The sequence below is a fragment of the Poromitra crassiceps genome (genome assembly GCF_964638095.1).
Source record: "Poromitra crassiceps genome assembly, chromosome: 15".
Taxonomy (NCBI): Eukaryota; Metazoa; Chordata; class Actinopteri; order Beryciformes; family Melamphaidae; genus Poromitra; species Poromitra crassiceps.
In genome coordinates, this window is record NC_139634.1 from 24,004,563 (window position 1) to 24,074,562 (window position 70,000).

The window sequence follows — 70,000 nt, forward strand, 5'->3', positions numbered from 1 at the left end:
ATGTCCAGGTGTGTCAACACTTTTCACCAGAGGAATATGTCCAGGTGTGTCAACACTTTTCACCAGAGGATTATGTCCAGGTGTGTCAACACTTTTCACCAGAGGATTATGTCCAGGTGTGTCAACACTTTTCACCAGAGGATTATGTCCAGGTGTGTCAACACTTTTCACCAGAGGATTACCGTCCAAAAGTCCAGGAAGGAAAACTGGAAATACTTCAAGCTTACGACAGGCTGCGTGTGGATGTGAGCGTGGTTGATAGCTAAGCAGTTACAGTGAAGATTTAGGCTTAAAAAAATAGGGTGTGATGTGTTTTCGAGTTTTGCATGCCGTCACTTCCGAAGACTTTTGTTACGCCTGAAGAGCAGTATGGAAGCATTTTATGTTTGTTTTCTTTTTTCTTTTTCTTACATTAAAAAGTTGGTCATCATTCACTTCAGTTGTTTGGGATAATGTGGTTTCCCTGGGAAACGCCATAAAGGTTTTTTGGACTAAAACTTCCGTCCGAACTTGGGTGAGTAGATAAATGTAATTTTCTTTTTTTGGGTGAACAAAGAGAGATACAATAATGACAGTGAGAGTGAGAAACAGAAAGAGAGATTTGGAAATGTAAATCATCAAGAGCCGGAGCCAAGCAAAGCTGTTTTAATGAAGCTGAAAAACCTGACTAGCAGTGAATTATGTTCCTCTAAATGTTCATCTAAAATCTGCTGAGGGATTTTCCTACCGAGTTGATAAGCCGCCTCCCTTTAAACGGCGTTCCAGGGAACAATTTTAAATTGAAGTCAGTGTTCTTCAGAAAGCCTGATTTATGCAGCTTACACACACACACACACACACAGCCACTACATATTCACAATTGACGGCGTCATAATTCACACCTGCCTCACATAACTCACTGCAATAGTGTTAGTGAGAGATTGATGTGCGCTTTAGGGTGTGTGTATTTCTATGTGTGTGTGTGTGTGCGCGTGCATGTGAGAGTTGTCTGTGTGCGCGTGTGTGTGTGTGTGTGTGTGTGAGGGAGAGAGAGAGAGATATTAAGATGACACCTTTCATGGCAGGAGAAAGGATTTGTGATTGCATACGAGTTGACAGTCAAGGTACAAATTATGCCACCAAGGAAGTGATGCATGGATATGTGTGTCAAGTAGAATTATACACATTAGCAAAGGTGACTTTGAGGGAATTGTTTTGATCCAGAACACAAGCATAATGGACTGTCACACACACACACACACACAAAACACACACACACACACACACACACACCTTGCACAACCAACCGTGTCAACAAAAAGCTGCATATCACAGACAACGCAGACAGTAAAACGTGATGAAACGTATGACTTATATATGATTGTCATATTAATTGTGACACATTAGTACTGTAGCATGACTGTAAACAAATGAGAGCATGGTGAAGATGATTGGCAGCCTCTATCTCACATCAGTTTGTTAGTGCATTTGAGAGTTTTTCGTGAATGCACTGGAAGCGTCTGACGCTGGTGTTTTGAAGTCCACCTGTTCTTTTAAACGGACCCAGCAGCGACCAAAGCGCTCTCTCTCTCTCGCTCTCTCTTTCTCTTTCACTCTTTCACTGTGCAGCCGCTGTCAGGTCCCATCTGTCTTACGTCTCACACAAGTTTAAAACACTAGATTAGAGATTACCAGGCCAGGGAGGTACGGTGGTGCAGTGGTAAGCACTATCGCCTCACAGCTCGAAGGTCGTGGGTTCGATTCCCACCTGGGCCGATGTGAACACTGAAGGAATGCGTGCCCGTCCGCATGTCGGGGTCGGCAAAATGGCCTTTCTGTGTGGAGTTTGCATGTTCTCCCCGTGCCTCCCGGGGGTCTCCTTCATATAGGAACCCCCTTCACAAAAACATGCAACATCCTGGTTGCTTATATGGTTCCTCCTCTGATCGTTAAGGGCGCCTGTTCAGAGGGAGGGGAACTGGTTGGAATAGCGTGAACCTCCCACGTGCTATGTCCTACCGGTGAAGCTTCCTCGGGCAGGTGAAAAGAAGCGGCTGACTTGACTGCCCATGTCTCGGAGGATGCATGGAATCAGTCTCGGCTCTCCCCAGATCGGCAGAGGATGGAGTAGCAACCAGGATTGAGTAATTCAAATGAGCACTAAACGGGGGATAAAAATGGGATAAAAAATCGGGAAAAAAAAGATAAAAAAAAAAAAAGAAGATTACCAGGCCTTGTGACACAAAACAAATCTCACAGCAGTTTAAAATACTAGATTTAGATTACCAGGCCTTGTGACACAACAAATCTCACACCAGTTTAAAATACTAGATTTAGATTACCAGGCCTTGTGACACAACAAATCTCTCACCAGTTTAAAATACTAGATTTAGATTACCAGCGCTTGTGACACAACAAATCTCACACCAGTTTGAAATACTAGATTTAGATTACCAGGCCTTGTGACACAACAAATCTCACACCAGTTTAAAATACTAGATTTAGATTACCAGGCCTTGTGACACAACACATCTCACAGCAGTTTAACATACTAGATTTAGATTATCAGGCCTTGTTGTGACACAACAAATCTCACACCAGTTTAAAATACTAGATTTAGATGATCAGGGTCGCAGGTTCGCGCCCCCGTGTTACCTCCCGGCTTGGTCTGGCGTCCATACAGGCACGATTGGGTGTGTCTGCGGGTGGGAAGCTGGATTAGGGGAATGTGTCCTGGTCAGTGGTCACTGCAGTAGCGCCTCCTCTGGTCGGTCGGGGCGGCTGTTTGGGGCAGAAGGGAACTGGTGGGAATAGCGTGATTCCCCCATGTGCTACGTCCTGTTGGTGAAGTTCCCTGCTGTCAGGTGAAAAGAAGCGGCTGGCAACTGCGCATTTGTCGGAGGAAGCATGGTGTTAAGTCTATGGCTCTCCTCAGATCGGCAGAGGGGGTGGAGCAGTGACCGGGGCAGCAAGGGGAAATTGGCCCAAGTACAATTGGAGAGAAAATGGGGAAAAATCCTGGAAAAAAAGGAAATGTGGTTTACGCTGGGAATCGAACCCCGGTCCATCCAGGCAGATGTATACGCCCGTCCCACCCCAGCATTGAGACCCCTACTGGCCACCATTTTGCAGTGCCTGTATTGCCCCTGCTCATTGTGGGATACTATACACAATTATAGTGCATTACTTTTCGTAGGTATAAGTGTGAACAGTGACTGAGAACAGCATGCAAACACAAGGCTGAAATGTGCGTGACACATTTAGGAAAGTTTAAATAACAGCTAGAAAACAGATTCGAACGCAAATGACATGCAGCTTAAGAACAACAGTATGTGAGGTCACCAAGGTTGCCGGCTGTCAACATAGTCTGTTTGGATGGAGATGTACATTGCTGCGATGCAATTTCCCATACAAAGATCTATTTCCTGTTTATCTAGTACTATGTATGCATAATGGCATGTGGACCTATGCATAGAAATGTGTGGCGTGAAAAGCCAAGTGGCAAGACTTATTTGCATAGCTGTGAGGGACAAAAGGTGTAAATAAATACAAAACTAAAGAGGACTTAAAAAAAAAAACTGAAATACAAGTGCTGCTACTTCCAGGGGGTCCCCAGCAAAAGGGGAAGATGTTATTTGCTCTATCCTTGTGTTCATTTAAGGGTCCTTGACATGAAACATTTGAGCTATATAACATCACCGCCATCGCCATCACAAAAAAGGCCCATCAGAGGTTGTTCTTCCTGCGGCAGCTGAGGAAACACAAACTGCTACAGCAAACGTTGGTCCAGTTCTACACGGCCATCGTGGAGTCCATCCTCACCTCATCCATCACTGTCTGGTTCGCCGCCTCCACCACCAAGGACAGAACCAGACTGCAGCAGATTATCCGAGCAGCCAAGAAAACCATCGGCTGCAACCTGCCATCTCTGCTGGATCTGGATCTGTACCACTCCAGATCCAGGAAGAGAGCGGAAAAGATCATCAACGACCCCTCCCACCCAGGCCACCACCTCTTCCAAAGACTTCCATCCGGGAAGAGGTTCCGGTCTGTCAAGACCAAAACCTCACACCATCTTAACAGCTTCTACCCCATGGCTGTGAAGCTCTCCAACAAGCCCCCTGCCCCCCATTGACTCTGTGTGTGTCTGCCACACATCCACAGGGGAGCCCACCAACAAAAGCCCGCCCCACTGACTTTGAGTCTCCCTCTCTCTCTTGTACATATTCTGTAAACAGCAAACTTAAGCTACCTCACCTAGCTGACAAAACTGGTTATATTCTGATAATACTGTTTATATCTGTTAATACGGTCTATATATGTTAATATCTGAATCCTTTTATAATATTTTATAACCTCTTTAGATCCTTTATATCTTATATTTGTTTATGTCTCATATTGTTCTTATCAATGTTACCTGAGCACCAACCACACCAAGACAAATTCCTAGTATGTAAAAACATACCAAATAAAGGAATTTTGATTCTGATTATATAGTTGTAGTAGTTGTTTTATATAACTTGTTAGGCTCAAGGCTGAGGGCTGCCTGTAGAGTAGGTTAGGCGGTAGAATAGTTTTTTTCTTTCTTTCTCGCTTCTCCCTCTCCTGGTTATATACATTGTTCAGTTTCTCTTTATTGATTGTGTTTAGTTAGTTAGATCTAGCTAGACTATTTTCTGCGAAGCCCTTTGAGACTATAGGGCTATATAAATAAACTTGACTTGACATCAGCACATAGAGATGCTGGACCTTCTGGCAAGCAGCCTCCAGCTACACATAACAGATGAATCCTACAAAGCCACTCCACTCCCAAAAGGAACTGTAGAATTATGAGCCAAATACTCGGATGAAACAAGTATCAGATGTACTTTTTATGAGTACGAGTATCATCCGAGTACAATGTGTCAATATCCGTACTGGTAGGGCTGGGTATCGTTTAAAAAATTACAATACCAGTACCAATACAAGTCAAGTCAAGTCAAGTCAAATTTATTTATATAGCACCTTTCATACACAAAGGCATTGCAATTCAAGGTGCTTTACAAAAAAAGAATTGAAAAAACAAGCAGCAAAGCAATGCATATATAAAAAACACAGCCGACAGTTTTAGTTAGAATATATACTCAAATTAACAAACATGAAACATTATTTCTGTTTTAAATAAGTTACAAGGCATTCTTCAGTCTTATTTTTGGTTGTTTGTTTGTTACATGTTGTGGGAATTTCAAAAATGCATCAAACATTTTGAGCAAGTGATACTGATACAAATAGATTAGAGTACCTCATTCGATACGTCCTTTCTTTTTTTGTCATACTTTGAACGTTTTGGTGGCATCTCGGCATGCTGAACTGCCGCCGCCAACAACACAAAAAACTTAAGCTACACCCACTTTCAGTCTAAACCCCGCCCAAATTAAACCACGCAACGTCCGAGTACAGATACGCATACAAATAATTTAGTTAGTTAAACTGATACAGATAATGGTGACCTCGCACCCTGCTGTAGACCATCGTGCATTAGGCTACTAATAAACTAACTAATAAACTAACTTGGTTAGTACACAGAGAACAGTCCGGTTTGAATGAGAAAATACTATTGTAGAGTGACTGAAGCATGATGCATGGACTCTTAAAACGGGATCCATTCATATCACTTATGGACCGGTGTTATCAGTAAACGCAGGTGCTGTTTCCACTTCCTGCGTGCATAGATAAGCTATTGATTATAAATAAGCTACACCATCTGATTTCTGTCGAGGCCATCTGTTTAAGACCATCTGTCTAAGACCATTAGCATAACATTTACCTCGACATTCAGGATGCACGGGAACAAACGCTTAGTTTTTTTGTCGGGACTTGCACAATGTGGAGGTCATAATATCCCAAACCATTTGGAAAGCCAAACATTGGCTTCCAAAATTCACCTCCGCTGTGCAGCTTAAATTGTTATGCCTCAGCCTGGTGATAGCCGTGGGCGGAGGCATTATGGTTTCGGGTTGTCCGTATGTCTGTCCGTCCGTCCGATTCTCATGAACGAGATATCTTAGGAACGCATTGATGGAATTGCTTCAAATTTGGCTCAAATGTCCACTTGGACTCAAGGGTGAACTGATTTGATTTTGGTTGTCAAAGTTCAAGGTCACTGGGGCTCACCTGGTAGAGCGCATACCACAAAGGCTTAAATCTAATTTATTGCCAGAAAGTCTAATTCTCTGAACACAAAAAACCCTGAAATTGAGGTCCATGGCTTTAGTGCAACCCCACTATGACTATGCATGTACAACATGGTATACCAGTACCGCCAGGTACATCAAAACAACATTTCAGACATGTCAAAATAAATTGATAAGAGTTGTGTTGAATTTATCCTCTCGTACCCATGTTGGCCGCTCCCAATGAGCAGGGTCAGGCATTTGAAGGTGGGTCTTACCCACAGAATCGTGTTTGGCTCCATCCCCAACTACTTAAAAAAATAAACTTGTCTGTGATACTCCTGGGTACTTGACTAAAGTTAGTGAGTCCAAAGTTGTTCCCTGTAGTTCAGGACTGCTTCAGGAAAAAACACTTTCCTGTACTCAGCAGCTACAGAATGGAATTTGTTGTCACCCCGTAAAGAAATTGCCACTGCCAACATTTTAAAAGAGCATATACATACATACATACATACATACATACATACATACATACATACATGCATACATGCATACACGCACACGCACGCACACACACACACACACACACACACACACACACACACACACACACACACAATAAATTGAATTAAGATAAAAGGATCCAAATGGATCATAAAATGCTGCCTATATAACTTAAGAAAAGATCAGCTATATCGGACAACGTATATGCCGATACGGTATATCTGTGATAGGCCAATATAAGCAATATATCAGTCGTGCTCCAATTCCTTTCTTACAAATAAGCTCCTGTCTCTATCAGATCCCGGCAGATCGCTTTGAGGTCGCATGCGTGTACGTTCTGTCGAAGAGAAGATGCATTAGGAACGCTTGACAACATGGAGCTTATTCGAATATATTGACTTGTGATTGGAACTGACATTATCCAGGATGTTATTATTTATCTTTCATCGAATTCCCCCGCCTCAAACTTTGATTGATTGATTGAAACCTTTATTTATCCCCGTGGGGAGATTCAGGTGTCTAAAACAGCGACAGGGACGGAGGTTAAAAGTACAGAAGTCAAGATATAAATAAAAAGCATAAAACAATAAAACCAATGAGAGCAATACAATTCAATTGACAACCAAATAACCCTGTGTGCCTTTATCCTGTAAAGTGCATAGTGTTATGTGCCACGGTGCATGTGCGAGAGCAGTGCAAAAATGTGTAAAGTGCCAGTTCATGTTCATTCAGTTATCTCATGTTGTGGAACCTTATGGCCACTGGCACCATACATCACATCCACTAGTGTGCGGATTCATTCATTTCTCCAATACTTACGTAACCACAAAACAGGCTGGGTTCCTGCAAGTTGGAGGTTTCCAGCGAGTTGTTGGTGTCATTGATGGAACACACATAATAACATTATTGCCCCAAGCGTGGGTGAGGATCTGCATTATAGGGCCTGTCACTCACATGACCTTGTACACTTGAATCTGTACAGATTGGTGGCATACAATAGTTTGTATTCTTGGCCTGTAGTAGTTGTGTTTATCTCCCGGTCATAGGCTACACGATAAGATGTATTGTTGAGAGGCACATTTGGCAGTGGAAAGATTCCATGTTCTCCATGAATAAGTGCACAACAGCCCCAAGATAATGTGTTACATTAGCTATTAATTATTGTTAATCCATCCATGCAGCATGCAACACTAAATCAATTGATGGCAAACTTGTCTTTATCACAAAATCATTCAAAGTGCTTTACAATAATAAATGGAGAAAATATGTTCTCAGATGCCCTTTAAAAGTGTGGACTAATTTGACCTAACTACAGCAAGGCTTTGGGGAAGGCTATCCCAAAATGCCGGCCACTGTAACGAAGGCATAATCACCTTTTGTTTTTAGCCTAGACCTCCAGACAGTCGAGAGTCAAGGCATTACAAAGCGTGAATGACTTTGGCCTCTTTAGAGCAGAGATTTCAAATGAAATCAAGAGAGTTCAAATGAAGGTCAAACTGATGCCAGTCTTTTTCAAAGTGGACATTTGAACATTTGAACTCATGCATAAATATTGCATAGCATGCATTGCATGATGATTCCCTTTGCCTACAGACACTGATGATGATGGACAATAATGATGTGACTATACTGTTGATGATAATGGTTGCAGGTCATGCGCCATGGGTGGAGAGTGATTACTGCACCTGCAATAGGTGGGCCTATTCTAGCAATGTCTCCCACAAATAAAACTAGGCCGATTACAAATGCCATGGGGTGTCTGGGTAGTGTAGAGGTAAAAGCAATCTCCTACCTACGCGGAGACCCGTGTTCAATTCCCGGCAGCTGTACTTCCGGCTTGGTCAGTTGTTCCTACAGACACAATAAAGAGCTGCGCGATGTTTATAATTGACGAACATTAAGTTAATTTAACACAAGCCAAGTACACCTGGTCGGGGTGGAAGGGAACTACTGGGAATAGCGTGATCCTCCCACGTGCTACGTCCTACCGGTGAACCTCTGTCAGGTGAAAAAGTGGCTGGCAACTGCGCATGTGTCGGTGCTAGTCTCAGCTCTCCTCAGATAGGCAAGGTGTGGAGCAGTGACCAGGCCAGCCAATAGAGTACTGCAGGGATAACATTTTTGTAGGCTTAACCAGAAATCGGGGAAAAGTCTATGGGGTTTTAGAATGGGGATTTCACTTGAAGCGTTTTATAAAAAAAACACGTCCCAAAAGTCATAAAAGTTATTCACATTTGTGAAGCTTATCCTGCTGAACCATTCCCATAAACTTGTGTTAACCACAGACCTTATTTTATGCATTTAAGTGAAATCCCCATTCACTTTTCCTCTTACAAACCAGGAAATATACTTCCGGACTCATTCCTGTGGTTCTCTATAGGGTAGCATGGGGATGAATTGGCCAAGTATATTTGGGGAGAAAAATGGGGGGAAATATGAAAAAGAATAATAATAAAATAAAAACAAGCCAAGTAACGTTAAACCTCCATGATGCAGATAATCTCCTCCACCACCGAGTGGTGAGTGGTTGATGGTGATTTTCGTCTGATGATAGCAAGGGTAGACCCGGGGCAATTGTAACCTTTTTTTTCTTTTTTCTTTTTTTATGATTGATTGATTGATTGATTGATTGATTGATCGATTGATTGATTGATAGATAGAAGCATTTAAATTCCCCTTTTCAAGTGAATTTCAATAAAAAAGGTTGATGATTGAACATGTAATCATTTGTATGGTGTTTTATTTATGTTAAAGGCCACTTTGAATTATCTTAAAGAGCATGGGGCAGGTTAGAGACCCCAATCAGTCAATGTGTAGGTGAATTATGGAGGAACTTGATTTTCACATTAAGACACTTACATATACACTACAGTGACTTCTGGGGTGGTTTTATTTTTTGAACTTTTATTTTGACATCTTGGACCCCAAAACTCTGACGTCAGTGTAGGGAGTCGCCAGGCATGCCCGTCTGTCCCTCTGTCTGTAGTCACTTAGGTCAGGGCTGTCAGTCACACACTATGGATGCTAACGCCGGTTTTCAGGAGGAAGAGGAGGTAGCAAATGTTTATGCACATGCATATGATGGCCTCAGCCTAATTTTGACAGTGTGTGTGACAGTGACAGTGTGTAGAGAGCAGGAACAGCCCAGCTACGAAACAACGGACCGCGGAGAGAGTTGAGAAAGCGAGCGGAGGCGGGCCGAGGTGCGGACTGTAATTCGATACACACACGCACGCACACACACACACACACACACACACACACACACACACACACACACACACACACACACACACGCGCGCGCGCAAAAGTGACGTATCACTCGTGTCCAGCCATCTGGCCGAGTTAGAGCCGAAGTCCCGAACACAGTGGGAAAACCTCCCGAAGCTGCTGCTGCTGCTGCAGCAGCGGGGTGCATATTGTCCGGCCAGCCGACCGAGAGGCATGCGAGCCGGGCACTATTAAACAGTTGGGGTGTGTGAGGTGGCTGGCTGTGGAGGTGGCGGTTTCTCCTCCTCCTCCTTTCTCCCGCACAGCAGAGCGGCTGCAGACAGCCCGGCGCGGCCGCGGCGCAGAGCAGAGCAGAGCAGAGCAGAGCAGAGCAGAGCAGAGCAGAGCAGCTGTGCTGTGCGGGGAGGAAAGAGCCGCAGCCTCCCCCTCCCTCGAGTGAAGAGAGAGCGTGTCACACAGCGTAGACACACACACACACACACACACACACACACACACACACACACACACACACACACACACACACACACACACACACACCGAGTGAGAGAGAGAGAGAGAGGGGGACTGACGGAGGGCCCCTCCACTCGCTCTTTCCCCTCCCTCCCTCCCGGAGCGAGTGAGAGAGACGAAAAAGAGAGAGAGTAGAGAGCCTGTCACCGCGCAGACAGCAGGTACACACACACACACACACACCGAGTGAGAGAGAGAGAGAGAGCGAGTGAGAGAGAGAGAGAGAGAGAGAGAGAGAGAGAGAGAGATAGAAAGAGTGTCACGCAGACAGGCAGCAGCAGCAGAGTGGAGCTGACTTGTTATCTACCTGGCGACACCCGACCCAAAACTCACTGACAACGACTTACTACAGGCAGCTACTGACTAAATATATACTAAAAACTAACTAGTGATTAACCTACCAACTAACCGACCGACTAACTGGCTGACTGATTGACTTTGACTAGCGTAGTACCTGACCTGACTATCTGTCCTGAATATGCGACTGATTTGACCATGCAGTGGGAGGGGAGAGGGAGACACGCACGCGAGAGCCACTCCCCACTCTGACGTAGCAGGCTTTTTCTTGTCACAATAAAAGTCTGTTATTTCCTTCTGAAAAAGGAAGGTGTTTTTCTCCATATTTTTTTTCAAACTTTTTTTTTTTTTTTTTTAATGATGCATTAACTTTTCAAATATACATAGGGACAAGGTTAAGTATACATTTAGCAAAGGAATTACCCTGCTCCATGCTCTTTAAGTAATGTAGTAAATTCAGGACCGCCACATTCATCTTGGGATGGGTTAGATTGTATTTTGGGACGGTTCCGGGACGATGGTGATTTTTTTTGTGTGTCAAGCCCTGCCAGCAAAAAAACTTTTGCTGTAAAAGCTTTGGTTTTCTGCTTCAGGTCTTCCTCTTCCAAGTAATTCTAACTTTTCATTCAAAGTTAACCTTGAAAATGCCATCAGTACACTACAGCAAAAAAGCTGCCTAACTGCTGGCTAGCTAGGTAGTTTATTAGCTGTGATTCATTGCGCTATCCAGCTTGGCAGCAAGTCAAGTCAAGTCAAGTCAAATTTTATTTATATAGCACCTTTCATACACAAAGGCAATTCAAGGTGCTTTACAAAAAAAAAAAAAAAAAAAAAAAAAAAAAATCGAAAAAACAAGCAGCAAAGCAATGCACATATAAAAAAACACATAAAAAACACAGCCGACAGTTTTAGTTAAAATATATACTCAAATTAACAAACATGAAACATTATTTCTGTTTTAAATAAGTTACAAGGCACTCTTCAGTATTATTATTACATGTACAGTCCATTTGTTGGAAATGTACAGGAAAAATCTTTTTAAAATTACAGGCCGAGAGAGGCAGTAGTTTAGTAGCAGTTAAAAGCAAGAGTAAACATAAAGGTCTTTAGCTTGGATTTAAAAATAGGCAGAGTAGGGGCAGATCTAATGTGTTCAGGGAGTTTGTTCCAGTTATGAGAGGCATAGTGGGAGAACGCGGCTTCACCATGTTTAGATTTGGTCCTTGGGACAATTAGTAGACCAGTGCCTGAAGATCTCAGGGATCTGGATGGTTCATAGTGTAGAAGCATTTCAGATATGTAGTGTGGGCCTGACCCGTTGAGAGATTTGTAAACTATTAGCAGAATTTTAAAGTCTATTCTAAGATTTACTGGCAGCCAATGCAGGGATTTGAGAACTGGTGTAATGTGTTCAGCTTTCTTGGTTCTTGTTAGAACTCTAGCAGCCGCATTCTGAATGAGCTGAAGTTGTTTAACAGCTTTTTTGGGAAGACCATTGAAAAGACTGTTGCAGTAGTCTAGCCTGCTAGAAATGAAAGCATGAATTAGTTTTTCAAGATCTTGTTTGGACATATAGCCTCTAATCCTTGCTATATTTTTTAGATGATAGAAGGCAGATTTTCTTATAAGCTTGATGTGGGAGTTGAAATTTAGATCAGAGTCAATAATAATGCCAAGATTTTTTACCTGGTCCTTTGGCTTCAGAGATAGGGATTCGAGGTGAGCAGTAACTTTGAGCCTATCTTCTTTTTTGCCGAAGACAATTATCTCTGTTTTGTCTTTATTAAGTTGGAGAAAATTCTGGCACATCCAATCATTAATTTGCGCAAGGCACTGACACAGTGACTCTATGGGGGCATAGTCATCCGATGAGAGGGCTATGTAGAGTTGGGTGTCATCTGCATAGCTATGATAAGCTATTTTGTTTTTTTGCATAATTAGGCCCAGAGAGAGCATATAAAGGTTAAACAGGACAGGACCTAAAATTGATCCTTGGGGTACCCCACATGTCATTTTGGTTTGGTCAGATGTGTAGTTGCCAATGGAGACAAAGTAGTTCCTGTCTTGCAGATAAGATCTGAACCACTCTAGGACCGTGCCGGAAAGCCCGACCCAGTTTTCCAGTCTGTCCAATAGAATTTCGTGGTCAACCGTATCAAAGGCAGCGCTGAGGTCTAGTAACACTAAGATTGAGATTTTACCTGAATCAGTGTTCATTCGGATGTCATTTATAACTCTGATAAGCGCAGTTTCGGTGCTATGATGGGGTCGGAAGCCTGATTGGAAAGGATCTAGGAGGTCATTGGAGGATAGAAAGGTATTGAGTTGTTGGTAGACAGTTTTTTCGAGTATTTTGCTAATAAAGGGAAGATTTGATATTGGTCTGTAATTGCTGATTATAGAGGGGTCGAGGCTACGCTTCTTTAGCAAGGGCTTAACAACTGCAGTTTTTAGAGATTTTGGGAAAATGCCTGTAAGAAGAGAAGTATTAATTATCTTCAGTATGTCGGTCGCCAGGCAACTGTAGACATTTTTTAGAAAGCTTGTTGGCAGGGTGTCTAGGCAACACGATGAGGATTTAAGGCCTCGTATCGTTTCTTCTAGTTTCTTGTGGTCAATGACATTGAACTGAGTCATGTTAATTAAGCAGGCTGATCTTGTCACAAGATTATGATTGATACATTTTACTGTAATTTGAAATTACTCTTGTTGAATTCACAGCGGGCGGACCAATCACAGAGCTGCAGAGAGTTGCATTTTCTTCCCAGCAATGCTCACAATTCTGACAAAGTGGCTGCCGTGGCTACCGCGAAGCCACGGTATTTCTAGTTAACAATAATTAGGCTACATTACATACTGTATTTGATGATGAGAGAATGAGAAATTGCATCTTGGCATGAAAACACAAAATTAGAAAGTAGAGGAGTAGAAAAGTAGAAGTATAGAGAAAGAAGGAGAAGAATGATTTTTTTTAAAGAAGAAAGAAGTGTAGCCTAACAAATAGGCTAAATAAGTGCTATAGAATGCATTTCATACAACTATTAACCATAATTACATATTGTTTATGAATATCTGAGTAATTAATTAATGGTGTGTCCAGAATAGCTGGTTCAGATATGTGGTTAGCTGCCCTGGGACCAGTATTTCCCCCATCTTTTTTTCTCTGAATTTTCCCCTATTTTCTCCCCAATTGTACTTGGCCAATTTCCCCCTGCTGCCCCAGTCGCTGCTCCACCCGCTGCCGATCTGGGGAGAGCTGTAGACTAACCATGCTTCCTCCGACACATGCGCAGTTGCCAGCTGCTCCTTTTCACCTGACAGCGGGGAGCTTCACCGGAAGGACGTAGCAGGTGGGACTGGGAGGATCATGCTGTTCCCACCAGTTCCCTTCCTCCCCAACCAGAGGACGCGCTAGTGCAGCGACCAAGACACATACCCGTAATCTGGCTTCCCACCCGCAGACACTGTCAATCGTGTCTGTATGAGCTGTCACACACAAACACACACAAGCTATGGTGGCTAAAGTTGACATAATACAGTGGCGCCACCAGGCGTAATCCTGTACACACTGTGCATTTAGCACCCTCACTAATTGTCACTTGTTTGATGGTTTCCCCCCCGTGTGGAACCATTCTTGCACTGCTGCAGCACCAAGAGTCAAGATTTTTATTGTCACTCCGTTGTACAAGTACGCACGTGTGAACCCAGACACTTTAGCTGCGCACATCATGTTGTTCAACAGCGCTCTGCCTCTGCCTGTATCACGCATGGATGTAGGCTCTATGAACCGATATGAACAGTAGTAGCGCTCAGATGGTTCAGACAGGACGTGCGCGGTGTAGTGGTCAATTAAGCGGGTTTGTGATGCGTGCAAGTTGCAGGTGTTGGCCCATTCACACCAAGAAGCATCAACTCAAGCCTTATATATCTCCAGCGGCCAGCAGCTCTCCTCTGCTCTACAGGAGGAGAAAACCCCGTCAAAACATTGTGCTGCACTGAAGCTGTATCTGTTGTTCGCTGCTGCCCTCACAGCCCAGGCTCACTGTAGGCTACAGGCTACTTTTCCACTGTCACAGCTGGGATGACGTTTATATCTTCCGACCTCTTAATTTCCCCCTCTCTTGACAAACTCGCTCATATAAAAGCAGTCATGTAACGTTTGTTATCACAGAGTCATGACTTTTGATAGGAAAGGATATGATAGCTGTCCGTCACCAGGTCACAAGACCTCTCTATGCTGTTACTGACATTTTGTCGCACTGAGTTGGAGAAGTTTCAAGTCCCCCCTGGGTTCATTGCTTTTGGTGCATCTTTAAAAGCCCTCCATGTCAACTCATAGGCTGCATACCAGAGGAATCATCACCTTTAGCCTACAAGTCGCTACTGAGGGCTATTTCCCTCCTCCAACCAAAACATCTCTGGGCAGTATGACACCTGCAGGAGGGCTGGATCGCCGCATTTCAGAGCCTCGATATTGGTAGGGACGAGTACCTAGCGTCCCTCCCCAAACCTACGCCCATGCCATCACATTCCAGCACAAATGCAATAGGCAGGTTTATTTCCTCAGAAACATTTTGTTTAGATGTTGAATGTCAAATTATTAATTAATAAAAGAAAATGAGAACAAATTACTTTAAAAAATATATTTTTTAGAATATGTTAGGCACTCAGAGAGGGCCTAGGGGGTCTCTGACAGTTCTCCTCTGGAATAGAGAACAAACTGGGAGATAGCACAACCTTGTACATCTATCATCACAAGGGCCATTGATGCCATATTGATACACTGACTACATTAATTTCCTATCTCCTAACCAGTGTTTGGTGTTACTCAGGAAACATAATGAGTTAGGCTACTTATTACTCCTTTAAAAAGTAATACAATTACTTTGCTTATTACTGGTATAACATAATTAGTGACGTTACTTCACTCTTTCTTTACTTTCACTAACCGCCTTCCGAAAAAATGACGTACAACCTGTTTAGCCAGCTCCTTTTAGAACTGAATCCACTTTATTGGAACAATAACAATCAGCCAAACTGCATACATTTTATTTATTTGCCTACCTAGGGAAAAAAAATTAAAATAATAATCACATTCTGGCAATGCAGTAGTCACATACCGGGACCTACCTCCACACTTCGTTTCAGCGCTGTGCCAGCAGCACTGGAGAAAGTAATGCAGTAACTTGAACAGTTACATGGATTAGTAACTGTAATATAATTACTGTTTTGGAAATTATAATCCCTTACATTACTACTTACTGGGAAAGTAATACAATTACAGTAACATGTTACTGTACTTTACTGCCCAACACTCCTAACCCAAAATCTTAGTGTAAAGCGCAAAACATACAACGTCAAAGCCCTCGCAGTAGGCACTGTAGCCAGCCTGAAGCTCCCAAAAAATGTGACTTGACGCAGCTGACGTGAACAGCGCAAATATACTATAATGTATGAAGAGAAGAAGGATCCCCGCGCACAGCCAGTGGAATGACCAGGTGCTGGTCGGTTGCAGGAACATTAAGAAACAAATTCAAAGTAATACCACCGCACACTGGAGTAACTAATAGTGAACAGGAGAGTGAAATACCAAGTATATGGACTTCTCCTTGGGCTAACTTCTAGTCATTGAAATCCTAGTGAAATCACACGATTTACTCATTTTGCTGGGGACTCCCCTGCGACCCCCTCATCAAGCTGATGTTCGAGTATATAGGTCTATTAGCTGCCGTTGGCAACGCTGCAAGTCGGGGCTGACGTTGTAGCATGTTTACAGCTCAACTCTCACCACCCCAACTATCCATAACCTAATCTTAAATCTAACCTTAACCCTAAAATTGTCAAGTGCAAATTTGCTCTATGCCAGGCAGCATCTGTGTTACTGATGACATCACTGATGATATCATCCGTTATCTGGCTGCCTGGCAAAAACATTGCCAGGCAGCTGCCTGCCGACCACTGATGATGTATTTTGATGATGTTGTGAGTCAGTCAGTCAGCTTCAGAGCCAGATTTTTTATTTAATTTTTTCTGATTTTTCCGCATTTTCTCCCCATTTATACTTGGCCAATTTATCCCCATGCTGCGCTATTGGCTGCCCCGGTCGCTGTTCCACCCTTTGCGGATCTGGGGAGAGCCGAGACCAGCCACTTCCTTTCACCTGACAGCTTCACTGGTAGGACGTAGCACGTGGGAGGATCACGCTATTCACACCAGTTCCCTCCCACCCCAACCAGGCGCCCCGACCGACCAAAGGAGGCGCTAGTGCAGCGACCAGGACACATACCCCCAATCCGGTGTCGGTACGGATTTAAATCGCCTACGGATTTAGCTCGGGGGTCCTGCTGGGTAAGCACATCACTGACTTTCGGTCCATCAGCACCGGCGCTGCCCAGGGTGGTGTCCTCTCTCCCTACTTCTTCGGTCTGTACACCAACAGCTGCACCTCCAGTCACCAGTCCGTCAAGCTCCTGAAGTTCGCAGACGATACCACCCTCATAGGGCTCATCACAGACGGAGATGAGTCGGAATACAGACAGGAAGTTGACCAAGTTGGTGACTTGGTGCAGTCAAAACAACCTGGTGTTAAATGCTCAAAAAACAATGGAGATGATTGTGGATTACAGGAGGAACAAAGCCCCACCTTCCCCCATCACCCTGGGTGACTCCCCAGTCAACAATGTGGAGTCCTTCCGCTTGCTGGGGACCATCATCAGCCAGGACCTAAAATGGGAGCTGAACATCAGAGCTCTCACCAAGAAGGCACAGCAGAGGATGTACTTTGTGCGGCAGTTGAAGAAATGCAAAGTGCCAAAGGCCACGATGGTGCACTTCTACACCTCCATCGTTGAGTCCATCCTCACCTCCTGCCACTCTCAAAGACATCAACAGACTTCAGCGCATCATCCGCTGCGCTGAGAAGATAATCGGATGCAACCTGCCATCCCTCCAGGACCTGCATGCAGCCAGGACACTGAAGCGGTCTCGCAAGATCATGGCTGACCCCTCCCACCCTGGCCACAAACTCTTTAAGACACTCCCTCACGGCAAGAGACTGAGGTCTGCCAAGACCAGAACCACCCGCCACAAGACCAGCTTCTTCCCAACCGCCATCAGCCTCACCAACAAGGCCCGGAAACCCCTTCCGCCAAGGACCTCACCAACAACCCCCCCCCCCCCCCCCACACACACACACACACACACACTCACAAACTCACTACCTCCTCCTAAACTCAACTGAACCCCCCCCCCCCCCATAAAACTGGAACTCATATCTAATTTAATGCCTGTTTAACTGGGACTGTAAATTCATGTAAATTCCCTGCACATTAATGCCTATTGAACTTAGCCTGTACATTTCATGTACATTCAATGTAAACTCTTATTTAACTCTGACTATAAATTAATGTAAATCCACTGCCTATTTAATGTCTATTTAACTCAGTCTGTAAATCTCATGTAAATCCAACGTTAATTTATATTTATCATCCACAGAACACTTCACCACTCATGTACATATTGAATATATTTACTCGATTTGATTGCACTTGCAACTTTGTGATTGTCTTTAGTTATCTTCCTACTTCTTATCTCTGACCGCTACGCTGCATACAGACACTAAGACAAATTCCTCGTATGTAACTTGCATACTGTGGCAATAAAAGTGATTCTGATTCTGAAAAGTGATTCTGCGACTACCGAAGACGTTACGGATTATGATTGGCTGTAGACCGAGCTGGCTGTGTAGGCCTTGCCCCGAGCCCGATAATGAACATTGGGCCCTATTCTCCCACAGGCCTTCGGCGCTAAAACGGGCCTTAAACACAAAAAGACGTGCCTTGCGCCTGCCTCGGGAAGATATCAATATGGCTTTACGCTGCCAAATGCGCTTTAGGCCAAATGGGCGTGGCGCAGTCCCAGAATGGGCCAGAATGGGCGTGTCGGCCTTAAATCTCGGCGTAATGATATCTTCCCACCTGGCGTAAATTTAGCGCTTTTCGCTTTTGAAAACCAGGCCTATTCAGTGCGCCAGTTGCAAGGAGCGCTCTTCTGCCTCTCCCCTGTCACCCTTCTCTGTCTCTCTCTGAAACCAGGCCTATTCAGTGCGCCAGTGCTCTTCTGCCTCTTCTCTGTCACCCTTCTCTCTCTCTCTCTGACTCCCTCGCTTAGACAGGCACAACACACTTCCCATATAGGAAAAATAAGTTGTAAGTTGCCTGGCATGTCCCAGCATGCATTGTGCTTCTCCATTTCGCTACTAAATAGCAACCAAATGAGGCGAAATAGATATAAAAGGTTGATCTAAATGAATGTGTAATGGTAACACAACCTGCAATTGTACACATTTCAATATTGGACCAAATGAAACATCGAAATGAATACACCACCCTATGTGAAACATATACAGTATGTCCTCCTGGGCCTATATATATCTCTTGTGGATTTAACGTGATTTAGATAAGTGACAGCGGAACGCGCTTCTACTGTCATGTACTATACTGTGATGTCCGCTCCAATAACTTGGCCCTACTTCACATTTAGTTTTACAATAAAAACACATTTATGCAATGACTTTACATAATGTAGGGTATATTTATGTGCATCATTCTACCTGCAGCAGGGGAGAGAAAACGATATCTTTCTGGACAAACTTTCACCAATATAAAATTAATCTCATCATATAGGGATAGGCTAAATTTTTCTAGCTGATGCCTTTAGAACATTCTTTTCACTTTGATCTTGCTGTAGCGTATTTACATGCTTGCAGTATTTAAACTGCAGTTAGATTGGTTTGAGAAGCATAATAATATGGAATAATAGCCTATATATGGAGACAGACAGACTGGATGAAGGGGGGGGGGGGGGGGCAGAGCGCTTGGCTTTTGTCTGGTTTTGCTGGACCACTGGAATTGGAGCTTAAAAGGCAAGCGTGCGATTCGTTTATTGCACTTATCCAATGAGCATGACGGTGCATAATTTTACGCTTAAAAGGCGTGGTTGTAATGCTTTAGGCTGCGTGTAGCGCCAAGACCAAGATATCAAGTGCGCTGGTCCACGCCCACTGCGCCAGGCGCTCGGTGTAGAAACTAGGCCGATGCAACGATAGGGGCCAATAACACTACGGTAATATGAACCTCTAGTTTGTTTGAATGAAAACAGACCTACAAAGGAGACGGTGTGTTATATCTTGAAGTGCTTTCTACAATAATTTTGGCAAATGTAAAAATAATTAAGTGACTTATATGGTCGATATTCATAGTATACTTCTTTATTTAATGGGAAAGCTTATTAACACATTGACTGCCAGACGTTTTTTTCTTGCTGTAGGTAGCTTCTGCCAAGCCGTTTTTTGAGGATTGTGGCTCATTTTACAAGAGCCGAGGATTATTTTCTGCTTGGAGTTTGTGAACATACAATATCTCAAAAGTACTAATAGAATGTGTACTTTCTCTGTCTAAAAGAGTTAGTTTGTAGAGTTAGTAGTTATGTAAGCATTAGCAGTTGAATACAGCATGGTTTTAGCGTCAGAAAAAATATTCAGAGATAAACGGCTTTTTGTGAAATTCGATAGAACTGTCACTTTAACCATTCATTTTTGGCATCAGTAAGACCTAAACAATAGTTTTGAACAGTAATTTCCTCCATAACAGCAGTAAACTTCCCTCTGCTCAACTCCTCCCTCCTGTGGGCGTTCTTTTTGGCTGCAGCGCCATGTCACAAGCACTTTCCTACCTTTGCAAATGCACTTTCTCATACTCTCGACCTCTCAAATAAATTTCTGAATAGAAATTAAATTACTCTAAATTATAGCGAAAAAGAAACAAAAAAGAATGGGTTGAAAATCCCATTCTAAAAGCCTTTTAGAATGGGATTTGTTTCCAATTTGGTGTCGGACTAGGGGGCAGTCCCCGCTTGTCACCAGTTTGCTTTGCTGCTGCTGTGCGGGTGTGAGCCTGTCTGTGCGGCCGCTCTTTGAGGAAGCCCGGCTGGACTCGCCCGCCTCCCGGAGCCCTGGCCGAGAGCTCCGATGAAGCCCCTGCGACTCTGGTCATATTTACGCTGCGTGCCTCAAAGTGTGCTCCATCCGCAATCCACGATGCAAGTTTGCAATCCCGCACCGCCAGCAATCAACGCGAAAACGAAAGCGCCTCCGCCAATCCATTTTAATGAGAATGGAAATGGATCACACTGCTTTTTGCTTGCCTTCCTACTTCCTTGTCGCCACTTAGTGGGTCGGTGGAATGGGTTGTACACGTTGTACACGTCCAATACTTATATAAGATATGTAAAAGGGTTAGATGCACAACCCCCCGTTAAAAAAAAAAAATCGATGCCAAAAACGTGTTTACACGTTGTTGGCAGTCAACAGCTGGATTCTGAAAACGTGTTTACACGTTGTTGGCAGTGAATGTGTTAAAACCGTATTTGCCTTGTTTTGAGCACAGGTGTGTGCAGAAATCTCCAGCTCACGCTGGTCAATAGACGATACCTCTCACCTGATTATGACCTCTCGGAAGACATCAAGAGAAAAGATTATAAAGCTATAGGTGAGCCATTATGCAAATTAATGGATGATGTGGTCTTGTGAAAAGTAGGTACTTCTGCAGATATAGCTTGTGAAATGTCACCTGAGCCACACACACATACACAATCTTATCAAAAAGGGGGTCCGTCGTCTCATTTGTCTCAGTTTAGGGGGTCCTTGATGCGGATGAGTTTACAGCTCTGGTTTTCTATTTGTTATTTTCAGCAAATAATTGATATACATGTACGCTGAGGTCTGCTTCTGTTATCCCAAATAAAGAATGATCAGAGTTCAAGGTAATTGTGAACAGTTATTAAACTTGATCCATGTCTCAAACTGCCGTGTTTGGTCCTTGCATTTGTGGAAAAGGTCCTTGAAAGTTCCTTGGATTTTATGTTGAGGAAGGTGTGTGAACCCTGTATAATCTATGCTGCTAAAGAATATTGGCTAAAGCTAAACATTGTAACTGAGTGGCTATCTAAAACACACAATATCACAAGTCACACAGCCATTTTGTGCATCACTTTAGCCTCCAACTTGTGAAATCTATTGTGGTAAAACAATGGGTAAAACACAATATCAGGACTTCTGTTTCATGGCAAGCTATAAACACAAGCTAGATGAAGGTCCCTCCATGAATGATGAATGATGAAGGTCCCTCCATGTTGATAGTTTTCTCCGAATTCGGTTACATCCCCTAGGGTTGATCTGGCTGGCAAATCGGCTGGCTAGCTAAGTAGCAATTTATTAGCAAACAAGCTAACATTGATATCGATCAGGCAAGCTAACCTTACTATAGCAACTAAAACAGTCAATGGTGGTCAAGCTAACATCTAATCTTTTAAATCTATCTATATATCAATGTTAGATCTGCTAATGCAGACAAATATCAAGCTAATGTGACTGTAAAGGGCTCTATTTTTTATATGAACAAACAAAATAGAGTGTGACTGAAGTGGGTCTGGGTTAACTTTATAGTATTGTTGTACATCATAAATGGGGATCACTTGGGTGGGAATTGTAAATAGTCTAGCACTGAGAAGATAATACAAGCCAGTAGATGGCGGTAATGCAACAATTCTATGGATGCCAACCGCCATTAAACACTAAAAAAGAGGAAAGAACGTGACTGTTCGGCCACTGCAGCCAATCACAACGTGTGAAGTAGTGATGCCATCTGTAGTGGCAGGATCCCCGAGCTAATCTGTACCTACACCGGCTTCCCACCCAGAAATATCTGTAATATCTGGCCTGAGTGATGTCATCAGTGATGTCACCAGTGATTGTGATGTCAGCAGTATTGGCATCAGTGAGTGATGTCATCAGTGATGTCACTCTTTGTCCTCAGGGTTGTGAGTCAGTCAGCCTTCCTTCCGACCTTCAGACAGAGCCAGATTTCTTCCGGCAGCCTGCAGCCTGGCAAAAATTGTGATGAAGACAGGCCATGTGACCTCACTTTGACAAGGTGCCCTCGCTCTGAAGGTTAAAACTAAAAAATGAATGGCTCTCACAAAGAGAAGTACAAGGACACATACACGCATGCGCTAACAGTTGCCCGCGTTAAAAAAGCAATACAACTGTGCCTTTTGCTTGGCCGGAAAGATGGTGGTGGCCAGGTGGTTTCCAAGACTTTCCAGATGGTTTCAAGGACTTTACAACCTGGCCTTCCTCAGATCATAACACACTGCCATGCACATTTTCAGCCAAGTCCGACCTGTGGTGTGGGCATGAGATGTTCTCCAGGACTTTCCATGTGGTTCCAGGACTTGATAACCTGTCCATGACTTTCCCCTGATCATAACCCACCGCCATCCAAATTGCCAGGCTAATTCAACCTGTGAGGTGGTTTCCAGATGGTTTCCAGGACTTTACAACCTGGTCATGACCTTCCCCAGATCATAACCCACCACCATGCAAAATGTCAACCCAATCCGCCCTAGTGTGTGGGTGTGCATTGAAGATACACATGCACACAACTTACTTTATTATATAGGTTGTCATAAATCGAGGTAAAGAAAACTATCATGCAGTAAACAAAGGCACTAGCATATTGTGTGTGTGTCTGTGTGTGTGCGTGCGTGCATGCAAGTGAGAGAGCGTGCTGCTGTGCATTTAGTTTTATCATTTCTTGGTGCTGGTTTCTTGTAAGTATTGTGTACTCTCCCTTGCATCCTCTAGCTTGATAAGAACCCACTTGGCTAGCTCTGGAGTTTTGAAGTTGATGATTTTCCCAAACTCTTGGGAGTCGTGGAAGACTGACTTGATTCTCTCCTTGGCCTCGATGCGAAGCCGCCGGTCTCCTATGATCTTTGGATTCTTGGTGAACTCATTGAACAGATACTCCCACTCACAGGTCAGCTGCCCAAACGTGCTTTTTGTCACAAAGAATATGCCCCTCTTTGTAATCATAAGCGAGGCGGACTCATTCACGATGGCATGGGCAAAGTATCTGTACTTGGCAAATCGTCCATTCTCAATATTCTGGAGCATCTGACTGCCGAGGCCTTCCCTCTCATTATATGGTCGTATGACTCCATCCTCGTGGATGAAGCGAGGAGGACGCAGAGATTCAATGTCCTGTGAAGTCTCTGCCTCCCTCTTGATCCCTTGGAAAGTACTGCTGGCCATGTCAATAATGCCTCCTGTAATTCTGCCTACTGCTCCAACCAGACCCTTCCCTACGCCCTTAAAGAAGCCAGCTGCTCCCTCCTTCATACCTTCCATGGGTTTGGTGACAATCCCTGTGATCCCACTGACAAATCCAGACACCAGTTTCTTTCCGCCCTTGGTCAGCCCCTCTCCCAGGCCGCTAAGTTGCGTGTTCGTGGCCTCTCGTCTCTTCTGCTGGTATTCATCGTCCATGGTTATGGCAGCGACGCCCTTCGCCACGGCACCTGTGATCCTGGAGGCCGCACCCGCTATGCCCCCTACAGCGCCCCTCACCAGAGCTTTCATCCCGAGAGCCATGCCTCCAACAAACTCCTCCGGCCCCTGGATGGCTCCCTGAAAGGGCTCATAGAAGAAGGCCTCCACTCCCTCAGTCAGTCCTCTGATCAGCCCAACGGGGTTTCCCAGGACATCCAGTCCCAGCACCAACACATACATCTGTTTAATAGCCTGCTTAGAGTAATGTCTAATGACCTGCCATGATAGCTGCTGGGTGGTACAAAAGTGGTAGTTCAACTCAAAGAAGCCCAGATGGAAGATAACATCCTGTACATCGGTGAGTGTGGCTCCGATACTCTTCAGCAGCAGGTTAAGGGACTGGACAGAAATAATCTCTCTGTCTCTCTTCTCCTTCAAGCCATCCTCCCCTCCCCTACTCAGAGAGAAACTCAGGTGCAGCTTGATGGGGGAAATGTGGAAGTACTCATAGAGGCTGATAGGAGAAGTGTCAGCAGCAGAGACTGGATTTAGTGTTGTCATCAAATACTCTATATCCTTGTTAAACAGTTCCACCACCTGATCAGAGTCCATGGTGCTGGTGTTCTCTGGGGTGAACAGGTCCAGGATGGCAATGAGGAAGCCCAGATCCAGCTTCAGATCCATCTCCTGAATCAAAACCTTGAAGTACTTGATGCGAGAGATATCGGAGTGTCCCGCTGCTCTGATAACAATGCTGATATCTGTCAGGGGTTTTGGTCTTGAGTCCATGGTGACAGACATTGGCAGTTTTATGGGGTATAAGACGTAGGGGAAGATGGCTCCTGGCAGCTGATTCTGGATCTGTATGCGGTTGATCTGGACACGGTAGGTGCTCTGTCGTGGGGAGGCAGCATACTCCACCTTCAGCCCACGCAGGGAGTTCCTCCTGATAGGAGCGTTGTATGGCAGCATCATCTGCATAGCCTTGCCTTTGGGAGCAAAGGACACCCGGAAGCCGTTTTCCAGGTCGACAATCTCATTGTGAATGGGCCCGGACTCGATGTACTCTATGTAGCTGCTCTCCAGTATCTCAGTGTCTTTAGTGCTCAGAGGCTTCCAACGAGATTTCTTCTTAGGCTTCTTCGAATCCCACACCACATCAGAACTTGTTATCCCAATGAAGGATACCTCCTGGCCATTGCTGTTGTTGACCAGCGACACGCCCATATTCTGTAGTGACAGGATGATTTCCAGCTCAGCCAGCTGCACCTTCTCACTCTCACACAGCAGCTTGTAGACACGACGCTCTTCTGTGAATAGCACCATGTGCTGGAGACCTTCATAGAAGGAGATCAGGAATAGCTTTCCCTCATCACTCATGTCTTCACGCATATCATGGTGACTCCTCAGTGCCCCGCTGTACCAGCCACACTTCCAGCGTAGCTCTCGGGACCCTGTGGGCTCGGTCCAGGTGTAGTAAACAGCTTTACCTGGCTCCAGTTCCTCCTTATCAGCCTCCTTCTGAGAGGTCTGGTAGAACTGCACAATCTGCTCCTTGGTGTGGTTGATGATGAGAAAGGGGGCAGCGCCATCATGGTAGTTAGAGAAACTGATAACAGCTGAGTGTTCTGATAGGTTCACATCTACCGTCATCCCACCGAGGATGTTGTCCAAATGCAGCAGTAAGCAGTTCTCTGGACATGTGAAGTCAAGGGTCTGAGGAGGAAATTCACAACCTTTCACTTTGATGTTGATCTTCTTGGTGTCTCTCTCAGGCCAGAATGGAAAGGCAGACTGTTCCGGCTGAACCTGGGTCCAGAGATGATGACCCTCCTCACTTATCCAGATGCAGTGTTTGGTTCTGTTCACCACCAAGTAAAATGGGAGAAAGGTCACGATACGGGTCAGAGTGAAACTGCTGGAGTCTATCTTCACACCAACCAAGAAATCTTTGCATTTGCCTTTACATTTCACATCTCCATAGCTACCGACACTATCCAGGGGAAAACTTTCAGACAGTTCGCTGTCTGAGATCATCAGACGGACCTTAGACTTTTGCCTGAAGTTGCGAGGCTTGAAGGAGAACAGGAGGGGCATGTCATAGTCCCGCGGGTGTTTCCGCTGTATATCATCAGCCTTGTACTGCAGCAACCTACCTGTCCTATTCACCATCCAATAAGGTGAATGGATAGCCACCTCTGTCTGTCCCAGGTCATATTTAACATGCACCGCTATGTCCAGCTCAGCCCTCTTCCTTGCCGTCTGGTCACTCTCTCCATCTTCTTCTTCCTGCTCTTGCAGAGACTGGAAAATGATGAAGGTGATCTCCTTCTGCTCGCTGCAGAGACTGTACTCAGCAGACCAATCCTGAGCCAAGTAGTCCAGCAGGCAGAGAGTGAGACTTGACTGGTTGATTACTGCTGTGTGAAGCTGCGCAGAATGGCCTGGCTTCAGACTTGCCTCAGGGGTGGAGTATCCACTGTCCTTAAGTTTGTAGCTGATGGGGTAAGGCAGAAGGTTCCGTAGCAAGATGGATGGCCACAGGTGAAGGACGAAGGGCTCATCTAAATTCTCCCCTACACTTCCAGTGTGTGTGGACATCACAGCGTCCCTCAGTGGCACGATGTTGACCATCAGCACAATGGCCTGGTCTTGACAATGACGGCAGGTCTGCTGGAGGCATGTCCCAGGCTTAATGTCCTTGTAGCTGAAGCCCTCAGAGCACTCAAACTGCTCGCCCTGATCACCTGTGTTCTGATCTTCTTCCATTACTGGCTGCAGGCTCAGCTCAGACCTATATAAGTCCAGAGGCACACAGAACTCCTCAGTAGGGTGAGATATACCCAGAGGAGTTGACCCTTCAAACACTTTGAATGGGATCGAAAAATGATTGATGATCTGGAAAGGAGAGCGGATCTTGATATACTTGCTGCCCTCCAACGAGTAGATCTGGCAGACCAGGAAACGAGTGATACCTGAGTCTTTGTGCATCACGCTGTACAACTCCCGGCCCACCTTGATCAGGGGGATCACACTGGTTGATGTGTGGCCCACTGGAGTGGGCTGTATGAAGTAGTCCTTGGCACTCAGGGAGATCATAGCAGAGAACTGGTCGGAGTGAGTCATGGTTCTTGAGTAGTCCATGTTAAGGCTCTCCCCATCCATCAGCTCCACAGTGTGGTTGCTGCTCTGACGGTTGATGGGACAAAACATGTCACTGTAGAGGACGGACACCGGCAAGCCCAACCGGTTTTCCACCACAAACGGAGCCTCGTCCTTCTGGAAATACTCTGCTGTCTCCGCAAACGCTGTGACCAGGTTACTCAGCATGCCAAGTCCAAACTTGGAGAGCGTGATGTTGAGCTGGTCCTTACTGCTGATGATGATGACAGTCTTATAGTCCGGTACATTGCAATCCACCTCATCTAACAAACCTGTGTAGTTCACTGGCTTCTTCTTCATCTTCAGTTCCAGTGTCCAAGGTCTGAAGCCATCTATAGTGTTGTCCTTCTCAAGGGGCTCCAGTAGTGGTTCCCATACTCCCATTACCTCATTGAAGTAGTGAACCTCCAGGGTGAGCTGGCTGTGCAAGTTAATGAGTGTGCTCAAGTTCTTCACATCTCCACAGAAGGAGGACTTGGCCAGGAGCATGGGGATGGTGTGTTGCCCCACTCCTGCCTCCAGAGTCACACAGATAGAGTTGATGGCCACCTTTAATGACTCCCCCTGTGGTATCAGCGGGTCCAGTGACTGTGCATCCTCATCCCCCTCCTTCTCCAGGAACCAGAGTTTGAGCTCCTTCCAGCCCCGCCTCTCCCACAGCTCTGGGGGCAAAGGGCTGTCCAGCTCCTTGGGCATCTCTATTGCTAGTGTCAGCAACGACAGCATGGTGATAACTGTGTTGATGATGAATGGAGATACGTTCAGTGAGAGAGCGTTGATGAATACATCCATCTCCTGAGGGGAGGTGGGGGATTCTGTGACCTTGAAGTCCACCTGACAGGGTTGCAGCACCGTGGTCACATTGTTTATCCTCTTCTCCCTCAGGAAAGGACAGGCCACCACCTTGACATCATTGATGACAGCAGTCATCAGTGATCCCTCAGCATCACTCTTCTTCACCAGCTTACACTGCGTGGTCATCACCAGTGCCACGGCATCTGCACGTGTTAGATCCGCCACAAACACAATCTCTGGGTTCCGCACAAGAAAATATATCTCCATTTTTGATGCTGAAGTTGCAGTGGACTCTTTATATGCAGAAGCAGAGGCAGCATTCTTTTTATCCTCCCCTCTGCTACTGGTCTTGGGGTGTGGTAGTGGAGCGAAACCCTGCTGGGAGGCGTTGAGGAAGATGTCTGTCACGGTGAGCAGGAACTCCATGCTGGCACACAGGTACACATCCTGCACCACTGTGTCCAGTTTGGTGACATTATGGCCCTGACTGTAGTTCAACTCCACCATCATGTTCTGCTCAGCACCAGGACGCATCGCCATCATCCTCGGGGTGACCATCTTGACCCTGGACCTCTTGTCGTCCAGCAGACAGTCAGCTAGTTGCACTGAGGCCTTCATGGAGTTGTCAGAGAACATATCGACGGAAGTGGAGATGGTGCCTATGGTGAACTCTGCCAGCTTCAGCTCTTTGTCATGAGAGTCCAACAGCTGCACCTCAAATCCATTGGGGCTATACAGGACCAAAGTCATGGAGTCAAACTTGAAGTCTAACTTGAGTGTGTTCTTCGGCTTGCTGCCCTTTTGTGTCTCCACAACAGCAGCTGTTACCACGATGTTACTGCTGGTTTGTCCTCTGGCTCTGGAGCCCTGGGACTCTTTGTTGGATGAGGTGTCAGCGATGGGGAGTGGAGCTGGGAGGGGGATGGCGTCAGATGTCTCTGACAAGTTCTCACTCAGAGTCCTCAGGACCACCGTCATGTCATCCTGGCTCAGGCTCAGGTTCATGGGCTTGAGATGAGCAGTGATCTCTGTGTTAGGTATGCTGTGATACCAGGTGAAGGAAAGGTTTCTCCGGATGGACAAGTCCAGGTTGATCGGCTTCAACAGCAGGGTCTCTCCCTGAAACTGACCTGCCTTGTACATTGTTCTATACATCTTAAGGTTGCTCAGTTGCACTGTCATAATATCCACAACAGGCGGGATCTCATGGTGGGTTTTGGATGGCTCCATGATGAAATGGTTCTTGATGGACAGCAGACCCAGATCGGCTACAATGACATTGGTGGAAGAGGAGGATTGGGGGAGGAAGATGACAGGGGCGTTAAAGTGGACATCCAGGGCAATCCGCGTGCTGCGCTCTGCCAGCTCCATCACACCTGTGGCTGCCTTTTCTGCAGCCTGTGCTGTCACCTCAGCCAACGCCTCTTTAGCTGCCTGGAACCTATCGATGAACGCCAGTATAGAGGACACAAACTTGTTGAGGAAGATGGCTTGGATGCATCCCACAGTCAGTGTGACAGAGGTGTCTACTTTACACATGTCTAGATATGCATCTCCTTCTGTTGCAACTGTATACGTCACCATGCGGAAGGCAAACACATCCTTATCCACTATAGACACCACCTTGTTGTACAGGGCCCCTTTGTCACAGTCCAGGATGATGATGTTCCTCAGGTTGGCCAGAACCTCCATTTCTTTCTTCTTCATCAGAACCTCAGAAACCAGACCTTCAAAACTGATCTCTGAGATCCTGGCTTCCTGTCCTCGGATGAAAACCTTCAGACAGTTGAGATCAGCTCTGATGTGCAGATTCACCACATCTTCAAACTTTGATTCCTTAGAAGGTTTCTTTGCCACAGTAGACTCCTCCTGGATGGGGGTGGGAAGCTCCTCCCCCCCTCCCTCCTTATTGGTGGACGAAAGGATGAGGCTGTTGAGGAAGTTCATGGTGTTGAGGAGAGCCTCTGTGTGGAGATGAATATCGAGGGATGAGAAGTTCACTTTAATGAACTGCTCTGTATTTTCGTGTTGAGACTTGAACTCGGGACCATTCTTATCAGCCTTAGTGTACTCCAGGGTGAGCTTGCCATCCTCTGTGTTGTCTAGGGTGGTGATCAGATAAACTTCCTTCTCTTCAGAATCCTCGTACTCTGGGCATTTGAGGCAGATCCCTCGAAGGAAGGTGGACGATGTCATGTCAAAGGTGCATAGCTTCAGCTCCGTGCCCAGACCCTTGATGTCCAAGTGCAGCACCGTGACCTCCTGACCCCGGGACAGACGACACAGCTGCACATACAACTCACTGATCTCAAATTTAATGAGGAAGTCGGTCATGTTCTTCCGAGGATCCTTCTTGACCAGACTTCCTCTCTCGAGTAAGTCGGAGCACTGCAACAGGCTGAGATCATCCAAGATGGGACAATCGTAGAACACGTCCTCCTCAGAAACTGTGATGCTGACGTTGAACGACTGCTTTGGAGTGGAGGGTGGAGCAGTGCTGCATGGTGCAGACGGCAGCGGGATGCTATTTATCAGCGCCAGAATGCCTCGGACCTTATCATCGGATATACGAAGAGACAGCAGAGGAAGCTCCCCAGAGATCTTAAACTTTGGCATGCGGGAGTCTGTGACGACCATGGCCCTGCTGAACAACACCTTTACATCCACTGGCTCTAGGATGTGGAGCGCCGACTGTTTCTGCTCACGGGACTTCTTCCAGTCCCCATCTGGTTTGCTATAAAGAAACTGCAGGCTGCTCAGCTGTACATCAAATATGTCGTAGGCTTTGGCCATGATGTCTTCAATGTTCAATGGTCCCACAGACAGCTCGGGCATATTCCTTCTGCTCTGACTGGACACCTTTAAGTGTCCCAGGTCCAGCAGCATGATGTTCTGAGTGGCATCGTAGTAGCCCGTCTGTGGAACGATGACGTAGGATGCCATCAGGTTCAAGTTCAGTTCTAGAACCTTCTGTGTCTCGATCACATACGTCAGGCCAGTCGATGTCAGGTCTCTAAACTGCTCCAGCTTCATCAGTGTAGCATTGGTTAGCTGGCCCAGGTGCAGGTTGTCAGGGGGCGTGAAGAACGCTAACATGCTGTTCACTGTTTCAGCATCGTAGATGATTTCCAGCGGCTGTGACTCTACATGGAGACGCTGATCGGCGCTCTCATCCAAAGGGTTGGTCTCAAAAAGGATGCTAAACAGTGGGGTGCCTGTTCCTGTGGCCTCCTTCCTTGATGATAGGAGGGTGGGTGCGGGGTGTTTAGTGGCCAAACCCGTCACCTCGAACACACTGAGCTTGGCTGTGACTTTCATGGCTTCTGCTCCGGGTCTCTGTGTGAGCATGGACATGAGCTCTCCGACCATCAGCTTGATGATAATATTCTTGTACTTCTCATCTGTGATGGACATAGACAGCTTCTCCATGTGGAAATTGACCTTCATGTACTCAAAATCCTTTGGCAGATTTGGATTACAAGTGGTCTCGCTGTATCCAATGACATTGGAGAGTTTGGACTTCTCATCTGTGGCCTCATCAAATCCTCCAGTCTTTGTGTCTTTAGGAGCCTCTCCTGCCAAATTCCACATCCAGCTGAACCAACCCTCTTCCTCATTCTTCATGCCTGGACGGTAGATACGGAGGCCGGCCTTGCTCGCATCCATCTCAGCCTGCTGTCTGGCCAATGTGATGTTAAAAATATCCAGCGTCCTCTCAGGCTCCTCCAGCTCTTTGAGAAGCTCCGTGCTGGGTTTCTTGTTGGTGATCTTGGCCATGTAGAGCTCCTTATAGCGCTTAAACATCTGCCGGTGCTGGCATATGTGCTGCCAGGACCACATGTGGAGACGAGGCTTCACGTCCACCTCCAGGATGCCTGTGATCACATACCGCCACCAGATGTAGGCATTGGTGTGAACGTGGACATCGGGCCTGTACTTCCTGTATGGCAGGTTCAGTGACATCATATCAACTGAGCCCAGCAGCTCCAGAATGCTGATGTACTGTGATCTGTTGAGTTCAATGGCCACCTCACTGAGCTTGACCCCCAGATCGACTTTAGGAGAGGAGAAGTCCACATCTGACATCCGATTCATCCGCAGCTTAGCATCTACTGTGATGGGACGAAAAATGAAGTCATGGATGCTGCTGCTTTGGAGACATTCCAGGGCCCCATCTGGACTGTGTTTGGAGAAGAGCAGTGAGTTGACATTCCAGTAAGCAAACAAGTTGTCTAGCTGAACCAGCTTGAAGAAAAGGTTGGGATTCTTATCCAGAAGACAAGGCTCCCAGTTCTCATCAGAAGTCTGGAGGCTGAGGTTTTTCAGTGACACCCCAAATGACAATGGACAATTGGGATTGGTGACATCATCCTCATAGCGTACATGGATGTTAGAAATCTTGACTTGCAGGTTTTTAATTATCTGAGTGACCATCTTCTCCACAAAGGTGTCCTGCTTCTCTATCTTAGGGGTCTCTTGCTCGGCAGCCTTCTGCTTGGTCTCCTCTATCCTCTGCAGCTGCTTCTGACGAGCCTCCTGCAGCTGATTCTCCTCCTTCTCTGCATCATAGCTTATACTGGATGTGGGAACTATCAGGATAAAAACACCATCCACTGTAGCCTCCACTGATTGGGTGTAAGGGTTCTGCCATGGAATCTTCAGCTCTAGCCGTCCTATATGTCCCGCGGTAACTTTAAAAGGTTGATCAAGTTGACTCAAGGCATTTTCCTTGATTCCAAGATTTGTGAGAACAGCATCACCTGCCCATAAGCCGATCTTGAGCTGTGAGCTGTTAAGGTTGACAATGTAGTCCCCTAAGAATCTATTGAGAAACTCTACCAACACTTCAGAGAACATGTTTATTTAACCTCTGTCATTGTATGGCAAATGCTACTGGTCCTACTTATAGCCTCTCTGCAGGGGAGGATTTATGACATCACTGAGTATCTCACAATGTCTATGACATCATCAGTGTTTGTCATTGAAACATGAAACATGCTCTCCAAAAGTGTGGTGGTGGATGGAGTTCCTCAGATTTTTAGGGGACTACGTTGTCAACATTAATAGGTCACAGCTCAAGCTTGGCATATGGGGAGGTGATGCTGTTCCCACAAATATTGGAATCAATGAAAATGCCTTGAGTCAACTTCTTTGGTGTTTGCAGTTGGCATCCTTTATGTTGCATTAGGGCCTCCCTCGATCTATCGTTTACATACATTCTGTCTTTCTGGTCCTCTTGGGTCTCCTCTTCCTCCTCTTGTCATTGTCTTGTGGCTGGTAGCATCCAGCTTATTGGTGCATTAGTACCAGTACATCAGACAATCGACTTACAATCTAAATCTCTAACACACACACACCCACCCACACACACCTTAACTACTTCATACCAGACAATTGGACTCGAGTCATAGGGACTCGGACTTGAGTCGACTCGAGTCGCAAATTTGACGACTTCCGACTCGACTCGGACTTGGAAGGTAAATACTTGAAACTCGACTCGGACTTGGAAGAAAATGACTCGAAACTCGACTCGGACTTGTGACAAGATCAGCCGAGTGCACCAGCTGGGCGTACGCCTAGGTTTACACGCTACGTCCGATGTAGAACTCAAAGTTACAACTAACTTAATTTTATGACTAGTGCGCTGCGTCTGTGTATGGAGCAGGCGTAAAAGTTACACCCAAATGCGTAGCTACTCACTGACAGCTGTCTCATCTTGATCTGCGCGTGATGCGGCCGGAATCTTCTCCAAAAATATCGATCGATATGTGCTGTAAATATAGACGTTTTGGGCGCAGGACCTCCGCTCGTCGGCGGGTTTTAAGCTGATGCGTCGGAAGATCTTTCAATTTCTTCCTGGCTTCGTCAACTGCCCGCAGTGCGCAGTCTGCCATCGCATTCAGTACTGATTGCACTTGTGATCAAACTGCTTGTGTTGGCGCTGTTAAATTGAGCTGTGAGAACGTTTATATGCTTTGAATACAACTCTATAAGTTTGAGCTGAGTTGGAGCTGTCTGTCAGCTGTCTCGAGCTCATCTGAGAGAAGTGTGTTGCTTGGCAACAAGCACGTATTAACGTGAACGCGCACGTCTGCAGCCTAAATAATCTCTGCATTGTCATTTTTTCTAACCTGTGACTCGACTTGACATAACCTGTGACTCGACTCGAGACTTGACTTGAAATAACATTGTGACTTGACTTGACTTGACTTGCCGACAAAAGGAAAGACTTGGGACTTGCTTGAGACTCGGGACCAATTGACTTGAGACTCGCTTGGGACTCGGATCAGAGGGACTTGGACAATTGTCTGCTTCATACTATACGAAAAACACCTGTATCCCTTACAAAAGCTAACGGAGCCCTGCTCTGCGCCCTCGTGGTCAATAATCCCTTTAATGTGATTTCCTGCACCCCTAACTTCCTCAGATTCTCCTTCATCAACTCTCTCTGTGCCCCATATTCTCTACACCTCAGAACTACATGTTCCACTGACCCCTCCACCTGACATCCCTCACACAATCCTGTCTGTTTCCCTATCACTTTCAGTGTTTTTGCACAATGTCCAATAACCTTAACCTTGTCAATACAATTTCCTCTCCCCTGCGTCCACTCCCTACCCTAGTACCTTTAACACTCTTGAATTTGGTACAGGTCCCTCCCTTTCTCCACCCTGTCCCATGCACATATGGATAGTTTTCTTTTCCAAAATAACACTTAAACTCTGCTTTACTTATAGTGGTATGAAATCACTGATGATGTCACTTATGCATAGACATTGGGCTTTTATTGTGAAGCGCTGTGTGCGAAGTGTGTGTATAGAAATGGCTGGTAAGCACAAAATCCTCAAAATGTAGTAAATACTTGTAGTACCTGAAGAAGTGGAAAAAATACTTAAAAAAAGTACTGAAATTAAGAGGAGAGGGAAACGAAAGGGCTGACGGATACAAGAACGAAAGAAAGAAAGAAAGAAAGAAAGAAAGAAAGAAAGAAAGAAAGAAAGAAAGAAAGAGATATCCTTTGGAGTCTAGTCGGTATGTAGGTCTGGTGTCTAGAGTGTGCTCACCATGAATAGTTTACAGTTTATTATGTAATAGTACAGTGGCGTATTGTCACATACTCAACCACTCAATCTCAACAGATGGAGTGCAATGCAGAAGGCCTATGAGAGTTCACTGCTTTCTCATCATTAATAGATGAGTGTGTGTGATTGTGCGTAACATGTGTGTTATACACGCTCCAGTGACTGTAGACTTTTGCATCCCTCAAACAAAGACTCAAAACAAAACACTTCCATTATAGCTCTTTGTAAAGCTGACATTGAGATGGGCCATGTTGCCTGTCTTGCCTGTCCTGAGGCCTATACCATGAAGCAAGATGAGTGGCTTAGGTTTAACCCTGGGTTTGCCGTGCTACGGTGCTAGTTCACTTCTTACCGAGATAGATTTCCATGGCAACTTATGATGCACGGCTAACCTGGTCCGGAGCAGGTTAAGTTGAGAGGATAAGATCAAAACCCATGAAAGACACACCTTCTGACTAGTCAGCTCTCTGGAAACAGCGAGTCACTATTCATGTATATGATCCCCATATGAAAAACACATTGCATTCAAATGAAAATCACAAAATAAAAAAACATTAACAGCTTCTGTTGAATTGAGGACTTAAGCCTTGCACTTGTACATAATTAAATTAAGCCTACTTACCACTTTGGAATATGTTTTTATATTTATTAATTTTTATTTGTTCCCAAGTAGTTACGTTTGACCCCGCCGATTGCAGCTGAACAGTGCGTGGAGAAATGTCACTAAATCACCGGCGTAAAAAGGTTACATAAACGTCTCCAAAGCGCACCAAGGTGCCGTGTCCGCAACGGAGCTGAGGCTGATGTTGCGTTGGACATGGTCATACATGCCAGAATAGCCTACACCGTCTCCGTGTCTCTGCATTCTGCTCTCTCATTTTTCTCTCTAGAGGGCTTCCAGGTGATGAAACACACTGCCGGCAGCCATGTTGGAGGTCCTCAGGTCTATGGGCAACACAGCTGTGCGTTTCTAAAGGACATGATCTAAAAACTAATATCCACACAGCAGCCAGCTGTGTTGCTGTTTTCACCTCGTTTAAACAACAACAACAACAACTCATAGCTCCTCCCAGCTATCCTGGTTAAAACCATCCTGATAACGTGAGCTCACATTCTGTTTGGCTCTACGTATCAGTCTGGACAGTGATTTCAGTGGGTGGGACTAGTTAGTTGCCTTGACAGACAACTCCTTCAGCCAATCCAGTCAGAACCAAATCCACTCGCAAGAACGGCGAAAATGTATTTTCTGCCGAGAAACTCCACTGGTGCATACTCATGTTCTTGTTTAATTGCTAACGTTAACGTTACTGCCCGTTGCTTCGGGAGCCACCATTACTGTTTTGCCAGCGGCCTCCCTGATTGGCCGGTTACAGTGTCAACTATGAGGCAGGTCTGTAGCCTATCACAGCAACTTACTTTTGAAAAATAATCTACTTTATCAGACTATTCATTTTTTTATTGAAATAATTTTCAGCGACACCATACACATCTTTCTCACATATCTAAACATGTAGGCATTTGAAGACAGCTAATCCTCTGTCGACCATGATGCCTTGGTTGCTTAGAGAATTGTGATGCATTGCACTCCATTCTGTTGACAACATAGGCCAAATGCTCCCGTGCGGAACATTTGCCAATACACAGATAATATCCTTCTTTTTCACAGCATAATGTTGGCAGGTATGACATAGGCCTATAAGCTGAACTGTCTGGCTTTGCAGATGTTTGTCTGACAAGATATATCTGGGATGCTTCAAGACATTGGAAATGTCAGCTATGCATGTAGTAAATATTTAAACACATAGCCATACAAAAGCATCAGTCTTTAACATGTGAGATCTGGTCTTTTAAATCATAAATATGGACCTAAGGGACACCCCTCTGACAGCTCAGTGACTAAGGCACTCCCTGTTTGTCGGTAGGAATCTAGCTTATGACCTTTGTAAAATATTCATCTTAGAAACACACTTATTTTGTATTACTGTGTGTAGACACGGGTGTGTATTTTTTAAGGAGAGGGAGAGTTCGCAGTGATAGTGAATAATTATAGTACCTTGTCTGGGAGCAGCTGCGTTATGTTTTGTCTGTGTGCTGTAATAGCTCCTGCTGTTGCTAGTGGAGATGAGAGTGTCAACAAGCTTTGGACCACATATGCTGATAATTATTGTTCTCTAGTACCAACTACTGTACCAGCATACCAGACACCCTGACAGAGACACACAAACAACCATAGCTATGAATGTACATAATACAAACTTGCACACATGCATATTTACATACAGTGTTGTAGTACTCAAGTCCAGGAGGTGGACTCGAGTCCGACTCAAGTCCAATTTTCAGGAGTCGTGACTCGACTTAGACTTGAGGCACTGATGACTCGGACTTGGACTTACACATCAGCGGATATTTCTGTCTATTTATGTTACAGTGTACTGTATGTTAAAGACCGCCTGAGGTCGCCGCTACTTCCTGGTTACAGCTCCCGACAGAGCCATAGGCACGGCATGCATGCACTTACTCACACAACCACTAGAGGTCACATTCATAGACATCTGGGGCCCTATCGTCCTACAGGCGCTATCGCTTGCGCACCGGTTTGTGCGTCCTCTTATGGTATCTTCCCTGCCTCTTCGGCAAGGAAAATAGCAGTCCACCTTGCGCAAGTGGGCTGGGAGAGGGAAGGACAAGAGACACAGGGCTGGGAGAGGGAAGGACAAGAGACACAGGGCTGGGAGAGGGAAGGACAAGAGAGACATGGCTGGGAGAGGGAAGGACAAGAGAGACATGGCTGGGAGAGGGAAGGACAAGAGAGAGAGGGCTGGGAGAGGGAAGGACAAGAGACACAGGGCTGGGAGAGGAAAGGACAAGAGACACAGGGCTGGGAGAGGGAAGGACAAGAGAGACATGGCTGGGAGAGGGAAGGACAAGAGAGACATGGCTGGGAGAGGGAAGGACAAGAGAGACATGGCTGGGAGAGGGAAGGACAAGAGAGAGGGGGCTGGGAGAGGGAAGGACAAGAGACAGGGCTGGGAGAGGGAAGGACAAGAGACACAGGGCTGGGAGAGGGAAGGACAAGAGAGAGGGGGCTGGGAGAGGGAAGGACAAGAGAGACAGGGCTGGGAGAGGGAAGGACAAGAGAGACAGGGCTGGGAGAGGGAAGGACAAGATACACGGGGCTGGGAGAGGAAAGGACAAGAGACACAGGGCTGGGAGAGGGAAGGACAAGAGAGACAGGGCTGGGAGAGGGAAGGACAAGAGACAAAGGGCTGGGAGAGGAAAGGACAAGAGACACAGGGCTGGGAGAGGGAAGAACAAGAGAGAGGGGGCTGGGAGAGGGAAGGACAAGAGAGACAGGGCTGGGAGAGGGAAGGACAAGAGAGACAGGGCTGGGAGAGGGAAGGACAAGAGACAAAGGGCTGGGAGAGGAAAGGACAAGAGACACAGGGCTGGGAGAGGGAAGGACAAGAGAGACAGGGCTGGGAGAGGGAAGGACAAGAGAGACATGGCTGGGAGAGGGAAGGACAAGAGAGACATGGCTGGGAGAGGGAAGGACAAGAGAGAGAGGGCTGGGAGAGGGAAGGACAAGAGACACAGGGCTGGGAGAGGGAAGGACAAGAGACACAGGGCTGGGAGAGGAAAGGACAAGAGACACAGGGCTGGGAGAGGGAAGGACAAGAGAGACATGGCTGGGAGAGGGAACGACAAGAGAGACATGGCTGGGAGAGGGAAGGACAAGAGAGACATGGCTGGGAGAGGGAAGGACAAGAGAGAGGGGGCTGGGAGAGGGAAGGACAAGAGACAGGGCTGGGAGAGGGAAGGACAAGAGACACAGGGCTGGGAGAGGGAAGGACAAGAGAGAGGGGGCTGGGAGAGGGAAGGACAAGAGAGACAGGGCTGGGAGAGGGAAGGACAAGAGACACGGGGCTGGGAGAGGAAAGGACAAGAGACACAGGGCTGGGAGAGGGAAGGACAAGAGAGACAGGGCTGGGAGAGGGAAGGACAAGAGACAAAGGGCTGGGAGAGGAAAGGACAAGAGACACAGGGCTGGGAGAGGGAAGAACAAGAGAGAGGGGGCTGGGAGAGGGAAGGACAAGAGAGACAGGGCTGGGAGAGGGAAGGACAAGAGAGACAGGGCTGGGAGAGGGAAGGACAAGAGACAAAGGGCTGGGAGAGGAAAGGACAAGAGACACAGGGCTGGGAGAGGGAAGGACAAGAGAGACAGGGCTGGGAGAGGGAAGGACAAGAGAGACAGGGCTGGGAGAGGGAAGGACAAGAGAGACATGGCTGGGAGAGGGAAGGACAAGAGAGACAGGGCTGGGAGAGGGAAGGACAAGAGAGACAGGGCTGGGAGAGGGAAGGACAAGAGACACAGGGCTGGGAGAGGAAAGGACAAGAGACACAGGGCTGGGAGAGGGAAGGACAAGAGACACAGGGCTGGGAGAGGGAAGGACAAGAGACACAGGGCTGGGAGAGGGAAGAACAAGAGAGAGGGGGCTGGGAGAGGGAAGGACAAGAGAGACAGGGCTGGGAGAGGGAAGGACAAGAGAGACAGGGCTGGGAGAGGGAAGGACAAGAGACAGGGCTGGGAGAGGAAAGGACAAGATACACAGGGCTGGGAGAGGGAAGGACAAGAGACACAGGGCTGGGAGAGGGAAGGACAAGAGAGACAGGGCTGGGAGAGGGAAGGACAAGAGACACAGGGCTGGGAGAGGGAAGGACAAGAGAGACAGGGCTGGGAGAGGGAAGGACAAGAGAGACAGGGCTGGGAGAGGGAAGGACAAGAGAGACAGGGCTGGGAGAGGGAAGGACAAGAGAGACAGGGCTGGGAGAGGGAAGGACAAGAGAGACAGGGCTGGGAGAGGAAAGGACAAGAGACACAGGGCTGGGAGAGGGAAGGACAAGAGAGACAGGGCTGGGAGAGGGAAGGACAAGAGAGACATGGCTGGGAGAGGGAAGGACAAGAGAGGTGGAATACACGTGCCTGCGCTTGCACGGAATTTAATAATGTCACGTTAATTAACTATCAATATCTTACGGCAAATTATAATACAATTATTATTAGGGCCTATTACAAAAACAAAAAGCCAGTCTTCATCAATTAACAAGTTCGAGTCCTTGTTTCCAACTTCCGAGTCAGAATGCATGAATGCTGGAGTCCAAGTCCAAATGGAAGTCATCAGTACTCATAAGTCATAAGTCCACGTCGAGTCACGAGTCCTTAAAATGTGACCAGGCCTCGGACTGGAGTCAGACTCGACTATAACACTACTCTCAAGTCTACTCCAGGAAATGACTAAGCTTCCAATTATGATGCACAGAGGCAAGCTGAGAGCCGCAATCATGATCTGACCAATTAGAATAGGGCGACAAAGTGATTGTGTATGTGTGTGCGTGTGTCTCACAGAGGAGAGAGACTACATCTAAAATTGGTAGCATCTCTCTCTATCCCAACCAGAGAAGAGAAAATAGAGAGAGAGAGAGAGACTCAATCCTTTCCTCTACTCCATTGCAATGGTAATTAACAGCAGATAGCAGTCTGATAGAACATGCTAAGTCTGATTACGCATGGTAATGGCCTGGTATCCCGTGGTGCTTAACTGATTTTTTTGTCATACAGTTTTCTGTCTCTGCGAAATTGATTTATCATTTGAGGAAAGCAATTAAAATGGCTGCCTCCCACGCACAAAGCATTTCAGCTTTGAGAATGAATAGGAATCAAGGAGAGCTGGTGTTTGTTCTGCTGTGGAGTGCATGCCAACTGACAAAAGACCACCACAAGATCGGTGCTTCTGAGTTGAATTCTTATTTTCCCATTTGTTTATATATCTATATTTCCAATTGTTTTCATGTTTCTGTATATTGTCATATTTACACAAATATGAATTAATTGCCATTATTTTAGGTTTTCTATACTACTGCTGTAATTTTGGTTGTTTTTCATACTTTCCTTTTTTCTTTTTCTCATATACCACAGCTGTCATTTTTCACATGCTGCATACATAAATCATGTTTTTAATTTTTCTTATTTTAATTTGATTAATATTCATATTCATACTTTAATTTTTCTTGATATTCTTGAGGGTTTTTTGGTGTGTGTGTGCGGGTCTGTGTGTGCATGCATGTGTGTGTGTGTGGATGTGATTACACAGAGCCTTTGTTGAGATGGGGGACAAAGGTGCTTTACCTTGTAGCACTGCAATCAGGGAAAAATTAGTAGGTTAAGAGTAGGACTAGAACACACACACACACACACACACACACACACACACACACACACACACACACACACACACACACACACACACACACACACACACTCACAACCAGAAAATCCTGTCTGCCTATGCTTCACATATTGTAAAAGCCTCTGATGTGGACAAATTGACAAAGGGACAGACATTCCTCACAGCGCAGCTCAAAGAGAACTGTCCACCAGGGGCAGAAAGCATTGGCACGGCTGTCACAGTGCATCACAAAGTGTCATGGTCATGTAAGACAAGAATGCCAAATTGGCAATGGCAGGAATCAGGCAGTCAGCCAAAATGGCCGGAGGACGCGCACACGCACGCGCGCACACACACACACACACACACACACACACACACACACACACACACACACACACACACACACACACACACAGGGCAGTCAACACACACACACAGGGCAGTCAATAGGCCTCATTTACCATTTTATAATTTTAATGTTTATTGTTCTCTTTATTATTCCTATTCGTTACTAACTTTTATATCTGTCTACCGTATTTTGATATCTGTAACCTGTTCAACGGTGGTTGTGTAAATGTGCTATATAAATAAACCTTGACTTGATTTTCTACTATTGATATTATTCCATAATGAATCAGCATTCACGTTGTCCAATTGTTTACCTAATTCTCACAAACCCTTTATATTTAGAATGTCAGCTGTTTTAACCTAGAATCAACATTTTTGCCTGCATATCTTTGCTGGCTTAGTCTTGCAATCCATGCTTCAGTCAGGATAACAGTGATATTGAGTTAGCTACAGTATTTGTCGTACCTGCTTATGAATAACCATAACTATAACTGTTAGCTCCTGTTAAAAATCCTAACCTTTAGTATTTTCATATGTGCATGGAAAATACCTAGAATCATGTACATTCACGAGACAGTGGTTCTCAATGTGGGGTCTGGGGACCACCAGGGGTCCTTGGGGAGTTCCAGGGTGTTGTAGAAAATTGAAGTTCCATTGGCATTTCCTAATCAATAAGTTATGAGCTATAATTGCATACACATAATTAATGCTATGAGTTATTAGCCATAATACATCTCACAAATGCATATTTGGACCGGCAGACACATAGGAGATTTCTCCCCTTTGCTCTGGCCTTCAGAAACTCAGCATGACAATGACCATGAGACAGGAACGCTTGCTGATAACAGTCTCCCAGTTGGACTGCGGTGACGCACACTCCAAACTATTCATACATTCCTCTCTCTGTTTCTCTCTGCCTTCCTTGCCTATAAAGCGTGTGTCAAACTGTCAATCGCCACTGAATATTTGGACTCTGTACATTGATCAGATGGTACATTGAGATTCAGTCACTCATATAATGCAGTTTATAGGAGAATGTTATGGCTTTAAATATACTTTCATAAGACATCTTTCTGGCTCTTGGTTTCATTCATTTGGTTTATATAAGCTGTTTGAATCATTATAATGCGGATGAGGAATGGTGAAATTCCATTCTATAACACACGGGGTCCCCAGCAAATTAATTGTTAAAGGGATAGGCCAACTTTTGGGGAGTTTAGGCCATTTGCCATATAGTCTATATTAAAACTAGAACAAACATGGCTTTATTTTGAATCTGTGTGCAGTACAAACTGTGGTAGAGCCCATAATGGCAGTCAATGGGATATTTGCCTACTCCGGTTCAGTCACACGCGCGTGTGTGCGCGCGCGCACGCGCACACACACACACACACACACACACACACACACACACACACACACACACACACACACACAGTTTCTTACCTCCACAGCACGTTCTCAGACAGTGTGATCGTCTCTTGTAATCCTCCCTGAAGGTAGTAAAACCACTGTTCCACTATTTGCTCTTGGAACAATTGCCTGGTGGCCTCATGTCGATATGAAACCTGGGTCAATCCACACCAGGCTGTCTCCTGAGCCCCGCAGACTGCTGTGCACACATACAGCGTGGCCTTTACACATCCAAAGCATTTACCTTGCTGCCTTCACTGACATTGTGAAGGTCTGAAACATAAAAGCTGCGGTAGGCAACATTTTCATGTAAAAATAAATACAAAAATAAATACAAACTAAAGACCATCTTGCGATGGGATCACACCAGCGAGGATGCCAAGTCGATGTGGGGAAGGGGGTGGAGGGGGCTGGGGCAATGGCACCTTCCGTGCTTCCTACACACCCAACTTGCAGACACCTTGCTTGGACGACACCCATCTTTGAACTCGGCCTTCATTATTAGGGCTGGGTTAAAAAAAAATCGATTCTCCGATTTTGAATCGATTTTTATTTTAATCCTTTGATATCGATTAATATGTCCAGAGATCGATTTTTTTTACCCCCCCCCCCCCTATAGGCTGTGTGTGGTAGTTGAAACATAGTTTCAAGTTGACGTTTATTTATCTTTGTAGTTGAAACAAAAACATAAATACTTTAGGCTACATAAATGGAAATGTTTGATCATTAATATCTACTTTTAGAAATTATATAGGCTGAAATCAAATCACTGTGCATAATTGTGAAAGTGTCTTTATTGACACATGAAAAGGCTGTTATTTACCCTTTGTCACCACCTGGTGAGTAAATATATGTGTAACTAAAACCATTAAAATTGACAACCGGTCCGCAACTTTTTTCCCCCATGTATCTACCGGTCCTTGGTGCAAAAAAGGTTGGGAACCCCTGTGTTACATAACTGGACAGTCATGTAATTCAGGTTACAGCTCAAAAAACATGTTTTAGTATCACTAACCAAATCGATATTGAAATTAATCGAATCGGAATCGAATCGAATCGGGATTAATCGATTCGGAACCTTGTGAATCGGAATCAAATCGATTCTTGAAATTTGAACCAATACCCAGCCCTATTCATTATGAAACTACACACCTGTAAACACACACAAGCACGCACGCGCACACACACATGTGCACACATACACGCACACGCACTCACACGCACACGCACACGCACACACACACACACAAGCAAGCTTAACTACACATACATTAAAATTGGAGGTATTGTTTTTCAATCCATTTAAAACAGAACGAGCAGGCATTCTCTTTCATACACACACACAAAGCAACAATCTTAGAGCCTTCCTTATAGCCAATTAAGAGAAGAGGAAAATGAGAGAGTAGAAAATAGCAGCGAGACGCAGACGGATACAGCGAGGTCGAAAGCATCAGAAATTAATTTGGCCGCTAACGAGGTCTTCATTAATAAAGGAGAAACAGAAGCAAGCAAGAAGGCATCGTTAAGAGGAGGGAGAGGAGAATGTCTGATTGGGCTCCAGTCTTAATAAGAATGCCCTGGCAAGGATAGAAAAATGAAGTGACATTTGGTCTTCAGTTTGAAAAGGGGCTTAATAATTGCTTGCTAATGCAAATTATTGGTCTTTTTATGGCCTTACAGCAAAATAATCAGTGTCAGACTAATTGATGTTGTGAAAGACTATATATATATATATATATATATATATATATATATATATATATATATATATATATATATATATTTACAGGCGTGTAGTTGACATCAAAATGAATTGGTGAGTTCTAAAATGGGTGTGATCTCAGCAGGGTGCTTAGGTTTAGAGTTAGGGTCTGGGGGAGGTTAGGTTTGGGGTGGGGGGTGGGAGAGGTTAGGTTTAGGGTTAGGGTCTGGGGGAGGTTAGGTTTAGACATGGGGGGTGGGAGAGGTTAGGTTTAGGCGTTGGGGCTGGGGCTGGGAGAGGTTAGGGTTAGGGTCTAGGGGAGGTTAGGTTTAGGTGTGGGGGGTAGAGAGGTTAGGTTTAGGCGTGGGGGCTGGGAGAGGTTAGCTCCAGCCAGTCCACCGACATGCTGCACGCCGCCTCGCTGATCAGATATAGCCCCCCCACCTTCAACAGATCACTGGAGCTGTGTGAAGTCCCCTTCTACGTTAAACGCTTATAATCCCATTTCCGAAAAAGACCTCCATCACAGGATTGAATGACTACAGGCCAGTCACCCTGACGTATGTGGTCATGAAGTCCTTTGAGATACTGATGTTGGCCCACCTGAAGGATCCCACAGGGATTAAACACATTAATTGGAACATCAGACACAATTTGCACAACCTGAAACTCATGTACCAACTGCCAAACCAATTCTGCTGAACTCCAAGCACATTTTCTGCTTTAGACTCAGATTCCCATTCCAAACCACACATTCTACAACAGCATGAGTGAATACTGGATTCTGATTGGCTAGCAACAGTGGTAAATACGCCAACAATCTACAGTTCGACTCCAACCGCAGTATCACTCCACTCCCTGATGCTGACTCCGCTCCCTGTACTGACTCCGCCCACTGTTAGCCTGTCAGTCTGCAAATCTTTAACAAGGAAATGGCCGATCTGTAACAAGGAAATGTCCGATTTCGTAGTAACGTTTGATTTACTGGGTGGATTGAGTTTTGAGCAGTGGTTAGATGAAGATGAAGGTGAAGTGAACAAAGAACGACATGGTGAAATTGGGGAGAGAGAACTGGCTGAGCTTGAATTGTCACGAGTTCGGACTAGCGGGAGGTCGGACTAGCGCCCGGACCCCGAACCTGGGACTGTCAAACAAACAAACGCCCTCTGCCGTCACCAGATATCAACACACCACCACCAAAACGGGCTGCTTTAGATAACTGTTTAAATAACTGTACTTTTACAGGCAATGTATCAATAACTGTGAATCCCGTTAAGGAATAGGTTAGTTGTTTTTTGGCTCAAAGGCAACTAAATGTTTAGTGCAATCATTGATCTTGTGTATGGAACTATATTCTGTGGCGGAAGGATAAATGTATTCTGAAACCAGTAATGATTATAAATAAATGAATTGGATGTTACAATTGTGTATTTTTTATATTATTTGGTAGCTGTTGTAGAAAACAAATTTACCACTCGAGGTCGGGGTTTGTGGGCACATTTACCACTGGTACAGGGTTTATAGCACTCGGCTTCGCCTCTTGCCACAACCCTGTACCAGTGGTAAATGTGCCCACAACCCCCTCCCTCTCGTGGTAAATTTGTTAATTTTTCACCAAACTACACACAATTCTCTATATCTTGCACACTCTTCCTGAACTCCCTCTCTTGGTGTTCACACAGAACACACTGGCAAACACATTTCTAAACTCCAAAGGCTGTTGTGCAATTAGCAATCAGCAACTTGCTATAGAGGGTATGCACACCCACTGGAACACAATCGGGAACGAGTGTCAAAATGAGTGTCAAATTCCTCCCTGAGCAGCAGGTGTCCGTTATCTAGGCTGATTACTTCATTCAAGCTCAGTCTTGCTGTGACTCAGTGGGCGTGACCCCAGAGTGACTTCTGCCTCTGTGACATCACATGCATACCCTCTATCCACCTTATTTTTGAATGCCCCACTGTAAAAAAGAATTGTGGGTACAAGGTCCGGTTTAACGTGACTCATTGTTGCCGCTTGCCATTTCCTTTGTTATACTCTGGCTGCAGACCCGAATTATAAACCGGAAGCTGGAGTCCGTTATAAAAGTTATAAATATAGTCACGTTATAAACAACTAACCAACGCTGGAGGTCCGTATGGAAACTCGAAATGTGTGTTACTCGAAATGGTTAAAAGTTAAATCAATTTGGTGGCGTTTTACTGCCATGTAACATAGCTAGCTAGCCGCTAACATTAGCCACAGTTAGTAGCCCAGCACCCGAACGACACAGCTGTAGAGCAGAATGGCTCTGCTGTAAAAGGGTAAAATCCTCATAGACGTTTTTTTTGTCGGGGGCTGGGGGGTTATCTAAATTGGTTACACCGGAAATAGAACCCATAGTTAACGTAAGGCAAAATGGCCGCCAAAAATAAGGTGGATAGAAGGGTCACAGATGAGCTCCTGGTTTGTTTGGAGAACAATGAATGGTGGCAACATCGAAGAGAGAGGTGAGCAGCAAGGCAGAGGAGTGAGAGTAAGAGGAGGAAGAGTTCATCCCGTTTTCATCCTGTTTGCTGTAATTTACAGTAGACTGCACATTTTGGGTACAAATAAAATATTATTGTGTTGTTTTCTATTTGAGTATTTATATGGTAATATTTTACATTCAACAGGTGAAAGTGTAACACTGAACATGCAAAGGCATAATTCTACTGATAAAGCATTCATATAGTGTTTTCCATTCATACTATAGTGTTTTCCATTCTGCACACCAGTGTTCAATGGGTGCTTAGAAATGTCTACTCATATGATGTGTTTGTCATTTGAAAAGAAAATACCATTTAGTGAAGAGTTAACACTGTTTTGAGGGCAAAGTGTGCCTTTGCAAGATAAGTGTAGGATTTTGCATTTTGTGTGTGAGTTTTGAGATTTGTGTTTAGGGTTTTGAGAAAGTGAGGTAGTCTATCAGGAAATGTGTTTAAGCAATTGTGAAAAACTAATATCTTGTTAATACCATACCCATACTGTTTACCCATACTCCAGCCCAAAAAAAGCTGACTGTTGAAAGATGTGATGTAACCGAGTGAAACGCTGTCTCGCCCAATCAGTTTCCAGAATGTCCACCTCCAGGACAAACAGTGTGTCATGGCGAGGGCGGAGACCTTTCTGTGTGAAGTCTGGGTTGAGTCAAATGGATCAAGACGCCATGGGGAAGATTAGAGGAAGAAATGTGAGAGGAGATGAGAAGGAAACTGGAGAGGCGAGAAAAGACCAAGGGTTCAATGGGGGGAGGGAGGTGACGGTAGAAGAAAGAGGAAGGCAGAGAGAAGAGAAGAAAGGCTAATGAAGAGAGAGTGAGAGAAGAGAAGTGAACGTCCAGAACAGGAGTGGAATATGAAACATAGGTGCATCAATGGATGCATTTGTTTCCTGGCTCAGATTGGGCCTTTGGGGGGTGACTACGCATGATCGGACCGCTCATGCTTACTGTCTCACTGTGTGAGTCAGAGTTCCTGAACACAAATAGTCATGTCATGTCAGAACTTATGGCTCAATGTGTTTTCACAGCATGCCCAGTTTCAGACATTTCACTGCATACATGCGAGACTTTTACTTTGAAATTCTCTAAATTGATACAGTAACCTAAAGAGTTGGCGTGTAGTCAGTTGTCCTGATGTCAAATATATCTACCGGTATATCTTTCTATATCTATATCTATATCTATATCTATACTGTATATATAAATAAATAAATATATAAATATATATATATACATATATATATATACTAGGGACTTTAACGGGTTAATTTCGATTAATTAATTTCAGAAAAATTAACGTGTTAAAAAAATGAATGCATTTTAATCACACTTTATTTTTGCACTCCAGAGACCACTGAACGTCTCTTAGTGGACGGATTCCAGGCATACCCATCATACCAGTGAGTGACTTCAGACAACAAAGCCCCACATGTAGTAGGGAAGTGCGCTGTAGCCTAACAATACCACTTAGCTGCTAGTCACGGCATACACGTGTTCAGTTGATAGTTTTTAATCATCCACTCCAAAGTCCGTTATTCCACATCCACAAGTGTCACAGGTTACATCCACTGTTCTTTCTCTTGCTGGATAATATCAAACTAATCAAAAAGGACACGGTATAAATACCGTGTGTCTCCACAGCTAGTCTCTCTCTACCTCAACTGAACTGATTCCACCGTACAACAGCTTAGCTGAGGGTGCGGGTGCAATTCTCTTAAAGTGACAGTACACGATTGTCAAAATAAATTAAAAAGCCTATAGACCCCTTATACGCCTACGTCACAATGACAACAAAGCAAGCTGCGCGCGCAACGTGTAGGCAGAAAGCAGTAAGCTTTGCATAGACAGACAGCGAAAACTCTGTCAAAGCCCCGCTGTCAGGACTGCTCTATGCCCATCTGCAACACACAGTTATATTTTAGTTTTAAAATGCAGTTCTCGGCTTACTACGACAGCTTATCGCCTGGTGATAAGCAATGTTATGCATCGAAATTAACGTTGTTTAATGGGACATGTCTTACAGACCCATACGCACTGGCGCTGTCAATTGGCCAAGCCTAGTGGCCGGCAATACATATCGTGCATTCCTTTATAACTGGGGATAGCGTAGATAATTATTCTGTAACTTGCAAAGATATATTGTTATGTTGATAATGCACACAATTCAATGACATTATGTAACGTTACTTGGTCGTTAACTAACCGAGCGATGTGGCTGAGCAGCCAGCTACAGGCAGCTTACCTGATTATGAGAGCACAAAGTCGGGCATTTTTAATGATGTCCTCGTTCCAATCAGTTCAACTTAATAATGACATTATTTAACGTTACTTGGTCGTTAACTAACCTAGCGATGTGGCTGAGCAGCCTAGTTTCAGTTTAGGCAGCTTACCTGATTATGAAGAGCACTGCAAAGTCGGGCATTTTTAACGATTTCCTCTTTCGGCTTGCAACCAAAGACACCTACGGTTAGCCTCGCACACACGCAATAGAACACAACACAACACAGTCTGTTACACTATCAACAAAGCAAGGAGTAAAGTTTTACCGAATCCCGTCAACTCATACTGCTTTTAATGCTAACCGTAGGTGTCTTTGGTTGCAAGCCGAAAGAGGAAATCGTTAAAAATGCCCGACTTTGCAGTGCTCTTCATAATCAGGTAAGCTGCCTGAACTGAAACTGTAGGCTGCTCAGCCACATCGCTAGGTTAGTTAACGACCAAGTAACGTTAAATAATGTCATTATTAAGTTGAACTGATTGGAACGAGGACATCATTAAAAATGCCCGACTTTGTAGTGCTCTTCATAATCAGGTAAGCTGCCTGTAGCTGTAGGCTGCTTAGCCACATCGCTCGGTTAGTTAACGACCAAGTAACGTTACATAATGTCATTGAATTGTGTGCATTATCAACATAACAATATATCTTTGCAAGTTACAGAATAATTATCTACGCTATCCCCAGTTATAAAGGAATGCACGATATGTATTGCCGGCCACTAGGCTTGGCCAATTGACAGCGCCAGTGCGTATGGGTCTGTAAGACATGTCCCATTAAACAACGTTAATTTCGATGCATAACATTGCTTATCACCAGGCGATAAGCTGTGGTAGTAAGCCGAGAACTGCATTTTAAAACTAAAATATAACTGTGTGTTGCAGATGGGCATAGAGCAGTCCTGACAGCGGGGCTTTGACAGAGTTTTCGCTGTCTGTCTATGCAAAGCTTACTGCTTTCTGCCTACACGTTGCGCGCGCAGCTCAATGTTGACAAGCTGTATAAGGGGTCTATTCTAGACATACAATAACGAACATAATATAACTTGAAGTTAAATTTAAGGGAAAAACTTACTTAGTAATAATGGTTAGCTTACTTTTAATATTCTAAATGTCAAAATGTATACCGTATTTCCCCAAATAATAGCCCGGCAGCAAATACTCGCCGGGCCCCTAATAGCCGCCGGGGGTCTGACCCCATTTTGCGTATTAAACGCCGGTCCGAGTAAACGCCGGGGCCATTATTTGCATTTTCTTAAGGTAACCCCAAAATTACTACGTTGCTGACAGCACTTGAAGGCAACGTGGAGTACGAACGAAGACGGAAACAGACGAACGTAAGAACGTAAGAACGAACGTAGGTCAGAACATGGCGGACGCGAGAGAAGTGAATTTAGAAGACAACATGGAGGAGAATGAGGAGAATAGACAGGAGAGGGACGAAAACGATAATGTAAGAGGGAAGAAAAAGAGAAAGTTTGACTTGAAGTTCAAGCTAGCAGCTGTGAAATACGCTGAGCAGAACTATGGAGAAGCAGCTGCCAGAGAGTTCAACGTGGACCCGAAGCGCGTCCGTGAATGGAAAAAAAAGAAAGGTGAACTTACCCTGCAGGTGGCTACAGGTGGCAAGCGGGCTCGCTTGTCAGGTGGAGGGAGAAAGAAAGTGAGCGAAGAGCTGGAGAATAACTTGTCCCAGTGGATACACCACACTCGTGGACGGAACCTCAGAGTCTCTCGCAAGATGATTAGCGTGAAGGCCAAGGAGTTGTACGCCACGGCGAGTGACAAGAGAGATGGGGAGGTGTTTGGAGCAACTCGCGGATGGCTTAACCGATTCCTCCGACGTAACAATTTTTCCCTCAGGAGGAGAACAACTGTAGCTCAGAAGGACGCTCCCATTGAGAAGCTAGTCAACTTCATCGTCTTCTCCACTCGCCAGATAGAGAGCAAGAAGATCCGGACGAAGAATATCATTGCCATGGACGAAACAGCTGTCTGGTTTGACATGGTGGGTGCAAGTACAATCAACGCGAGAGGGGCCCGCACCGTCACGCTCAAGACCACCGGTCACGAGAAGGCTCGCATCACGGTGGCTCTGGCAGCCAAAGCGAATGGGACAAAGCTAAAGCCTTTCATCGTGTTTAAGGGGGCCGTCCGCGACGTAAAGGCTATGCAGAGCATCCCCGGGGCCGTCATAGCTTCCTCCAAGAACGGGTGGTTCAACGACGACCTGACAAAGGAATGGCTCCAGAAGGTGGTGGGGAAATTCCACTTCGGACCAAGGCTACTCGCATGGGACTCATACCGCTGCCATATCAGCGTCGCCACGAAGGCCGAGCTGAAGAGGGGTTACAACGTCACACAGGCTGTAATACCTGGAGGTTGCACCAAGTACATTCAGCCCCCTGACGTGGTGTGGAATGCCCCCTTCAAAGGGCACCTCCGTGACGCCTACGACAACTGGATGGCAGGTGATAGAGACAAGTCCTACACCAAGTCAGGGAACCTGAGAGCCCCTTCTCGCTGCCTCCTGGTCGACTGGGTCCTGAGAGCCTGGGACGCCCTGGATCGGGACAGTGTGATCAACTCATTTAAGGTAGGTGTGTGTGTGTGTGTGTGTGTGAGTGAGAGAGAGAGGTTTGTCGGTGTGTGTGTGAGAGAGTGAGGTGTGTGTGTGTGTGTGTGTGTGTGTACACGGTAGCCACGGCTGATTGCTGATTTTTGGTATCCTCCCAGGTGTGTGGGCTGACGGTGGCAGTTGATGGGAGTGAGGACCAGCTCATTCATTGCTTCAAGGAGGGACAGCCATGCCAGGCAGGGAGAGAGCAGCTCGTGAGGGCCAGAGAGCAGGCTGTGATGGCTGAGGAAGAGGATGAGAGCGACGAGGAACAGCAGTTCCTCAACAAACTTGTGATTGAGGACGATGATGATGAGGGGGAGGGGGAGGAAGAGGAAGAGGAGGTGGAGGAGGATGATGATGATGATGATGAGTGGCGTTGAGAGTACTATATTATTGTTGCTGTGTTGTTTTGATGGTGGTGTGGTTTGTTGTTTTAGACAGTACTTGGTACCATAATTTTATTTTATGCCCTGTTTTATTTAAAAGGTCGAGTACTGTAGCTTTGATTTATTTTTAGTATACCGGTATGGTATTTTATTTTTTATTACTGTATTAGACAATTGTTGCACTACATGTTGATGCCTTTGCCTACCTCTTGTTTACACACAGTATCTTGTGCACTATGTTGCTGCCTTGCCTACCTCTATGGTATCTTGTTGCTTTGCACTATGTTTGTAAGTAAGGATATGTTTACCTTATGCCTTATTCATAGCTTTCAAGGGGCGTTACGTAAGTACAAGGAACGCCCCTTCTGGCGGTCAAAACTCAAAACAACAATGGCGCTGAACCAGACGCAGCTGCATCAAAAATCGGTCTTTTTTCCTCCAGTTTCCAGTCAGGAATATTTAAACGCAGCACAGCTCTGTTTCATTAGTGACATACTGACACGGTGAATCGATTCACTTTGCACCGTGACTCCAGTGTCTGCTTCATATTGGAAACGCGCAGCACAGCTCTGCCAGTAAAAAGCAGTTCCCTCGTAAGGGGACTGGTGTGGGTGTGGGTGTGTGTGTGTGAGTTTTCTTTCTCCGACGGCATTCTGTAAAAGCACAAGCCAGGCGTGTCTCCTCGTCGGTTAGTGCAACCGATAGCACAACAGGTATCCGGCATTTTCGCCTGGCTTGTGCTTTTACAGAATGCCGTCGGAGAAAGAAAACTCAGACAGGAGGAGGTAACTTGTGGATTTGTGCGATTAGACGTGGTTCAGTCGCTGGGGAGGGCAAATGGCTACCATCAAAGTACACACATCTTTGCAGCCAACATTTCATCAAAGGTAAGCTCAAGTAACGTTAACGGGGTATTTTAATCATTATTGTAACGTTACTTGAGCTTACCTTTGAGGAAATGTTGGCTGCAAAGACGTGTGTACAAACGGCTGAACTGCGTGAGAAACTAGTCGACTTGGCTGGCAGCGAATGAACAAGTTTGTTTTTTGACCGCCAGGTGGGCGTTCCCGGCAGCACGTAACGCCCCTTGAAAGCTATGAATACACTACCTTTGCACTAAAAACATGCTGGACAGGAACTGTCACCGAATAATGGCCTGGTGCAGGTCAGTGCAAAAATAAATAAACGCCTGCAGCAAATAGCCGCCTGGTTCTTTTAAACGCCTGGGGTCCAAATCGATTTTGCGTATTAAACGCCCGGGCTATTATTTGGGGAAATACGGTAACTCAAAATGTGCATCTATTAGGAATAGAACAGATAGATAGAAAAACTATGAGAAAAATATCAAGCCAATCTTTGCCTCATACATGGAAGAAGCAGATGAGAACGCGTTGCTTGACCCGGTGGATGGGAAGTTTAGATTAAAAAAAACTCCCTGATGGAAGCGTGGATAAGAACACGGTTGTGTGCAAATTGTGCAACAAAGAATTTGCATATTCAAAGTAGCCTCCGGTATCACCTCAATGCTAAACATGTTGCAGCTAGAGTTAGCCAGAGCTAACGTTAACTTAGCCGCTGATCATGCTAACGTTAGTCCTAGCATGAGCAAGCAGAGCCGCCAACCCACACTCGACCAGATGACGGGGTTCAGAGCCAAGATGAGAAAAGTCCACGTCTGTGAAGTACAAATAGGCTACAGCAATATGTATTGTCTATTCATTGATTCACTCATATACCAACATCCATTTGAATTGAAAAATGTTGCTTCTTGTATCAAATACTGATATGCGATTAAAATACGATTAATTTAGATTAATTAATTACAAAGCCTCTAATTAATTAGATACATTTATTAATCGAGTCCCACCACTAATATATATATAAATATAAATATAAATATAAATATATATATATTTAGGGCTGTCAGTGTTAACGTGTTAATCGCGACACGATTAAGGGCGGACCAGAACGCGTTTTTTTTTTTATCGCGTTAATCGCATGTCGCTATTTTGTCCCTTCGACGCACGCATACTTGCTGGAAGTAACGCTGCCGGGAAACGAACCCGCCTCCGTGGTGGTCGGCAAGTGCTTTTATCTCTACATTACCCAGATGCCCGTCATTGAAATCTCTTTTTTTACACATTGTAGCCAAAATACTGGACAGCCTGGTTTGCCCCAACGTTTGTGTCCATGACGGGATGTTGAGTGGTTAATCATCTTAGAGAAAGCATACAGAAGCTCCTGCTGTCAACATGCTTTGTATCCCCCATTTTTCAGTTAGGCATTGTGATTACCTAAAAAGCAATCCAAGAGGCACTCTGCTGCAGACAACACACTTGGCTGTATTTTCTATAAATTGCCTGTCGTGGGTAGTTACTTAATTCAGCTCATTCCTCCTCTGCACAAAACCGTCCAAACCGACCGCCAACATCACTGTCCAAACCGAGGGAGAGCCTGATTTAGCTTCACATTTTGATTGGATGGAACTATATGCTTCTAAAATACTACCCATGTCTGGCTGTGGGAGTGCTTTTAAACCAGGGATAGCCTACAGTACCACCAAGATACTGGCCCTCAGCCTCCACTTCTATTGTACTTTTTGCTGTCAAACCAAATAGATACATGGAGACTCTGCACCTCGGTCTCCACTGTATTTTTGCTGCATGCAGGACTTTGATAGTATTTTAATATAGTGACTTTGCTACTAGCTCGATCCAGCCTAGCTATACCCCTCGTTCCACCAATGTACCAATGATTCATTTCACAAACACAATAAGGTTCACGACCAAGTCATAAAAAAGGGGGTATCCAAAAACACATGTGGAATATCAATGTATTGATGTCTCCCTTTCTCTGTATGTATTCCAGCCTAACCACAGACCAGCCTATCAGCTCTGTGGAGAGTGCAGTGGGGTGAATGATCAACTGTTAACCACTACTGCTACTCTACTGATTACACTGCCAGACCCCTCCATCTTTCTCACTCCCTCTCTTACTCTATCGTGCTGTCTCAGACACACAAATAATTCTCTCTCTCTCTCTATCTCTCTGCACTCCTCTCTCGGCCCACCCACCCCTGCTACTCTGACCTACAAATCCACACACACATGCTCGCTCTCTTTTTCTCTCTCTCTGAGAAATGCTTGTGATTGTACTCCTCTCTTCTCTGCTTTATTTCCATGAGTGCTCGTGGAGAGGCACTTATGTCTGGAGAGTGAGAAAGAGAATGGGGGGAAAACAGTGAAGGTTATGGTAAAAAGGCAGTAAATTCTATTATAGTTTAGGAGATGGAGAAATTCAACAGGGCTCTCTACATCCATTCATCTCCTCCTCTAGACAGTCCTCGTCGCAAACGGGAGTGTCTTTCCCCACGGTGGAAATTGACCTGCAGTCATTGATTTGTCTCCTGTCGCAGCAGTTGTCTTGTCGCTGAGGAAGGGAGTGCTTGTTGGCAGACAGCATGACATGGTCCCATGTCAAGCTGCTCGTGGAAATTGGTCTGTTTCTATTTAGGCACTGCAGAGAGTGACATTTGGCAAGACATGTCTCAAGGGGGTGGGGGGGATTAAAGCCAAAAAGACTCAGTTTTGGTTGTTATACTGGGGGGGGGGGGGGGGTTCCAATGTTTGCAGTGCATAGGACTCAAAGTTGCAGTCTTCAACAGAACTGTCACTGGAAGGTTCAACCCATGATATCCTGGGGTCATCCCTATGTTCCCTCAGCCCTATGTTCCCTCAGCATCAGGATTTGAACGTAGGGTTACGTGCACAAAATGTATTTTCCCAGGATTGCAAAGGCATGACCCATCCTACTCTGCCTCTGATTGGCTAATGTGTTTTTAGGGCTTGAGGATATGAACCCTGATATTGCTTTCACCTATTAAAGTCGAGCAAAAATGATTTATTTTTTTCATTTTAGTACAAATACCTGGGTATTCAGTGCACCTATTTATTAATGTATGCAAAGAAAATCACAAAATTCTAATTTCTTTACTTTTTCACACTTTTTCACATCAAAAGTTCATTTTTCAAGATTTCATTCATAACTACAGTTTGCTGACCGTAGCATAGTACTATCAAATTTCTACCCCATTTCAACCAATCATATCATGACCGATCACGACATGGCAGCTGTCAATCAATCTTTATTTCAGGAGAATTTTCTCCTCCAAATGAAGGAGAAAATAGTGCCTAGTGTCTGTAATTTGGCAGAATTTCTAGCCCATAAACTAACTACTAACTTGGCCAATGGTATGTAACATACAAAATAAAGCAAACGGCAATGTCTAAGAATGCAAAGAAATGTAACTGGCTCGTTAAAATCGCATTCCAGGATAACGTTAGTAGTTAACCCATTGATACCTGATGCAGCATTTGCGTGTATATCCCTCATTTGTGTGTGTATCCCTTTAAGACCGCGAACCGCGTCATACGCAGTTCGCGGTCTCTGACCCACACGCCACTTGGGTTCATCTCGTCTTTAAGGGTGTGTGCTCTTGGAGAGCACTCATTACCACCGCCTGCCTCTTCCCACTGAAGTGTCTTTGAAATCCCTGGTGAAACTCCATCCAATCCCTTTTGTCGTCTTTGCTGTAATCCCTCTACCCATCTATTTCAATTTAACACTGAAGCAAGATGCCCAGTCAATCTTCCATCTGTTGGCGGCTTGAAACTCGATATGTCATATTTTATTAAATTCACTTCAATTTATTTTCCCGGCCAGGTCAACTGAAAGAACAACATCTTCAATGATCACCTATTGACAAGACAATCCTCTAAAAAGATATGAAGCTCCATTCCAGCCATTCCTCCAATATCTCTACAGCATGCGTTCTATCATCTACCTCAACGACACTTTGAAATAGTCTGCGGCTGCAGTGTGCCACCAAACTGACAAGCCAAGCTGCAAACACTCTTTCCCCTTCACTGTTTTCCAATTTCTCAGTGTGTAAACAGAGCACCTAACAAGGCTGCGGTGTGCAACCCCACACATTTGAAGTTCAACTTCATCGTGCTTTGCTCCGATTGCTTGTTGCACGGTAGCATAGCCACGATTGCTTGCGGCTGCTCGCCAGCTAGCTATGTAGCTCTGGTGCACTGCGCCTCCGCTTTTCAAAGCCTCCAGTATGATTGCTACCTCCTGTATGAGTCGGTGTTCATAGAGTACAGTCTGACACACTGTATGAGTCGGTGTTCATAGAGTACAGTCTGACACACTCTGACACTTAATCATGTTCACATCTCTATCCTGTGTGATGCTCACAGCCTCCAGAAGGATCTCATGTTTCCCCACATAGACAACCTCGTTAGACATACAAAGGCAGACACATGCATGCACACGCACACGCACATGCACACACACACACACACACACACACACATTCCAGCCATCTGCACACACATATGTTAATGTACATAGGAGCACACACACACACACACACATGAATCATTCATAAAAACACATTAATGCAGGCACAAACATTCACATATTTGAAGTAAATCGGTTTATAGCTGTGCCAGTAGAATATAGGATTTATGCAATGTCTGTGAAAATGAATTGAATGTCATGTTTTATTGTACGCTATATGATGATTTGAGGATTCCCTTGTTTGATGAAATGCAAAAGGAACAGCGTGAGATATTCTGGGTACATGATGGCCAGAAGTTGGAGTGGTTATTTAAGGCTCAAGTATTTAAGGCAGCCAGTTGTGTTTGTAAGGCCATGGACAAGAAGGCAATCTCAGCTTTGAAGTAAGATATGTGTCACGTCATGTGATTAAATATCTGCTCCCTTAATGGAGCTCAGATTGAGCGCGTGGCCACATATAAATACTTAGGCATCTGGCTAGATGAAAAGCTTTCATTTCAAACTCACATTTCTGAGATCAAAAAGAAATTTAGGACTAGACTAGGATCCCTCTACAGAAACAGACCATGCTTCTCTTTTGAAAATAAGAATATTGTTCAATCAACCCTCATTTCAGTTCTGGATTATGGTGAAATACTATGCATGCAGCCCCTTCCACGTTGAAATCACTTGATGCCTGCTAGCACAGTGCCTTAAGGTTCATAACTGGGGATAAATTCAGAACACATCATTGTTGACTTTATCAGAAATTAGGATGGCCATCGCTTAGTGTTAGAAGGGAACACCACTGCCTCCTCTTTGTTTATAAGGCAGTACTAAATAAGTTACCCTCATATCTTACATCTCTTTTAAAGCTCAAATCACTCTCACATAGGACACGTGCACAGGAATACCTAACCCTTGAAACCCCCCGCGTTAATACAGAACTTGGGAAATTAGCTTTTAGTTTTTATGCGCCAGACAAATGGAACAGGTTGCAGAAATCACTGAAACTAAATCAACTGGTTTCACTCAATCAGTTTAAACTTTTATTGGAGGATACAGTAACAGTTGAGTGTTCCTGTTTTTAGTATCTGCAATGCTGTTCTGTGTTATTTGTACTGTATGGCTTTGTGTTCTTTTGATATTTGGTGTTGATTGTGATGTTTTGTTGTATTTGTATTGTGTCAGGGCGTCATTGTAAAAGAGGGCTTACGCTCTCAACTGACTTTTCCTGAATAAATAAAGGTAAATGAAATGAAAAAAATGTCAGGTTCTCCTGACAAGGCATATTATACTGTAATTACCTTGTTTGTATTTTGGTTGATTATTTTTGTATATGTCATCATTGTTTATGAAAACAGGGACAGCGTCTTAAGTTCTATGGGCTGCATGAGTTTCACTGAAGCATAACACTTAAATAAAGGAATGAATCAAATCAATCATAGACACAGCCACACACTATCTCTCTCTCTCTCTCTCTCTCTCTCACACACACACACACACACACACACACACACACACACACACACACACACACACACACACACACACACACACACACACACACACACACACACACACACACACACACACACACACACACACACACACACACACACCACAACCTTCCAGGTTAGCTTGAAGCTCCTTGGCTCCCGATTTGTTCATCAAAGCTACTGAGCAGAAACAGACTGAATGACAGACTGGCAGAATGTTAAAGCCATACAGAACTAATTAGCATTATGATAATGAGGGAAAATATGTATGGCTGACAGAGTTGTGGAAGAGAGAGAGGTTGCAGATTGAACTGACTGGTGTGAAGAGAGAGAGAGGTTGCAGATTGAACTGACTGGTGTGAAGAGAGAGGTTGTAGATTGAACTGACTGGTGTGAAGAGAGAGGTTGCAGATTGAACTGACTGGTGTGAAGAGAGAGAGAGAGAGGTGGCAGATTGAACTGACTGGTGTGAAGAGAGAGAGAGGTTGCAGATTGAACTGACTGGTGTGAAGAGAGAGAGAGGTTGCAGATTGAACTGACTGGTGTGAAGAGAGAGAGAGGTTGCAGATTGAACTGACTGGTGTGAAGAGAGAGAGAAAGGTTGCAGATTGGACTGACTGGTGTGAAGAGAGAGACAGGTTGCAGATTGAACTGACTGGTGTGAAGAGAGAGAGACGTTGCAGATTGAACTGACTGGTGTGAAGAGAGAGAGAGAGAGGTTGCAGATTGAACTGACTGGTGTGAAGAAAGAGAGGTTGCAGATTGAACTGACTGGTGTGAAGAAAGAGAGGTTGCAGATTGAACTGACTGGTGTGAAGAGAGAGAGAGAGAGGTTGCAGATTGAACTGACTGGTGTGAAGAGAGAGAGAGGTTGCAGATTGAACTGACTGGTGTGAAGAGAGAGGTTGCAGATTGAACTGGTGTGTAGAACAGACAACTTGTTATCTGACAGAGAGAGGAGGAAGAGATAATGGCCGGGAGTCACAAAGTCCCAATAGGGGAGAACAAGAGACAGCCTACTGTAAAGCCTGAAAAACATCCACAATCAGACAAAGAACTCTTCAGTTGACTTTGGATTGAAACAGCTTTCAATTATAGGGAGTGTTATGTTGGCTTTTGGCCTGCCTGGGATGATGTGCTGCACAGAGCATGCAGGACTTCTTATTGTTCAACAGCCAAGACCTAGTCACTGCTGAAGTCAGTTTGATCCATCACTTGTTTTTGGTAGCATCATTAAAATGTTAACTCCTAAGATGGCAGTTTACAGACTGAATGATGAAGCGATGTGAAAACAGGCGAGTGGTTTGCTTTGCCCAATGATCCCTGGATGGAACACGGGGGCATTTGATGCATTAGGCAAATGATTTGATCATAAGAATGACCTGAATGATTAGTGAAGTGATCCCACATTAGAATAAATGTTGATAAGAATGATTTAGGCCATGTTCAGACTAGGAGGCCAAATCTGATTTGTAAATTTTAGTGACCTATTAAGGACTTTATCCAGATTGGTTTTGGTCTGGACGCTCCAAGTCTGATTTGTGTCACTTGTCCCAAACCACATATGGAGGTAGCTTCCAATCTGCTTCAAATGTGCTTTTGACTGATGTGTTTTCAGTGCGGACGCACAGATCCACCAAATCTGATTTGAACGTCACTCGCAACTCGTCATCAAATGCTTCTGCGCAGGAAAACCACGTCACCAACGTACGTATTTACTGACGCCCACGTCATTACCATAGCAACCCATGCAGATAGGCTGTTTAGGTCTGGACACCCGGGAATCCCGTGATTTTTTTTCTTTTTTCTTTAATGCATCACGGAGAAAGTCAAAACAGCGCAATTTAACTTTAGAAATGAACATATAGCCTAAAATGCCATTAGGGTTTATATAATTCTTGGACTAAGAGTGGATTGGAGTATGAATAAATCCTGTAGTAAGCATTTTCTTAGAGAGCTGTGGAAACTGCCGTGGAAGGAATGCAGCCGTAAACGCGTCAATCAGCCCGTTTTTACGCTCTTTTATGCACAACATCAACATGCTGTCACCTGGCACGGTGCGTGGTGCGTTTGGATATGAGCTGCGCTCTGGCCGCCGTGCACTTGTCTTCCAGCCGTGCCCAGCCATAATCTCCGGAGCAGGCTTTTATCAGACCATCTTCAGCTCAGGAGGTAGAGCGGGTCGGCCAATGACGCAAGGGTTGGCGGTTTGATCCCCGCTCCCTCCCAGCTGCTGTCGTTGTGTCCTGCCGCCATTGGTGTATGAATGGGTGAATGTAGACTACCTACTGATTGTAAAGCGCTTTGGATAAAAGCGCTATATAAATGCAGGCCATTTACCATCTTCACCCACCCAGGGCCGGCCCGCCCATAATGCGAACCAAGCGGCTGCCTAGGGCCCCGGGAGTTGGGGGGGCCCCCCCAATTTTTTTTTTTTTTTTTTTTTTAAATAAACATAGGCTATAATATTATAGGCTGTGTGTGGTAGTTAAAACATAGGTTGACGTTTATTTATGTTTGTAGTTTAAACAAAAACATAAATACTGTAGGCTACATACAACACAAAAGGCTGATATTTACCTTTTGTCGCCACCTGGTGAGTAAATATATATGTAACTAAAACCATTAAAATTGACAACCGGTCCTGCATGTATCTACCGGTCCTTGGCACAAAAAAGGTTGGGAACCCCTGGTTTAACTGACCTGGCAACCCCTATGGCTGCTGGGTTCTACACGCTTGCTTGACACTGATAGGGCTACAAACGAGCGTCATTGTCATGTTTGTTTGTTTTAAATATTCTTCTAAATATGGCTAAAAGTCCAAAAACGTCAAATTTTCTTCGGCGCTGCCCTAGCGGGCAGCACCGAGACTCCCCTCCTTACAGCGCCCCCTACTTAAAAGTACTTCCAGCGCGGATACCCCCAAACCCCCGCCCCTGGGAGGGGGCCCCTGATCTATATCCTGCTTAGGGCCCCCAGATGGCTAGGGCCGGCCCTGCACCCACCCCCCTGTGCACGGACATCGCCTACAACCAGACCATCATGCCCAACCTGGGGCACACGACCCGAGGACGGGCTGGGCTGAAATTATTGTAGTTTTCACCGGTGAAGTTTGCACGGTGTTGGAGCAGGCCGTCGTGTCGTACTGCATTAATGGTCATGGCACAATCCCCTCAAGCAGGTCAGAGGTGTATAAGAAAAGAAACATTGTGGGCTTTGTGTTTATTAATTCGGCTAGGTGCAGTGTTCCACCGGCGCACAGTGCACAAAGCCGCATATAGCCAAAACAGGCCAAAATAAAATTAAAATTAATTAATTCCACTCTGCAAAGGATGTATAAAATTTCAAATTACTTTTCCAAGTTTTACTATTGGAGAAACTGCGCCCTCTGGGTGCAATAGTAATCAGAAATTAATTCCACTCTGCAAAGGATATATAAAATTTCAAATTACTTTTCCAAGTTTTGCTATTGGAGAAACTGCGCCCTCTGGGTGCAATAGTATCGGTATCGATATGGCCGTTCAAAGTCAACAAAACACAGCGCCAGAAAGCTCTAGTATGTACATGCTGTGACATTGTGTACTCACCACGTGATGAAATAATAATCCATAGTTAGTTACGTGAAACATCATTTTCGTAGCAAATCCGCACCGAGTTACTTCCTTGTTTTCATGAACACGATGCTTCCGCTGTACAGCGCATGTGTGCATCTTGCCCCCGGGACGCAGGCGCAAAAGTGCTTAGACCCAGGAGAGGCCTTTGGAGGGCGGTGTGTGACCAATAGAGGTGACATTCTCCCTGTTACAAGTCACTCTACCATCTTCAATGACTAAAAAGCTGTTATATTAAGGTGAAAAAGTTACTGATTGGGGCTTTAAAACCGTCACAATAATTAAATAAACTAATAGCCTTATTGATGCATGTTGCAACATTTTGTGTGTGTGTGTGTGTGTGTGTGTGTGTGTGTGTGTGTGTGTGTGTGTGTGTGTGTGTGAGCCGAAAGACACAGAAGACATAGAACACAGACAACTAAAAGTCCATTTTAACACGTAGTGACTAGTGAGTCAGATTTTTATTTACCGTTAAATTACTGCTTTCATTTTGAAGGTAAGAACGCCTAGCTTCCTGTACTCTGTCTATTGCTAACAGGATTGATTTAGCTTTGGTAGAGTGACACAGAAGTCACAAATGGTGATAAACTGCTCCAGATTGGTCCATAACAGAATAAAAACCCAGTAAAGCCCCATTAAAAAGACCTGTCTTCTTTGCAGCACAATTAGGACTGGAGGAAATGCATCTGGCCGTGAGTTGTCTTCAATTATTGAATGCGGGAGTGATTCATTAATATGCGCAGCGTTAATAGTGGGCACTTAATGCAGATTGTGTTTTTAGCAAATCGTTATCATGTTTGTTGAATGCCAATGTGATTCCTTGTGTCATAACATAAGGCTGTATTTGGATAGTTGAATGCTCCTATGTCTATCACTGTCTTCCATGGAAAAGAGGGGCTGTGTCGTCACCTGAATTGCGTTTCACCACTTTACACGGTGACAGTAACGCCGGCGTTATCAAAGAACGCCGTTGTCATTTTATGCAGGGAGTGTTGCCATGTAAACATGGCCTATGTCTGTTCATGACGCAGGCAAAAACTCAACCATGATCCCAAAAAAATGTACGCCACAAATTTTGCTCAGTGAAATTCCGTCGTTAATATGCAGAGTTGCATTGACTGGTGTCACGGTCACCCTCACTCATGGATTGGTTTTAATGGCTGTCAATCAAAAGTGGGTGAAGCTTATCGAAGTCAGGTTGTCACAAAGTCTACTTCATGGACTTCTGACTTCACCCTCTCCGATCTCTCAACCAAGGGCAAGATGATACAGCCCAGTCACTAGTCTATCACGTTGTCTATGTTTGTAACCGGCTTTTGTTTTCGAGTTACGTCTGCGTTCTTTATGTACAACATTAAACTGGAGAACATTCACCAAGACGGAGTGCTGTTGAACTAAGAAGCGTGAGCTGGCGAGAGATGAGCAACTGTGTCAGCGAGGCTAGCCCTCCCAGGTAAGCTTTATCCCATCTCATTAGTCTGACAGTCTTTTTGATATTATGTTTCACGGCGACCACGCTTGTTGGAAGCTCTAGACGAACGAGTGCCTAATGATAATGGTAAATAACGATGCCCATGGTGCCATAACAACTGGACATAGGTTCGAAAAATATTATTACCATGGTTACCAGGGCATCTGCATTTGTCCGGCTTAATGTTGCCTGAGTCCCAGGAGCTTGTGAGTTGGCTCAGTGCCAGGAAGACTTGGCTTTTGCACACTGAATCTTTTAATTCTTAGTCAACAGTCTGCATCACACTAGATTGTTCCTGCTCTTCATCCCAACAGCCCCCCTCCTTCCCTCCTTTCCAGCTTAGAGGCAATTGCAGTGAATAAAGTTGCATTCGACTGTGTTCCCTCTGAACTTATTTAATTCCCAAAGTTACAGCTGAATAAACTTACAAATAACATTTTATCCCTGGCTTGACACAATGTGCTCATTGAGTAGAGCTGCATCCAAGTGTTCCTCCTCCTGAACTACATTTAAATACTTTACTCCAATTGAATGAACTTTCTTATGGTATATTTAACCCTGGCTCCACACATGGGAGGAAAACACTGGCAAAGAAATGATTAAAATTATAGCATCCGATTGAGGTGTTTTCATTGTTATTCAACAACTGGAAGACCTTTTAGAGACCTCTGGGGGAGGAGGTGACCTCCTTGTTGACTCAGGAAATGGAGGTTAATGATAATTGAATATTTGAATAGGAAGCTGAATAATAACAGTAAAACTTGCAATTGGAAATTCAGGAAAGGACACAGAATGAGAATTACCTTTCACTGAAGGGTAATGACACACATAATGACACACGCACACAGACACACACAAGCGCACGCGCGCACACACACAACACAAGCACACACACAACACAAGCACACACACAACACAACCACACACACACACCCTCACACACACACACACACACACACACACACACACACACACACGCACACACACACACCCGGTGGTTGACACTAGAATTCATTCCATTTCACCAATGGGAAGAGTTAACAAGGCATCAGCAAACACATTGTTTCTAGTATACTATGAAATTATTTAATATATAGTCCATTGTAAATCCTAATAGATTCTCAAAGATCAGGCTCTCTGGTAATTTGGTTAATAAATTCCATGTTCATCCATGGCTAATTGCAGTGTCTAGTATTTTCACTTGTAGCTCAATATTAAAATGTGGCCCAAATTATGATGGAATGCGTTGATGATAACAAGATATGCTCCCTTCATTATAGCTTCTCTGTTCCTTTTCTCTGTTTTCTTTGTGACTAAAGTTTTTGCATACTTAGCATACCAAGCATTGCTTGGAACCTTGCACTTTTGGAAGAGCACCTTGAACGCCCCAAGTTTAAAACGAGTTCAACTGCCGTGTTTCTTTTCCTCTAGACTACTGTCCAATCAGATCAATGGAGAGGCGGGGCATGTGGTGACTACTACTACTACTACTACTCATGTCATTCACTCACTAGCTGCAAAAACTAACTGAGGCGCAAATATGTAAGGCATGCATGCATGAATCTCCCCCTCCAGATGCATATTTGAATATTCATAAATCATAATTTCTCAATGAGCGAGTTGTCCTTCCAGCCTTTTATTATTTACATAGTGCTTTAAAACATGCTTTAAGATGTATTTATGTTGAGGCCTCCATCTCTGTGGTTTTTGAGCCACTATAATGCCAGTGTTATGCATGACTAGGCCTGGAAGGTGGGCCAGTATTTCACTAGGCAGCGGTTCATCTTCTAAATAGATGCACTGCACCTGTTGCTCATTGTTTTTTGTTTCCCCCCCAAGCGATGTGAGCAGGGATTTCAGGGAAACCTGCCAGTTGTTTTTGAACGTAAGTATCATGGAACCAGTTTGGCTGCTTCTCCAGTAATTGGTTAGCTTGTGAGGAGGACAGATGGAAAAAAACGTCTTTGCCAACACAGTCAATTATGCCACTATGGTGCCAGTGTTTTGCATGACTAGGCATGGAAGCTGGGGTGTGGATGGAGCTGCAATTTATGATCCATTCAGAAATAGTCAGTCGGGAAGCAAGAAATCCCTTACCGCTTCCTCTAACTAGCTTATCAGAAAGTCAGGTCGAAATTTGGCTATAACAAAATTTTGATGTGAAGCCTTAGGTTGAAGACTATAGTGGTTTGGGTGCAGTGAAGCTACATCAATGACATAAAATAGAGGTAGAGTCATATTTCATACACAGATACAGGACATTTAATAGTCATCTAATATTGAATGGAATCAGCCTATAGTGGAAGAATGTTATGAACACAAAAGTGCAGCAAACTAAAACAACTTGGTTAGTGCAACACAAGGGTCGCAGGTTGTTACCTCCGGCTTGGTCGGCCGTCCATACAGGCACAATTGACCGTGTCTGTGGGTGAGAAGCCAGATTAAGGGTAGGAGTCCTGGCTGCTCCTCTGGTCGGTCGGGGCACCTGTTCGGGGGAGAGGTGAACGGCGGGGAATAGCATCATCTTCCGCGCTACGTCCAGCAGGTGAAGGTCCTTGCTGTCGGGTGAAAAGAAGCAGCATGGCGACTGCACATACTGTATATCGGAGGAAGCATGTGCTATATACAGTAGTCTTCAACTTTCCCTAGAGGCAGTGGGGGTGGTGCAATGACTGGGACAGCAGGGGAATTTGGCAAGTTGGGGGGGAAAGTGTGTGTGGGGGATCTGAAACAAGCGCCAAGTTGCAATAGCTGCACCCACATTATGCAAATTTCCAAAATACAGGAGTGCAGGGCAGCCCAGCCTACCTACTCTGCTTCTACCACCCTGTATTTTGAACCCCCATCCCCCTTTTAGCCAATTGGCATGAAGCCTTCACACACACACACACACACACACACACACACACACACACACACACACACACACACACACACACACACACACACACACACACACACATTTAAATAATTTATTTATGTATGTATTTACGTAATGGGAAAAAGTCTTTGCAAGACCAGTAGCTACATTTGAAGCGCTATAAGAAGCTTAATCTTAATAACAGCCCCTCTCCTGGGTGTGTTAAGGAATATAAATGATACGTGTATGATGGCTACATCTGTATGGACAAACAAATGCCAGTGAGTCATTTGTTCTCAGACAACGGTTTGGCTCCATTCATCTGCATTAACCCACACTAACGTCATTAACCACTGATGAAAGATCAGCCTCTGCTCGTGGGTGTTTGTCTGTCTGTGTGTGAGTGAGTGGGCGAGTGTGTGTGTGTGAGTGAGAGAGAGAGAGAGAGAGAGAGAGAGAGAGGATGGAGTGATGGAGGGACTGTGTCTGGGCATTAATTAGCAAGGCAGATTTTTCAATAGTTGATAAATACCTGATGTCCCTGAGAGATGAATGCTTTCTAAATGACTAAAAACTAAAGTAATAGACTAATCTATCAGCCTTTTCTTTTAATTATTATTTTCATTTACAAAACACCAAGATATTTTGGACATTGGGCATTCCTCAGGGTGTGAAAACTACACAGGTGAGGTGACAATCAACCATCTTAAATAGGCTAAGGCACACTTGCGGCCCGGCACCTCCTTTTATGTGGCGCACGAGAGCTCGCAAAGAATACAATTCTATGCTGCGTCAATGATCGAGATCGGCACCCACCACTAAAATCACTATCGTTATCAATCGCTTAACTCTTTCCCCGCCATTGACGTGATAACACGTCATTTATGAGACAACACTTCCCCGCCAATGATGTGACAACACGCCAATCCGTGTTTTCACTGTTATATGATAGATGGGTCTGTTTGTTACTCACCTTATGAAATGCTACAGCACCTCCAGAGTTACACAGAAGTGACGGTGACTGTCAACCAAAACCAGGAGCCAGAGAAAAGCAACAATCTCCCATCAGAAGAAGCTCCAGCTTGCTACTCAAACAGTGGGTACCAAAGCCGCTATGACCAAGCCGACGCGCTGATAACACGGACTCGTGACAGTCAATCAAACCTGGAGGATCTTTTTCACCAGCCGCTGCAAATCTACACAAGTCACTTATCCTCTCAGGTAGTTTAGTAATCCAGTTTGTGAGCTCTCACACCGTGTTTCAGCAGGTAGATGAGCTCCAGACCTCCAGACAAGAAGAGAGGGCGACCCCACCTCCCCTCTCTGAGACCCACCCGGCCCTCGTGCCCCGGTTATCAGTGGATTTGATGAGTACCACGAGGGCAGTGATGATACACCCTCACCTACATAATCTGAGATGTAAAAAAAGGCCTGCATGCTCGTCCTTGGACCAAGGCACTGGCCCATACAATTTAATGACACATATACACTTCCCTGGTTGCAGGGTATATGTGTGTGTGTGTGTGTGTGTGTGTGTGTGTGTGTGTGTGTGTGTGTGTGTGTGAGAGAGAGTGTGTGTGTGTGTGCGCATGTGGATGTGATTTTTAATGGTACCTATAACCTCTGAGGAAATGAGCATAGAAAAGGTGTCTGCCCTCATGAAAAAGTACTACACAAAACCTATTTGTGTAGTAGTGGCTATGTAGTGACATGTAGGAATGGTGTAGAGTTCTGGAGCAAAACAGTAGTGTTTTCAGTAGTAATCAAGCAGTGGATTTTGCTACTTGGTGTTAGCAGTGAAAAAGCTGTTAAAAACCTACTGCTTCACTACATAGGCATTTAAATAGTAAAGAGGTTTACTACTGGCTCATATAGTGAATATGTATACATATTGTAATACATTATTTTCCTGCCATCGACGTGATCTAACGACATTTCTGAAACAACGCTTCCCCGCCGATCACGTGATTCCACGGCAATATGTTTTCACTGTTATGATAGACACCTCTCTGACGCACCTTGTGACATAGTATAACGCTTCCAGGGTTACACAGAAGCGATGGTGATCGTCCGCCAAAACCAGGAAGCAAAGAAAAGCAACAGTCTCCCGTCAGAAAAGCTCTAGTCTTGCATCTGGCCAAAGCGCTAGTATCAGAGCAGCTTTGACCGACCCGGCATTCTGATGACACAGACTCGTGACAGCAGGGCAAACGTAGCCAAGTCACTTCCCCTCTCTGGTAGTTTAGTAATCCAGTTCTTGAGCTCTCACACTGTGTCAATTTCAGCCGGTAGATGAGTCCCAGATCTCCAGACACGGAGAACCAGCCTCCCTTCCCACCCCTTCAAGACGAGAGCCCGACCTCGCCTCCCCTCCCCTGAGAGCGGGGTGAATCTCCCTCATGCACCGGTGTTATTCACCTTATTCTTTGCCCACACATGGACGCTTCCGCATTACGTCATTTCGTAATAGTATTTCCGTTTTGACTTGCCAAAAACCCCGCAGGCAAAATGGCCGCGCACACTCCGCTCCAAAAGTGGCAAAATTACTCCCCCATAAACTAACATATCTTGGCCAATACGTATGTAACATACAAAATAAAACAACCCGTAATATCT

General features: G+C 45.0%; 1 pseudogene across 1 annotated transcript; it reads right to left on the reverse strand.

Moving 5' to 3' along the window:
* Positions 1-23,322: 23,322 nt before the first annotated feature.
* LOC310790135 (intermembrane lipid transfer protein VPS13A pseudogene) lies at positions 23,323-32,880 on the reverse strand (annotated as a pseudogene). The gene has a single exon. The product of its transcript is annotated as an intermembrane lipid transfer protein VPS13A pseudogene (transcript).
* Positions 32,881-70,000: the final 37,120 nt, after the last annotated feature.